Source organism: Myotis myotis, unplaced genomic scaffold (genome assembly GCF_014108235.1).
Source record: "Myotis myotis isolate mMyoMyo1 unplaced genomic scaffold, mMyoMyo1.p scaffold_m19_p_15, whole genome shotgun sequence".
Classification (NCBI taxonomy): domain Eukaryota; kingdom Metazoa; phylum Chordata; class Mammalia; order Chiroptera; family Vespertilionidae; genus Myotis; species Myotis myotis.
This window is the reverse complement of record NW_023416319.1, coordinates 5,550,046-5,622,134: the sequence shown is the minus strand read 5'-3', so window position 1 is coordinate 5,622,134 and position 72,089 is coordinate 5,550,046. Positions and strand designations below refer to the sequence as shown.

At 44.7% G+C, this 72,089-nt stretch overlaps 1 protein-coding gene across 6 annotated transcripts; it reads right to left on the bottom strand.

Moving 5' to 3' along the window:
• Positions 1-36,973: 36,973 nt before the first annotated feature.
• On the bottom strand, positions 36,974-59,376 carry FAM204A (family with sequence similarity 204 member A). Of its 6 annotated transcripts, none has more exons than XM_036335839.1 (8): positions 59,313-59,376; positions 53,872-54,113; positions 53,266-53,353; positions 53,104-53,134; positions 52,823-52,922; positions 48,890-48,979; positions 38,074-38,180; positions 36,974-37,778 (listed from the first exon to the last, which is right to left on the bottom strand). In XM_036335839.1, the coding sequence occupies exons 1-8, from the start codon at positions 59,371-59,373 to the stop codon at positions 37,727-37,729; spliced, it is 771 nt and encodes a 256-aa protein (XP_036191732.1). In that variant the 5' UTR covers positions 59,374-59,376; the 3' UTR covers positions 36,974-37,726. The 6 variants fall into 6 exon arrangements, with proteins under 6 accessions (XP_036191732.1, XP_036191730.1, XP_036191728.1 ...); XM_036335837.1 differs by lacking the exon at positions 59,313-59,376 and adding an exon at positions 59,068-59,092; XM_036335835.1 differs by lacking the exon at positions 59,313-59,376 and adding an exon at positions 58,807-59,019.
• Between the last annotated feature and the right edge of the window lie 12,713 nt (positions 59,377-72,089).

Sequence of the window (72,089 nt, the reverse complement as noted above, 5' to 3'; positions counted from 1 at the left end):
GTCACATAAAGGGAGTCACGGAATCCGGGGACTCTAGGCCAGGCACTCCGACTCCCTCACAAGACACAGGGGCCCGGCCAGGGTGGCTCAGTTGGTAGAGTCTTGTCCTGTGCACTGATCGATATTTCTCTCTCACATCAATGCTTCTCTCTCTCTCTCTCTCTCTCTCTCTCTCTCTCTCTCTCAGCATGCCCTCAGGTGGGGATAAAGAGAGAGAGAGAGAGAGAGAGAGAGAGAGAGAGAGAGAGAGAGAGAGAGGAGGAAATCGGCACCCAGAGAGAACCCAGAGAGCCAAGATGAAAACCCAGGGCTGGGCTCCTATCAGCCACTTAGGTTTCTCGCTAAGTTTTCATTTCCTTGCTGCAAATTCACATATTTAATGGTTTGGTCCAGCCCTCTGTTCTGCCTTACTTTCCCCCAAACAGCAGCTGTTATTATTGCCGGCATTTTTATTATCGTTATTATCATCACTATTATTAGTGCCTTTCTTTATTTCAATTTTATTCCATGTATGGGGGTGACAGTGGCAGAAGGTAAGTTGCAAGTGTACAGTTCTGCAATACATCGTCTGTATATCGCATTGTGGGGGTGAGGGTAAAGGGGGTCAAATATATGGTGGCAGAAGGAGACCTGTCCTTGGGTGGCCATCTGCCCTTCAACACATCTGCGGGCTTTGACCTGGTATTTACTGACCAAACGCCTTATCCCGTCTACTCTTGAAAGTGTGCTGCCGCCTCCCTATTGTTGTGACGCCTGATCAGCGTCACAAGGAGAGAACTTAGAGGCACACAGGCTGAGCCCCCGCCAGCCGTCAGCCAGGTGAGAATGTGGCCTTGCTTTCAGCAAACGCTCCCACCCCTTGGACACCCTGACAAGCCCACTGCCCGCCTGACCTCCCGGGACCTTGTGGAAGTTAAGGGCTCAGCTTGACAACGTTTACAGCCAGAGCCGCCTCGTTTTTCCCATCAGCCTTTCCACTCGTCCACTTTACTTTCACAGACGGAAGAGCTGCGACTCCACCGCGAAGCCCACTGTGAACTCCCCAGCCTGCTGCTCCCAGTCCTCTGCGCTGGCCTAGGATTGGAGAGCAGAACCGTGGGAGGGTCATTGGACAGAGTGACGTTCAGCCCACTGGGGTGAGAGAGAGGCAAGGGCCGGGTTTGTTGAAATTTGGAAATAAAAGAAGCCTTTGTGCCCTTTAAAAATATCAGCTTAAGGAAGGAAGCTCTTTATAATAAAACTAGTTTCACAAACTGTTTTTTTCTTATATTTATTATTGCTTTTTTGTGTTCATTATTTATTTTGTAGGCCTTTCAGACTGTCTTCTTGTTGTTCCTTTTAAACCAGGGTCTCCTCTCTCTCTCTCCCTGTCCCCGTCCCCCCCCTGCCCCCCATCCCCACTCCCATCCATCTTCCCTTCCCTCCTCTTTCCCCTCCTCCCTCCCTCCCTCCCTCCAGGAAGTACATATATTCCTTGAAGAATCCTGACTCTTACAAGGTATGTTTTCCTGTGACTTTCACACGATTTATTACTTTACCCTTAAGGATAATTTTTTAAAAAAACAAAAACTATGCTTTGACTTTAGTGCTCAAAGGAGTTTTCATGGAAATTCTTGCAAATCACCCACTTAAAATAACGAAAGCACAATCTAAGTGTTTATTCTCTGGGGCCACAACACTCCCTAGCTTGCTGGAAGGCCTGGGGCACCCAGGGTGCCGGGACCTGTCTGCTGGGATAGGAGGAGTTAATTAAATTACTTATATTTCGTGTTAATTTTGTCCTGGGCTTGTCAGATAATAGACCACAAGCCTGGGCTTGACTGGGAGCAGCAGCCCGGCGTGAGAGGCGTCTCCTGGGCTGTCCTATTGCCAGACTAATGGAGTTGCCATCTTGGTTGCGATCAGTTACCAACGTGGTTCCAATATCATTTCAACAGGTGTCCGCGGGGGCTGTGGTCAGAACCGCACATCCTGTCCGACGGAAGGGGCTCAGTGCGCCTCTCAGGAGCTGGGGAGGTTTCCGAAAAGCCATCACTTGGGAGAGAATTGAAGACTTAACTAGGGGAAGCTGACCGGCTGTCCACACTGCTGCCGGGCCTGGCTTGAAGCAGGGTTTATGGATGATATCAGGGCGTCCTGAGGACCCTTCCTGCTTTCGGAGTGAACCCTGCTGATGGCAGACTACAACTTGCCTCACTGGCCCAGCAGGTGTGGCTCAGTGGTTGAGTCTCAACCTATGAACCAGGCGGTCTCCCGGTTCGATTCCCGGTCCGGGCACATGCCCGGTTTTCAGGCTCAATCGCCAGTCGGGGCCGTACAGGAGGCAGCCGATCAATGATTCTCTCTCATCATTGATGTTTCTATCTCTCTCTCCCTCTCCCTGCCTCTCTGAAATCCATAAAAATATATTTAAAAACTCCCGAAGACTTTACTGATGCAAACCTGAACTCTTCGGGAAGTGAGCTGTGAGAAGTCCTAATAAGCATGAAATTCTATTTCCCCACAATGTATGGCCTGATGCCCATGGCCTATAGCAGAGTGATTTCCCAGGTGAGGGAAGTATTGGGATCACCCGGGCGGTTGCATGGATGTGGCCTCAAATGCCATTTCCCATATTTGGTCCCAAATCCTCAAAAGCACTTTCACTCAAATGAAAAAGACTTTGAATGGTTCCCTCCCCACCCCCCCTTTGGTTTAGAAAACTAAACACAAGGCACAGCCGCCTGTGGGCCTGGACCTCTGCCCACACGCCTCTGCCTGGGACAGGAGACCCCTGGCAATGGCAATGTGGCTGGCACGCCTCTCCGAGGGTCCCCCGCTCTGGGAGCATGTCTGCCACGCCATTGCTGAACCCAACGATGCCGTTTTCTCACTGTATGAGAAGGGAAAAGGCGGGCCTCTGCCCTTCAGAAATTTAACGTGAGCTTATATTCACACTAGAGGCCCAGTGTCCGGATTCATGCACTGGCGGGGTCCCTTGCACCAGTATACAATCGGGGCAGGGAGGGACCGCAGGAGGGCTCCAGGGCGTGTCCAGCCTGTCTTGCCCAGTCCCGATCAGCCAGACCCCAGCAGCAAGCTAACCTACCGGTCAGAGCGCCTGTCCCCTGGTGGTCAGTGCGCATCATAGCGACTGGTCGAATGAATGGTCGGACACTTAGCATATTAGGCTTTTATTATATAGGCTACTGTCTACTTAGTTAATCATCCATAAGTAACTTCCGGACAAAAATCCTTTTTCCTCCCAAGCGTTCAAAGCTGGAGTCAAGTCTCTGAGTGACTGCAAATCAAAGCCTAGGACCAAGATAACATCAAGTATGGTGAGGCTGTGTAACCCTTCCTGCCGCACAGACCAAGCAAGTCCATGATAGCAACAGGGCTGCCACCAGAGAGACAAATCTTCCAGCATCGACCAGAGGGCCAGGGCTGTAGACCTCAGGGCTGTGGTTGACGAATCTCAGAGTGAACCTGCACCCTCTGTCCAGCCTCAGAGGAGAAGCACCGAGCACCCAGCCAGCCTGCCAGCAGGGAAGACTCAGGGCTGGCATTTGGCTGGGCACCTAGCAAAGCCCCCAAAGCCCAGTTCACCCGACAGCAAGCCCCACAGAGTCCCCGCCAGCCCTGGTCTCTGCAGCAGGCGAGCAGCTGGTGCAGCCGCGGGAGCGAGGGGCCTGGGAGTGGCTGTGTGAGGAAATGGCCCACCCCCACGGTGTCTCGGCAGTCAAGTGTGCTGAGCAGCAGACAGTGATGGCGGAACACCTGGCTTCGCTATGGCCTCGCCTACCTGCCCCGGGCACTTTGGACACAGCCTCCCGTGTAGGGCAGAGGGTGGAGAACCAGCTGAAAGTGTATCTATTCATCATAGCAAGACAGGGGGAGTCAGACGGTGGTCCCTAACATTTGGAAGAGCTAAACCCCGGGCCGGGGTCTTCAGAAACAAAATGTCATTATATACGCAGACTGAAGGGGGACAGGTGGCCCGATGGGGAAAGAATTCGCAAAGCTGCCTCCCTGATACTTCCTTGGAGACGGAAGCATGGTCCCATTTATTCCATCAGCAAGAGTTGTCACCGGCTGGTCGTAAAGAAAGAATGAGTCTCCGCCCTTCGGAAATGCAACGTGAACTGATTTTCACATACTGTTTGGTATCGTTTCCACATGTTAATTGTCCGTAAGTAACTTCCCAAACAAAGATCCTTTTCCCTCCCAAGCCCCCAAAGCTGATGCCAGGCCTCTGAATAAGTACACATCAAAGCCTGTTGTCTGACAAGCCTAGGACAAAGTTACCATAAAATATAACGAGGTTGTTTAACCCTTCCTATCTCACAGCTCAGATAGAAATAAGATAATTGCAGAATGCCCTGGTAGAGGAAAATCTTGAAGTAATAATCTGTGTTTTCTGGCTAATGAATGCAGACTTTTGGCACTCACATCGTCTCCTATATAACATCTGTATGAACATTTATGCTCTGTAAATTATATATACTGTATACATCTATTATAAAATATAAGAATTATATTCTTAAATATCAGATTTTTATCATTAATTTTTTTTCTGACTTCTTATCACTTACGAAGTGTACTTGTTTGAGTGAGTTTAATTTCTGTCACGTAATAGTCCACGGTGCACCATGGGGTCCCTAGCCCCATTGGGAATTAACGAGAAGACACAGGAGCGAGTGAATGAATGAGTGAACGGACTCTGTGCTCCCCACTGCTGGTTTCTCTCTTGCTGGTGGACCATCTCAGTTTCGAGGATCCCCTCATAGACAACTGGGGTCCCATTCCACTTCCTTCCACCTCGACTTCCTCGGCTGATCTGTGGCCTTTTCCCGAGAGCATAGTGAGGCGTAGAGAGAGCACTCTCGGAAACGCATTGACTGGCCTTCCCTGACGTCACTCGGCCAAATATGACTGAATCTTCATGACACAGAGAGAAACGAAGTCATGGACTCCTTCGGCATTTATTCGTTTGGGAACGGGGACACAGCACCCAGCGCGCACGGAGGATGGATGTTTGCCCGCGGGCTCCTGCGGGACACGGGAAGAGCCGTGCGGGCCCCCAGCTCACGCCGACTCTGCGTAGCACGATTCCTTCCGTCTTAGGGCGCAATTCATCCTGATCATCGATGCTGGTTCAACACGGATCTTTAGTGATTTATGGGCGAGTTTTGGGCTGCAGTATCCTCACAGCCTGTGGACGGTCAGATACGAAGGGCCAGGAGGAGGACAGGATGGGAGCAGGAGGACCGGTGTGAGCTCTGTGCCTGGGCAGCTCAGCATGGCGACAGCCCACGCTAAGTGCGGGCTGCACCAGCTTCGCCTAAACCAGAGCTTCAGTCAGACCCTGGGCAGGCCCCGGACGGAGCTTCAGGCTGAGAGTGAGGCCAGGGAGCCTGGAACGGGCCTGGGGCTGTGAGAGCCTACAGTCACGTGGTTCTGTCTGCCCACGCCAAAGAGTGTCCATCTGTCTCAATCCCAGCCCCGCGGGCCACCATTCCACTGTTCCTTGGGTTTTGAATGCTTTAGGATTTTCCTTCTTAAAGGCAACCCCCCTGTGCTCGGCTGAGGCTTAAAGAGGGTGGGTGCTTGTCTGTCACATCCCGGGAAAGGGCGGTGCTGGCGTGCCCACCTGGCATTACCTGCAAGCACCCCGCATGCTTCTCCCAGAATGCCACGAGGATGCCCCGGATACACACCTTATGTTCCCACCTTGGATCTGGCCTGGGTCCCTCGCGGCCTCCCTCGGAGGGGCCAGGTCCGGTGGCGGGAAGGTTGTTGACAGGCTACAAGGAAGGTGCCGAGGTGGCCCCAAGGGAGGGGCTGGGGGGTTCCTTTGCTCCCCCAGGTCTCCATCCACCACTGCCAGGGCACAAGGCAGATAAACACAACCCCAGAGCCAGACCTCCAGGCACCTTCCAGACGGCCGACTCTGAGCTCCTCCCGTGCAGAGACTGTGGAGCCACCTTGGATTTACAAAATTACATGCTAAAGGCTCTGAGCCCGAATGCTCCCTGAGAGTTGGAACTGTGTCTGCTCAACTCTGCGCTGCAGCTGACGTGCCTAGGACCTGACCTGCAATGATGTCCCAGTGAATGCTGGGGAAGCGAATGAATGACGATGAATATGTACCTTCTTCTGCTTTGAAGGGAGAAAGCCTGAAACGGTGCAGGGGGGTGGGGGGAGGGGGGGTTCTTGGGGCTCTTCCCATCCCCAAGGAGAGAAATGTCCTTGCAGCTCTCTAATGGCTCCTGGAGCTTTCTGTGCCCACGTGAGGCAAACCCGTGACATTCTTAGGACACCAGGGAGCTGCCAGGGCACCAGGGAGCTGCCAAATTCAATGCTCTCCCCGCCAAAAAGGAGATAAGTACAGGCCCAAAGGTAGTTGATGTCGAATGTTCAGGGGGAAACGGAGCCGCTGTTTCTTGGGACACGTGGAGAGAGTTCCTCTCCCTTTCCCTCTCCCTCTCCCTTTCCAGAAAGGTCTGGCTAGAGAGGAACTCGGAGAAGCCCCAAGGCCTGAGACTGGAAAGGGGCGGCCCGTAACTTACCGCTTATCTGGCCAGGACAGGCTGAAACCATTAGCTGGGCAGGCCTGGGCGGGGGTCCCCCACGGTGCCTGGCACAGGCAGCCCCAAAGGGGCAAGCAGGGGCCTGGTCGGCTCCTAAATCTCTCAACTGAAATGACTGGGGCAGCCGACCTCCGCACACCCAGCCAGTCCTCCCCTCCCACCTCCTGAGCAACACGCGCTCTTTCGCAAAAAGGCACAGATACCGATCACATCCATTTGCCGCGTGTCTTTCCCATCGTCATAAAAAAAAAAAAAAAAGGCCTTGATCGTCCCCTGAATTCGATCTGTGATTTTTTTTTTTTGAATGACACGTATAATAATTAGACTGTGAAGATGTGCCGTTAATCCATTTAAAGGTGTACAGAAGTCCATTTAATGAACACGATAGTCACATTAGACTTGGAAGCACCCAACTCTTTTGTGGAATAAAAAGAAGTTCAATGAGATTAACTTCTCGGAGTTGGTTTGAAAGAATCCTCAACTATGCCTTCCTCTGACCGTACACGCCTTCTCGCCGGGCCGACACCGAGGCCTGCGGCCGGGCGGGCGAGCAGGAGGCTGCCGGACCTCACGCCACCGTTAAATAATGACAAGGTGAAGAGGGTCGCTCCTACTCTCCATCCCCACTCTGAAGCGATGAGGCCGAGCGCCTGGCACCGGTAATTAGGAAACAGCATGTTAATCTCCTGGTTTGGGGGTCTCTCCTGCTGCGGGGGACACGTTCTGACGTGATCCAGTTTACTGCCTGGCACACAGCTTTGTCTCCTGGGAGACCCCCTCGGTCCTATCAGATGCGGCCACAAATCAGGTAATGGGTTCTGTTTTCAAATCTCAGGACAAGGCTGCGGGCCGGAGCTGGTGCCCAGGCAGGCGCTCTCTGCGCCAAAGCAGACGGTCAGAATCCGATGTCCTCACCGACTCTGGGGTTATTTTCTTTTTCTTGAAATTGTATTGTATTTCACCCAAAGTTCCTCCATCTTCCGCTAGACCAAAAAGCTGGCTTTCTCTCGTTCTTGTTCAGAAAAGGAGCGGCTTTTCCACCACCTCCTCCCATGCGGAGGTTTCAGAAGCTCCCGCCTCATCTGTGCCTAAGATCACAGCGTTGTCTTCTCGTACAGGTAGGGCCCTGCCTTCTGGCTGTGAGCGGGAGAAGGGATCTTGATGCAGCCTGGCATCGATGCACGGCCTTGGCCCTCTACCTTTTACATCTGCATTTTTTTTCCTTGCCTCTCTCCCTCTCCATCCCTTTCTCGCTTTCTCTTTACATCTTTTTAAATTTTTCAAATATTGTTTACATCCAATATTATTTTGTATTAGGGTCAGGTGTACAACATACTGGTGAGATAGTCATATACTTTCCACAGTGCTCCCTCCCGGGGTTACTTAAAGAGCCAGGTTTTAAAGCGGAAATGGATGAGTTTGAAATAATTACAGATTTAATTTTTTTTAAAAAAAGGAGGCTAGACCGGCTGCATCCTGAGGATTTCCATTGTGGGCACAGAGTTTGCCCACCTTAAACCCAGACTCCATCTCCTACCTCGTCCTTCTCCCTCAGACACCTGAGTTGCTGCCTTCTTTTTAGCTCAGGGATGCATATTCTGCCTTAGACGTTGGCTCTCTCTCTGGTCCATAGTTGCTAAGAATTTGAAAACAGGCAAACAAACAGACCACTGAGGTGTGTGACACACACCCTATGGTGTCAGAAGGCCACAGATATAGCTACATGTTCACCAAAGAAAAGAAGGCGTCCGCCGTGAGGAAGGACGCGCCCAGCAGAGCTGGTTGGCACGGAGCTGGAGAGCGGGCTTGGGAAGAGCGTGTCCGCACAGCAGCCTGTCTCCTCGCTCGGTGCCTTGTGCCTCCCGCTCGCCGGCGACAGTGATGGATGACTGGGGAGATGGTCTCAGGCAAACTGCTAACCAGCCCTCTGTCAGGCCTTTTGTAGTTCAGGAAGTAAAGCTGATAAGATCAAGAGGCAACATAATCCTGGCTAATGCAGTGCCATCTGTCTTGTGCACCGTCATGGGCACTCTGCAGGCATCAGACCTTCCACCAGCCGTGAGGTGTGCAGGAGGGGAAGGGAAACCTCATTGCTTCTTAAAAGAAGTTGGGTATGGGGTGGCTGTGGTGGGGGTGTGGGGTGTGTTTGTTCGCTTTGTTTTGGATAATAACGTGATGGGCCTTGCAGAGACCCGGGCCATGTCTCCTCCTGATCGCTGAGACTAACTCAGGAATTCAGCCTGAGACCCAGCACCCCGTACAGCGTCACTTTTCCTGCTGGTTTGCTCTGGCTCGTTACAGTCCTCAGAGATGACCGTCCAGGAGAAGTGAGACAGGAGGACTCGTTCGGAAAGGTTAGGTCATTGCCTCACAGGACCGGGGGTCACGCCTTGGACCTTCACCGCCCTCCGAATGGAGGTGGGAGAACATTCTGTTTTGTTATTTGCCGGGAATCACTTTCCTTTTTCCTGCGGTTATTTTCATGATCCGTTTATTGCCCAGAAGGCCTGTACTAAGTAAGACGAAGGACAACATGTTCCGTCCACAAGTGAGCTCAGACAGCAGGCACAGAGGAGAACCTGGTGCACACAGTTCTAGAACGGACTGGCCGAGGGTAACACGCCGTGTCTTTGACGGTCTGGTTTTTTGTGTGTAGAAACAGACGTAGCGGTCGAGGTGGGCCTGGGAGCATTCGTCACGGGGAAAGGTTGCTAATGTCACCCAAGTTTGAAGCTATTCTGTAACTGCTTTCATCAGTCTGAAATTTAAAGTCACACTTCAGTGCAGAGCATCTACAACATGTTTTTGACAAAAGGCATCCAGGGTAGTATCTATTCATAGGCACAGGGAGTGTCAAATTGGTTTCATCTCAGATAGCAACATGTCCTTGTCCCCCTTCCCCTGAAAGGGTCATTTAAATGTGAATACATCTTTTTTTTCGGGTAGGTGGTTCGATTTTCTTCAGATTGCACATATAATTATAAAATACCTGGGTCAGACTGGGAACTAGATATGCTTCATGGGATGAAAAAAAAAAAAAAAGTCTTATGAAAATTTAACAAATGCAAAGGAAAGTAAAAATAGTCACGGTGCTGCCCCAAACTTGCCCGGAGATAATGATCATTGCTTATAAATACATGTGTGAGGTTTGCTTGAATACGTTTCTTATTTTTTTTAAAAAAGAGAAACGTTATTATCTTGAAAGGAACTAAGGAGCGCCTAGAAATCGCTATCATGGTCTGGAGCGAACTAATCACTTTATCCTCATCTCCCGGGGCATTTATCCACCTCCTAATTCTTCACCTAATTAGAGGGAAACGCAGAGCTGTCCTGGGCAGGGAGGTGGGGATTAGGGTTAAGAAACACTTGTATTGGGAACTCCCTGCCTCCCCTGGTCAGTGTGAAAGATTCTCAAAGAATCTCCCAGCCTCGCTAATCCCTGACCCTCAGCAGGGAGGAAGTGTTAACAATTTAGTTTAAAACTCACACTCTCAGACAAATGCATCAAAAACGGCTTTTCTCCTTTGATTTGTAGGTACTCGTTGTTTTTCAGGCCCCATTACGGCGTCCTCATCCTGCAGGCCAGGGGCATTCAGCCCAGCCAGTGAGGTTGTACCCAGCTCTGTGTTTTTCAAAGGCAATTTACACTAATTATCTGAGTCCACAGCGTTACCCACATTAGTGGAATGAACCATCCCAGCAGGTAAAAGTGCCTTTGAAATGTTAATTTATTACTAAGGTATAAAAACGTCCTCAAATTTAAAAAAAAACAACACAAAAAACATTAAGAAATGAATAGCCGTTTTAAGGGATGGGACTGAGACATGCTGTCCCCGTTTTATTTGCACCGACTCCCCCATAATCCCTCGTCCTTGAAGAAGCACAGGTTGTCAAGGCGCTTGGCAATGCATCCTCCGACACTGGGGTTGACACAAAGGTCTCGCCGGGTTTGAGTTCGGTGCCTTTCTCCACCCGGGGAAGCCAAATGCATCCCCGTCCGGCTGCAGTTCACAAGCAGCCGCGTGGCTTTACGCCTCACAAAATCTGCCCGTGCGCCGGGTTGTGCCATTTCTCAGTCCGTGACACGTTCGAAAGCCTCTTTTAGGTTCCACTGCTCCGTGCAGAACGGCTTCTCTGGTCTAGAAGCAGCAAGGCGGCATCGACAACCTCTCCAGCAGCATCTCCAAGTCCATCCAACAGGCAACTGACAGGAATTAACGGGCTCCCAGGCCAGGGGCTCCCAGCCTACATGTTTCAGGGTATTCCGGGCACCCGCAAACCTGGGTTATCACGTTAGAGGCTCTGGTTTGCCTTGTGGCTCGGTCTCTATCCCGTCCCCAAGTGAGTGGGTGAGAGAAGGGCTGGGGCAAGGAGGTAACTGAAAGTTGACTTGGCCATATTTGGAGGGAACCCAGTGCTCAGAGAAGATACCACCGCCAGGCTCTCCCCATTGCAGAAGTGCCAATAGCGACCCCTCCTGGTGACCTGAACAACTCACAGGGCCCCCACAGTGCAGCTGGTTGTCAAGGAAGACAACTTTTCGCTTTATTCTTTCATTCTGGACAGTCAGGCATCCATACACAAACGTGTAAGAAACAGTCCCTGCCCTCCAGCTGCTCAGGGGACAATACGGGAAATCAACCCGTGAGGCTGTAACAGAGATATGAGCAGGGGGTGGGCGGGCCCATAGAAAGACAGATCCTTGTATTGGGAACTCCCTGCCTCCCCTGGTCAGTGTGAAAGATTCTCAAAGAATCTGCACCCTCTCGCAATTTGTCCAACAAATACAGGAAACTGTTCACAAAAATAAAATAAAAGGTCACAAACAGCCCTGGCCAGCGTGGCTCAGCTGGTTGGACGTCATCACCTGCATCAAAAGGTTGTCCGTTTGATTCCCCGTCAGGGCCCATACCTGGTTTTCAGGCTTGATCCCTGAAAGGGTGTGTGCAGAAGTCAGCCAATTGATCAATATTGTGTTCTCACATGGATGTTTCCCTCTCTCTCTCTCTCTCTTTCCCTCCCTTTCTCTCTAAAAAATTAAAAAATAAAGGATTCACGAAGCAGAGAAAAAGACAGTCTGAGGTTGAAAAAGTAGCATGCCAAGTGCCCTCAGGGACACAACAGCTTAGCATACTCAGAGGCCGGAAGTTGGGTGGGACCTCCTGACTGTCCAGAGCTACAGGAAAATGAATGGGAAGGAGTGGGAGACAAAACTGGAGAGGAGGGGAAGGGTCCCACTCAGCTGTCCTGGAAAATGTGGTACCTCTTCCCATAGACTTGAGGTCTCCAAACCTTTTTGTTCATGTACCCCCATCCCTGAAAAAGGATTTGATCCTCCCCAGTATATGTATAACTGTGATTAAATTATGTCCATGTACTGATGCCAATCTATTATAATAAGTACTAGTAATGCTTATTTTATGTCTAATCTTTTTTTTATGAAAGCATATTAACAGATGTTCTAGTTTTTCTTTCCTCTGCCCAATGGATTGTTATTATCAAACTAGAGGCCCAATGCACAAAATTGTGCATGGAGGGCGGGGGTCCCTCAACCCAGCCTGCACCCTCTCACAATCTGGGACCCCTGCAGGATCGGGCCTAAACCGGCAGTCGGACATCCCTCTCCCAATCTGGGACCGCTGGCTACTAACTGCTCGCCTGCCTGCATGCCTGATCACCCCTAACCACTCTGCCTGCCTGCCTAATCGCCCCTAACCGCCTCTGCCTCAGCCCTCGCCGCAGCGGCTTCATCCAGAAGATCATCTGGAATGACATCTGAAAGGTCATTTGGCTGTCCGGTCTTATTAGCATATTATGCTTTTATTATTATAGATGCTCCTAAGTTGATGGGCCCCTGGAAACCCAGATGCTACCTGACCATCGTCGTAAGGCATGCATGCTTCCACTTCCTATTCAACCTGAAGCTGGATCACTTGCTAAGAGTTCTGACCTAGTTAGGTCAGAAACAGGTGAAGTGCAAGTACAGCAGGAGCCAAAGGAGTCCCCACCAATGGATCAGCAGGTGCACCCTTAACATCCCACAAGGGAAACCTGGTCCTGCACCTCCTAACTTCTTGTCCCTCCTGTCTTGGAGTACATCAGCAACCCCAAGAGCATGTACTATAAATTCCAGAGTATAGAATGCAGCCAAAAATGTAATAAGAGCACCCACAGGTCAAGTCTAATAAAAAATATGTGAATAGTTGTAGCATAAATAAAAGAATATGTAGGTCACTTTGGAGCTGAAGGCTAACTAATACTTTCCAATTGTCTTGTACGTGCAGTTTTCTATAGATTCCTTATGAATTCCCCCAACACACACACACACACACACACACGAACATATCTCAATTATTGCTCAACCAATTCTAGAGTGCTTGGGACCTATATTAGATGCCTGCAAGATAAGAGCGGCTAATACTAGAAGCCATGAACTATAGTGACACTTTCCTCTGCAAAACTTTGCTCTGGGACTAGAATTTTTACTTAGGTCACTAAAAATAGTGTGCTCCTTAAGAGTCTAGAAGTGACTAACAGAGTCAGGGTGTCTCATGCTGTCACCATCCATCCATCCATCTCTCTACCCACCTATCCATCCATCTATCCATCCTACAAATATTTATTGTTATTGAATATCTACAGTGTGTCATGCATTCACACAGAGTATTTATAGTCATGATTGGAAGGCATAGATTTTTACCTGGTATTTAAATGTTACTTGCCAGACAACAGAGGAGATAGGGCATCTAAAATGATTGCACAGGACGACTGTACGTTAGATATAAACCTAATTCCTGATCAGTGCTCTTTTCATGCCAGGTGTTCAAAATGTCTTTTTAAATCAAATTGTCCCATTATGTCCATGTCTACTTGGAGAATATGGCAAAAATCTTATTTATTTGGAAAAGATAACAACCCAGATTCTCTCTGAACTAGCTCTCCCTTCTCTTTCCTCTTAAGAAATGCTTTTTAGTTTATAAATAGTGTAAATGAATGGCATCTAAATAAGGAGATAGAGTAGAAAGAGAATGTTGAAAATGCTTAGAGAACAAATTGCTTCCAATGGTTTCACAATGTACCTTCATCTGCAGATAATGAATATGAAATCACGGATCCGTTTATTTAATCATGTATCCAAAAGACCTTTAGGGCCACAGCCCAGCTTTAATCACAGAACGTCCATGGAAATAAGAATAGTAGATTCCCATAAAAATTTCTATGGTTCAAAGTATTCACTAGTTAATCTGGCTGCCCCTTCACCACCACCATTTAGTTTGAATTAATGAGGATGGATTCCCTAATGAAAGCCAAGAATGTTCTTCATTCTGACGAGACAATGCAGTCATGGGAAGTAGCTCTATGAAATCATTTCCATGGCACATGCTGGGAAGTGAGGAGGATGAGGGTGATGGTGCCTGGCTCAGGGCTGATGATCAGAAGGGGGTGAACATTAGAATGAAGAGGTGTTTTGGTTTTTTTCACTTTAAAAAGCATAAAGACGCAGCACTTTTTTTTCACATTGGAAGACTTTCAAGTATGGAGAACTGTACTGTGGAATTAAAGTTCTGAAAATATTTAAGGGATCTTTCATTGTCTTTGGATCAACACAAAAATAGAAGCTTCGGATGTGCAAGAATCAAAACATGCACCTACACATGCTTGTCAATAAGGATGCATGCATTTTATATACATACTAGAGGCCCAGCGCGCGAAATCGCACGAGACCCCAGGCTCACCGTCCCGAGAGACCCATCAAGGCACCTCCTGGTGACCGGTTGTTTGGTCTTTACAGCATTATGATCACTGGCGTTTTATAATATAGAAGGTATATGTGTATACTTTTTAAATGGCCTCAGTGGGTAACCACATAGAATTTCTAGGAAACTGGGTAAAACGGGTTTACTGACTGTTGTGTCTTAAAACTTTACTTATGTAGAAGAGCAGCACAATTTGGTTGAAAAAGCATGAGGCTTGGCAGCCAATCTCAGATCCCCCCCGCCCCCCCCGCTCCCCCCCCCCCCCACCACCCCTCCAGATCCAGCTCCACAACCATCCGTTAAGGTGAGTGCAGGCATCTCTTTGCCTGGCTAGAAAAATAAAGTTCAATTGGCTCGGCCTCCGAGGGCTCTGTCATTGCTAAAATTGTCAAACTCCTTGTAGGAAACATTTGATAAAGCCTCAGAGAGGAGAGCTGTGTGTGTGGAAGCAAGTGTTTCCAAAAATAGACATACAAAGGGTGTTTCTTTCATTTGGATTAAAGAGGGGGAAGCATAGTTTTGTTTCAAGCACACACACACACACACACACACACACACACACACACAGGCCTATATGGTGTGCATTCTGTAACACCCAGCAGTGTGTTCCCCCGTTGAATAAACTGTGGCTTTGCAGGCATTCGGACCACATTGCATTTGTGCACGCAGCACAATGTTGGCTCTCGACAGCCCTTAATTCTAATTAATACAAGTCCAGCGGAATCCGTAGGTGGAGGAAGAAAGACTAGAAATGAAGAAATGCCTATCACATTGTTAATATCGCTTCATCTGCATAATAGTAATGATACCAAATATGCAAACAGATGTTTCTCTCATTAAATCGTATATGCAAATGCTACTACTGGTAGGGAGTGCTAACGTCTCCGGGTTAAGAGTTCACTGGGGGTAATTAAAGGTTAATCCAGTCTTCAGTTCAGAGAGTACATGACAAGAGTGGTTGTGAGGGAAAATTGTCACTTAACCTCCAATTCATTACCAAAGGCACATGGATTTCCTACGTAAATAACGTAAACATAGATGCGCTCATCACCACTGCCCCCGCCACCACCTCTGCCGTGGCGGATCACTAACAATCATTGGCAAAGCCTGTGAGCTGCGCTGAGTTGTGCGTTTCTGTGCGGAGCATTAAGAAGAAAATATTCTATTTCCTCAAAAAGTGTTTAGAATCCATCTAGAGTCATAATCTCTAAGTTTTAATAGAAAAATCTGAAATACTTACAGCATTCGTCCTTGGATATAACTAAAAGCATCGTTTTAAGATACTGAATGTGACATTAGAGACTGCAGTGACCTGACCAAGATTGCAATTCATCTGTGTTTTTCTTACTGGGTGGCTTTTTTTTTTTTTTTTACAGATAAGCTTAATTCGCTAGCTGGGGTATTTTCACTTCCTGTCTTTAGGGTTGGGGGAGAACATTTCAGCAATTAAGGTCAGAAAAGTTCCAACTTGGCAGGTCTGGGAGAAGAGATGCCAGGTCAGGATAGACTATGTACTGGCAGGAAGAGTTGAAGAAAAGGAGAGAGAGAAGAGGTTTCCTGCGTCTGTGGAATAATAAAGAGGATTCGTTTCCTGGCCAATAGTTACAAAGAGCTGACCTCTGGTTTAGTGGAACTCAGGGCTCTGAAAGCGTGATCTCTTCAGGCCCCTTCCCTTCATTCGCCCTCGACTCCACAAGAAGCGCACGGCTATTCCGTCGGTGTAAAGGCCCTCGCCAAGCCGGCAAGCAGAGTGCCTGCAGTCTTCAGAGTCCTGTAATGAGAAGTGTGCCTTCTACTCTGGGGTTTCAGAGATGCCAATCAAAAGGAAATCAAAAGTTTCACAGGAGGGCTGATCCCTAACACGTAGTCCTCACTCTGCGTGGAGGATGTTTAGCTACGCCACCAGAAAAAGCAAAGCTCTTTTCAAAGTTGTGATCCTACATTCAATCTAAATCAGCTCTTGGGTATAAGACGAAAAGTCTTTTTTTCTCCTACTTTCTCATGGGAAACAGGGCTTGTTTAAGATGCTAAAAATCACCTGGGGAAAGAGTGTATTTCTCAAGAAAATGGGCCATGTTTAACTCACATCTTTTTCATAGGATATTAGTAATACTTGCTAATTGGCAAACCCAAAACAGAAGGTAGCCGCCATATTTCCAATGGAAAGACGGAGATGTCTTATAATCCAGTGTTGTTTGTTTGTGTTTTATTTTTTTTTTAATATATTTTCAATTCATTGATTTCAGAGAGGAAGGGAGAGGGAGAGAGAATAGAAACATCACGCCCCCTACTGGGGACCAAGTCTGCAACCCTGACATGTGCCCTGACCCGGGAGTGGAACCGTGACCTACTGGTTCATAGGTTATGTTCAAGCACTGAGCCACGCTGGCCAGGCCAGTTTTTTGTTTATCTGCAAATACCTAACAATATAACCTTCCCCCAGCCCCGCCCCACTACTTCATTTATTGATTTTTTTTTCCTTCTCAATTTTTTTCATTTTTGCCAAACTGATACTTGGTCTCTAACCAAGAGGTGGATAGGTTTGAGAGCAAGGCGGCCAGCCCATCTGCCACCAGAGCTAATAACAAAAGAGGCCTGATTCATTCTCTTCCTAGTTGCCTAGTTCTCTCTCGGCAAGGAAAGCAGCAGCAGGGCGGCCCCAGGTGTGAGCGAGAAGGGGATGGCCAGGAAGGACTGGTGCTGGTGCTGCCGAACACGTGCCATTTCCCCTGGGGACGCATTTAAAGATCCGCTCGCCTGCCCTCTCCCAGCGGATGCTGGGTCACACGCGGAGAGCTCCAGCCCCGCTCTCAGGAGGCTCTTTGGAAAGAGCAGGGCCCTGTGCTGCTCCATTTGTGAGGTGATGAGAGGTAACGGTGATTATGGCATGTGAGGAAGCAGCCAAACTCCCCCAGCACCAAGCAGCCACCATCAGCGGTGCCCGGCTCGGAATCGCATCGAGGTGACGCTCAGCTTAAACCTGGGAACCAGACTTCAGTGAGAAGACGGCAGGCGGGGCCAGATGATGTCTTCTGCTAAATGCCACAGACACACGTCTCCTGAAGGTGGAGGCCCTGGAGTTTGGAATGGTTCCTGGCCCAGCTTCCCCGGTTCCCTAAAATGCAAGGGCTGCCTGTGGCTGGCGTGGGCCATGCCAGGGACCTGACACTTCTTCTGACTCGTGCTCACTGACCCACTCTGGCCCTGGCTTGACAGGGTGTGAGGAGTCGGGAACATCTGGAGCTCAACTGGGCAGAACCATGAGGACCGGCCAGGACGACAGAGCCACCGAATCAAGGAGACCAACTGGGCCATCGCACACCCGAATGCTCCTTCCTAGCGCCGCACCGGCTCACTCACTCCTCTCGTCCTCGGTGTCCCCACCGGCAATGAGGCAGTTTTATTCCCGTGGCCAAGGATCGGCCAGGGATGGAATGACAGTGCAGAGGGACCACCGCATCGAGTGTCCATTAGCATCAGAGAGGGAGGGGCTGGTGGCGTTCGGGCCACAGTCCCATCCTGGTGTCCCGCCCTGTGATTGGACCACTGTGCCCACATCACACCCCTGTCCTTAATCCTAACGGTGTGTTCATTTAACTCAGTGGTTCTCATCCTTGGCTGCACATTAGGATCACCTGGGACTCTTTTTAAAATCCTGATTTCTGGGCCTCATCCTCCGGAAATTCTGTTTCTTTGTTACTAATGATGAGGCCCAGAAATCAGGATTTTAAGCAAATTCCCAGGTGATTCTATTGTGCAGCCAAGGTTGAGAACCACCGATTTAACTCATTAGGGCAGTGATGGCGAACCTATGACATGCGTGTCAGAGGTGACAGGCGAACCCTTTTTTTTTTGGTTGATTTTTCTTTGTTAAATGGCCTTTAAGTATATAAAATAAATGTCAAAAATATAAGTCTTTGTTTTACCATGGTTGCAAAGATCAAAAAATTTCTATCTGTGACACGGCACCAGAGTTAAGTTAGGGTTTTTCAAAATGCTGACACGCCGAGCTCAAAAGGTTCGCCATCACTGCATTAGGGGCTCTTACCTCTTGAAAGGGTATTTAAAAACACAAACCAACAATTAGTCTTTGGGGACCAACGCATACATGCAAGCATAATGTGTCTCTTTTCCTGGCTCTAAGAACATCACGTTGATGTGCTAATGACCCCTAGTGAAGGCAGTAATTTTCAGTTAATGCCAGCAAGCCGCCAGCCCAAGTGCAAACTGTCCACCAAGACTCAACCTGCCCTTGCTTCCCTGTGAGTCGGCCAGGAAGGAATACCAACCCAATGTCATTTAGGAAGGAATGACGTAACAGTAAAGCAACGTGTGCACTATAAAATGTACTGTCAGGAAATGTGTGTAATGGAAACACGGAAAAGGTTAAAAACCGCTGAGCCAGGAGAAAAAGATTTGAATCCAACCTCTGACACCCAGTAGCTTCGTGAAATCAGGAAATAACAGCAACACCGTGAAGCAGCAAATGTGACAGCCACAGCCCGTCCAGCCTTCACTGATCCTCGTTTCTCATCTGTAACATGGGGCAATGTTCCCTGCTGCCTGCCTCCCGGATGGGGAGGCGTGCGGTTTAATAGGAGTAAATTAGAACGCACTCTTTAACATGTGAAGGCTTTTGCTTTTGGTAAGTTCATGTTGAGGGTGGCTGCAGAGTCTGATCCTGCCTCTATGACTGTCCAGGTCAATATGCGACCCAGGGGAGAAGAGAGAACTGGGTGAAGAAAGGTGTGAAGATCTGCTCTACGCTATTTTTTTTTTTAAATTGCAGCAAAATACACATCACATAAAGGTTACCTTTTTAACCATTTTAAAGTACACAATTGAATGCATTTAGTACATTCTCAGTGTCGTGCAACGACCACCACTGCCTAGTTCTAGAATATTTTCATCGCCCCAAAAAGAAACCCTGTACCCATTAAGCAGTCGCCCCCCAGACACCTCTCCCCACTGGTCCCTGGAAACTTTCATCTATTTTCTGCCTCAATGGATTTGCCTACTCTGAACATTTCATAGTAAAAAAAAAAAAAAAAAAATTATATAATATGTGGCCTTTTGTGTGTGGCTTCTCTCACTCAGCATGATGTTTTCAGGGTTTACCCGTGTTCTAGTATGTGTCTTTACACTCTTTTAAGCCTAGTATTGTTTAAGATGTATATTCAAAATACACTGCTAATAAAAGTGGTAATCTACCGTTTACTAAGCACTTCCTATGTGCCAGGCACTGAGTACTTTGTGTACATGATCTCCCATAATCCTCATCGGATAAGCAGTATTATCATCTCCATTTTACAGATGACAAAGCTAAGATTCAGGAAGGTTAAGTACCTTGGCCAACGTCACACAGCAATTCCATGGTTGGGAATCAATCTCTAGTCAGTCAGACTCCAGAGCTCCTGCTTTGAATCATCACATGTGGTCTTTACTTGCACAGCCCAGGAGGATCAGCCCCAGGGAGCTGGGGTATGGCGAGGCAGCCAATCATGGGGACCCCAGTGAGCCTTGGGAAGGCTCGCAAAGGGTGGCATCAAACAGAGACGTGGATCACCTGACAGTCCTTCAAGCTCCCTGGCACCAACAGCCCGCTGAGCGCCCAACTGTGGCCCCAATGCCCCCAGGCAGGGTCCCTGGTGAGCCAGATCCTTGCCCATATCCCCGCACTTGACTGTCCGCTCTTTGAATTAAGCAGCCACCGGACAATCTAAATGCTCCCAGGGGCCCCTGGGGCCCAGAATTGGCTGAACTTATCTTAGTCCTGGAAAAGGGTTCCGTCCCCGGCTAAATATTCTGTTAGCTTCCTCTTTGGAGCTGCCCAACCACAAACATGAAAAACCTGAAGTCTAGGGAATTAGGCCCAATTATGTGACTTAAATACATGAAGTCCCAACAGTGGTGGGGATCTGAGGGGCTGCAGCTGGGTGGGGCTGAGGTCCCTGTTCACCAGGACTCTTGGGGAGAGAAGAACTGGAGCCTGACCCGTCCGGGGTTAACACGAAGTGTTTAGCACGAGCTGTTCTGCAAACATCGTCCCTTTCCTTGGCTGGTACTGGATTCAGAGGAAAGACGACCCTCGTCTCCAGCCGTCATCTGCTTTAACTGGCCCAATACCATTTACTTAACTTACAGAACTAAGGTGCTAAGTGAAAAGAAATGTGGTGTTGCCTGTAAAGAATTAGGAATAAAAGGATTCGGATATAAAGCCAGGCCCCACCGCTAAGTCAATGAAGCAAGTCCTTGGATAAACTATTTACCTTCGGGCAGATGTCCGACCTGCACCGCGAGCCTGAGGAGGAGGAGGGGCAGGACTCACACAGTGGGATCTCCCGGGATGGTCACTGCCAGGACGTTCTTTGGCCCCAGCGCCTCATTTGCGAGTTTCTTGATTTGCTCTCAGGGAAGCCGGGAGGGCGCAGCAGCCCGCTACTCACTGGCTGGGGACATTCGCATCTCAACTTCCTGGAGACCCAACGTGTGCACCCAGGAAACGGAAATCACGTGTGCATCCAGGAAACGGAAATCACGTGTGCATCCAGGAAACGGAAATCACGTGTGCATCCAGGAAACGGAAATCACGTGTGCATCCAGGAAACGGAAATCACGATGCCTCCCCGCACCCCAGCGAGGCCTGGAAGACCCAGTGCTGCTGGGAAGACCCAGCGCCAGAACCCAGCAGGCAGTGCAGTGCGGTGCGTGGCAGGAGTCCACTACCTGTCCGTTCCCCTCCTTCCCCCTGAGGTGCAAAAGGAAAGGTGCGTGTTGGTGCTACGTTATGCAGTCTGGCCAAATGATTTAAACAACTGACCCCAAAAATAAGCAACCGAAAAGCAAATGAAGTGCCAGTGGCTCCAACTAGCCACGGAGGGCGGGGGCCTTGGGACCAAGTGTAGTGGGAAGGAAGGGAGGGTTCCATCCACATGTCAATGTCGCCGTCCTGACACGGGAAAGGACCTCAGCGGCTGGCATGGTAGCCTGTCTGATTGCAGCTCGTTTCCAGCCTCTGTTTGTGTCTCAGGGCGTAACTGATGGGCGGGCTTTGATATATGAGAGACTGGTGTCCGGATTCTGTGGGCACTAAGCAAGCACTAAACATTAACTTGAAATCTTACCTGTAATGACCTTTCCGTCCGTAGATCTATCTTTAACTTGCAAAAGAGAAACAGACTTGATCTCACTGGGTTACCATTGGGCTTGGAGTTCCATGACACGTCCAACTTCCATTTTCATTCCCATGAAATCTGCAGGAAGTCGGGAGGACCTGGAGGACAGGTTACGATCTGGAGTAAAACCAGCTGGGTTTGAATCTTGGCTCCAAAACGGACTCTCTGTGTGACCCGAGTAGATCACGTGACTGCCCCAAGCCTCAGTTTCTTTATCTGTAAAATGGGGCAACAATAGTGACTTGCAGGGTTATCTTAGGGCTGAAATGCGGGAGGAGCTGCTGAGCCCACCCCCGACTTTGGAGGCCAGGGCACTCTCTCAGATGCCCCTGAGGGCGAGGGGCCTCGTATAGGAGAGGGTGGCAAAAAGCAGAACTTGACACAGGAGTTTTTTAATTGTCCAAAATTATATCCTCTTCAGAATCACTGCCTGGAAATTATGTGTGTACTAGTTCACTGTGTGTGTGTGTGTGTGTGTGTGTGTGTGTGTTCTGAAGTGGATGAAATTTATCCAAAAAAAAAAAATCTTTACTAAAAATGGAACTTTTGCACATCTAATTGCAGATTTTTTGCAAAACAAAACAAAAGCTATCTTGCCCGCCTCCAGGCATATCCCAGGGGATTAATTTGTCACTCTTCAAAAACACCACCGTGGAGGGATAGATACCCTCTTTGATTCTCTGTTCTCACATTAATTAGTAGTAGCAGGAACACAGCACACAATTGGTATCGGAGAAATTAGGAGACAGAAACCTGCCGCCCCTCTCAGGAGGGAGGAGTCGGAGGGGAGCATGGAGACCAGGGCGCACTGCATAGCCAACCCCAGGGAAGCTCAGTGCAGGCCTGGCGTTCCCAGCCTCCCCCCACCCTGCGCGGGCAACCAGACACCTGCCTTCCTGTCACAGAGAAGCTCTGAATGCTGTTTAATGGAGCTCTTTCCGTTCAGCCTGAACCCAGCGAGGAGTGCCCTTGAGAGGAAAACAGAGACTTCATTGCCTTGTTTTCGGTTTTATTGTGTTTTGTTTACTGACCATGGGGAAAAAAAGGTTGACTACATTGGAGCCAGGACCCAAGCCAGATATTTGAGATTATTGTGCAGGTCAAGCAGCGAACACGACGTGTACTTTTGATAATTGCCTGATGGATTCGTCCCGGATCAAGATCTGTATCTGAAGGCCACTTTGGTTCAGATCCATGTCAAACGCTGCAATGGAGAGTTTTTGAGTCAAGTTTAGGTTTGTTGCCTGTCCCTTTGTGTTGCTCAAATCCATCTGATTTTCCTTTAAGACACTTAAATATGTTCATCGAGTTTCATCTTTCAAAAGATCAAAGAACTACCCAATTAGCAGCATGCGTTTCACCACCTGCAGGGAGCATCTGCCTGTGAGTGGGGTGCAGGCCGCCTCTGCAGGGGGGGGACAGGTGCCTCCTTTAGTGCCCCCCGGGAGCAGATACCTGGAAGGCCGGGTGCAGACGGGAGGGGACATCCCGGTGTCCCCCACTTTTCCCGGGGCCAGGAGCTCCAGAAGCAGTCTCCCTGCCCGCTTCCTAAGGTGATTTCAACATGGGTTTCGTCCCCGTGGCTCTGCTGAGGCAGAACATACTTCACCCTTTACTCACAAAAACCTGGAACACAAACACCATTTTCTCTCTGCATTCAAAGACCCGGCCCGGGGTGAGTCCGTGAATAATAACCCGAAGTTGGCAACCACGCTAATAAGTACGGGGTTGCTGGGAGAGAGGTCTTTCATGGGCCCCAGCCGAGGGGGTGCCGGGCCTTTGTCCCCTTGTTGGTAAATAACAGCTCTGTATTTACATACAGTCGTTTGGGTTTCAAAAGACATTCAAAGCCCGGGTAGTTCCTGCAGTTGCTTTCCATGGAAAGGGACATACATTCGAATTTTTAAAGAGATTTCACCCTAATTAAATCCATGCTGCCCAGAGAGAGTTGTAGGTTTCGAGGGGGGGGGGGGGGGGGAAGGAGGCATGCGATTAGCAGGCAGGCCCTGGCTGTAACTGGGGACTGGCTTTCTGAAATCTGAATGACCTCGGTGACTATGCATTCGCAGCCCAGAGCTCGGAGAATTCCCAGGGCCAGAAGCCTTTTGGTTTAAGGAGAGAACTTTGAACTCTCCATTTCAAAAAACAGACTTTCTCCTCCTCATGGTGAGAAAACACCTGTGATGTTCAGCACCTCCATTCAAACTCCTCCGGCTTTCAGCATCTTCCTTCGCGAGCTGTAGCCATGAAAACGTCTGGCAGCAAGCCCCCTGCCCCCTGACAGAAGTCCTGCCTCCCTGGTGAGACCGTTTACAACTCCAAGAGGGAGAAACCCAGGGGAAGGTTCTGGACAGAAGGCATGGAGTGCTATCACTGAAATCTTTATTTATGGGAAGACAAGGCGCTCCAACATTACCTCAGCGCGCAGATTACATCAGTGGGAGAGAAAGTAAATGAGTTCTGGTGGTGAAACATCAGAAACCCATAATCCTTTCTCAAAGCCCTTTTGTTATTTTAATGTCCGACAAATTATACTTTTTTTTTTTTAAGAAGAAAAACACTTAGATTTGAGAGGATTCTTTTGCTTCAGGAAAAGTAATTTCACTGGTTAAAAACGTTTTAATTTTCTGTTACAGTCTTTACCGTGCTGGCCGAGCACTTGCTTAAGGCTAAGGTCACTTTTCGCTTCCATAGAACTGGGCACTGTGACCACCACGAGCGACACGTCCAGTTGCTATAGCAACGGTGAGCCCACAAGGCACCTAAGAGAAGCAGGACATTTTTGGTTACTAATTTGAAAATTTGCCTTAAGTTTTGGGGTTGTGTTTTTGGTTTTTGGGGTGTGTGTGTGTGTGTGTGTGTGTGTGTGTGTGTGTGTGTGTGTTTTAAGTGTATGAGCTTGGATGAGTAAATTTGCAAGACTTAACTGTATTTTATTTTCTCTCTATGTCTGTCTTATCCTAGGGATCCTGATGACTTCTAAATAACGTTTCAAAGAATGGCAGGCAAAACAGAAATTGTGAAGAAAATTGGGCAAATGGCAACAAATAAATAAAATAAACCTATTTCTCGGTAGAAGTTCTCTTCTGGAAAGCTCTCGTGGGAAGTCCATGGGAGGGGCCGGGCCGGGGAAGGGCTGTGGTTCTACATGCGGACCCTGGATGGATGCCGGACGCAAAGACGGGAGCGAGCGTGTCCACTGTCCCGGATGGAAGTGATGTGCACATTGACACGCTATCAGGTGGCAGACAGTGAGTGTGAAAGCACCTATCAAGGCTGTTTTCAAAATATACTCACTACAGTTTGACCCTTTCTGAATGGCTTGGAGTTGGAGGTCAACCAACAAGGATTTATTGACTGCCTACTGCATCCTCAGGCCACTGGCTTTATCAAGGGGAAAACCTACACTTGTACTCACGAGACTTATGTTCCAGAAATGAGAGTCAGGCAAAAGCCATAATAAATCATAGGTAGATAGTTGATAGATGAATGACTAGATAGATAGAGATATAGAGATAGATAGATAGATAGATAGATAGATAGATAGATAGATAGATAGATAACAAATAGTATGTCCAAAGGCGATAAGTACTGTAGACAAAAAAAGAGGAAAAGTGTCAAGAGCCAAGGTGGGATGTAATTGACAATAGTACACCCACCCCAGCCTCCTGTCTGAGGTTGGGAACATTTGAGTAGAGACCAGAAGCAGGTGAGGAGTTAGTCCAGCAGAGGTCTGGGGAGGAGCATTCCAGGCAGAGGGAGTGGAATGCAAACCTGATTCAAGAGGCCATCATGAATACTTGTTCTTCATTGCTGTGTCCTGCAATCTGCAAGCCTGGGGTCTATGCAGTTTGGAGGTTTTGTGCTCCGCCACCAAGGGACCTCCAACTTCAGTGCCCACATCCCCAACTCCTTGTTTTCTTATCTCTTTCCTCCAAGTCAGCCCCTCTTTTTTGTTGAGTCCATTCTGCCTGGCCCCAGACACAGCCCCTGCCTCCTTCTCATCTATTAGTTCTGAAATCTCTCGAGTCAGGACAGTGGATGACCAACCCTGTTAGACGTGGGTCTGAAGAAGACTGAGGACACCCTGGGTGATGGTGTAGAATGAAGAACACCCCTCACCGCCCCTCCCCCCCCCCCCCCCCGCCTTTAATGCACTGTGTGTTTATCTGTCTTTGACACTGTGGGTCTCTTCAGGTCGGGGACCCCATGCTCTCCTCTCTGTATCCTTCAGTCCCGAGCCAGCACCGGCACATTGTGCGGCAGGGTAAGTAGATGTCCCACACCTGCATGAGTCAGCTTTGAGGTCTCTGTTCTGTCTATTCCAATGCCTGTTCCCTTCCCCCGTGGTTCTCACCATGTGTGGATGCCAGAGAAGTGAGTGCACGCCGAGAACAGCATTTTTCCCCAGAGCACGTTCAAGTCCATTACCTCAGTCGGACTCTAATCCCAACCCTCTGAAGCACATGGAGAAAGTGCGATGAGCCTCCCCTCAGAGGCAGGTGGCAGCTGGAAAGAAGTGACAGGCAGACCCTGAGGTCCAGGGGTTTTCACTCCAAGTTCACATGTGTCCAGATGGGCAGTGACAGCTGGAACAGCAGAGGTTTGGAATTATTCTAAAAACATGGGACCTGAAGGACAAGTTTCGGTGGCAGAGCCACCATCAAATGTAAATGGTAAGGATTAACTGAGAAAGTAACCTAATGGCTGCGGCACATGGGAAAATGTGTCTAAAAATGGGGGTGGAGGGTCCCAGGAGTCGGAGGCCTGAGTGCTGGGCTGGCTTGGCTCTTGGACACAGCATGTCCCTCTCTGAGCCTCAGTCGCCTCGGTGGGGAGAAGAGAGGACTGTCCTAAATCCTCTCACAGGGTGTGTGTGTGGGGGGGCGGGGAATGGGGGCCAGCAAGATGATTTCAGGGTCCCTGCCAGAACACGACAGACACTCCATGGAGCCAGGTCCTGTGGGGGTGGCTCCCTCTTCTCACTTCTCCGCTCAGGCTCCCAGACTTGGGTGGGCAGCAGGACTAGCTAAAATCTATTCACATTGTTTTCGCTGATTTTTTTTTTTTTTTTTTTACGTTTCCTTCTATTTATGGCAAATGATGCTGATTTTTTTTACCTTTAGTAGGAATATTAAGATTCCTCTTAAAATAAGTCTACGGCCATACCACCCTGAACGCGCCCGATCTCGTCTGATCTCGGAAGATTCCTCTTAAAATAAATGTGTTTAATTAAACATAATGAATTAAGAGAAAAATAGAGGGGTCAATGGAGCAAAAAAAGGGGGAACATATGTAATACTTTCAACACTAAAGATAAAAAAAGAGAGAGCGAAAGATGTTAAGTAAATAACATTAGAGGTGATACACAGGTGTTAGAGAGATCGTGGAGGTGGTTTAGGAGTGAGTGAGTGAGTTTGGAAAAACTGGGGCACACGGCCTCAAGGATCCCCCTGCTCTGAGAAGCAATAGAAAATGGTGGTTCCAACATGGGTCTGCAGTCCTGGCTCTGCCAATTACACTCGGATACACTTGGGCAGGTTCCTTAATCTCTCTGTGCCTCACCTTCCTTATCTGTATAATGGGAAGAATAGTGCACCTACCCCAAACGATTGCTACATATTGCACTTAGAAGAGTGCTTGGCCGATGTAAATGCTATGTGAGTGTTTCCTGTCACTATGACCTTCAAGGAGCCCTTGATGGACCATGAGCCAAGGTGTGATCCTATAACCATGCCCATTCTCAATGGCTAACCAGAGTCCAGTTGCTCATATATAGTTTCCTGTCCCTGACCACATAATCCCAGTCTGTCTGTCTCTCTCCCTTCCTCCCTCCCTCCCTCCTTTCCCCCCTCCCTTTCTGTTAGAAAGCAAGTGAAGACTTCCATAAATAAAGTGGGGGAGGAGAGAGTCCACCTGGCCCCATCCTCTTTCCACACAGAATGGTGTGAAGGTGGCCAGGTGTTCTGTCTTCCCATCATTTACTGAAATCCTTCAGGAGTCAGCTGTGAGCCACATGCTAAATCATCTTCTGAGCCAAAAAGAGAGAAAGAAAAGGAGGACCATGAAGTAAAAACAGCAGGAGTGGGCGCGCCCACTCAGTCCGCTCCGGGCTGTCCCCTCCATGCCCAGCACTCTGCTCCAAGTCACACTTGATATTTCTTTGTGATGGACCTTGTTGGTTTTCCCTCAAGGTTGGCCATGCAGCATCCTCTGAGGCCCTAAAACATGACTGGGGCCCCCGGAGGCAGTGGCCTGACTGTGCAGGTGGCTTCATGCAGAACCTCAGCTGTGTCTCTATCTTCAACTGGTCTACCCCAGCCCAGTTCCATTTGGGGCCCACAGAGGCAGCCAGGGGTTATTGCTGGGAAACCGTTGCTTTCCTCTGGTGTAAGTCCACATTCTCCTGAGGTCAAACGTATAGGCAGGGCTATTCTGAGCAGGTTTGATTTTCATTTATAATTTACTGCCCAACACTCTTCAAATAGAGACGCACCACGTGCCCGCACTCCCTGGTGGCAGAGAGCAGATAACTGCATAGACTGGCCGGGAAAGTGGACTTAAAGGGCAAGGTTAATTGTATTCTTTCGCAGGGAGGTATGAAAATGCTTCAGTGGCGTGGTTGTAGCATGGACACACCGTCAGAAGGCGCCGTGAGGATGTCCCTGTGCAGTGAGGGGAACAGGGAGCCAGCGGTCATGGGCGCGATATGCAGAGGTCGCTCTATAGATATTGAGTTGCTGTTCTTAGCACAGTAGCAAAGGAGCCGCCCCCACCTCCCTGGCTCCTCCTACCCTTGATATTTCCTTTCCTGTTTCCACAAAGATAAACAGAAGATCTCTTGCCTTGGAGTCTGCCTTTAAGGACTTAAGAAAAAAAGACTAAGAAGGAATGATCTGAGAGGAAGGCTGTCAAGGAGAAAAGGTCCAAGACCTGAGTGAGTCAGCCCAGCCTAACTTCACGCATCTCTCTACTTGCTCAAGGCTCCGTGCAGTCCTCCCAGAAACTGCTCACGTCTGCTATTGTCAGGCCCTCTCCCGGGGCCAGCCCAGTTCCAAGCTACCGATCTTCACTTTCTCCTGGAGAAACCATGCAGGGCTGAAGATTTCCCAGCTGGTCCAGCCACACCGGTGAGACCCCTTAGTCTGCTCGTGGGTCAACTCTTACACAACCGAGTGCCTTTGTCAGCTGTGACTTCCTAGCAACATCATTTTAATCGCAAGTGCCTGCTCACCAACGTGCACACGAACAGCCCCCTAACGGGCTTCATTATGGCAAGGAGCAGAACTTGTGTACAGCCTGGAAACAGTTTCCCCCAAAGACAGTTTCCCCAGCCTACGTTCTGTATTCCAAGACTTGGCTGGTCTCCACTTGCCGATTGTCCCAGAGAATGGCACTCAATGTCTGTTTGAGATGCACAAACTTTCGCTGAGTTCTTAAAACTACATTTACTGCAGGTTGTGTGTTCTACCTGCTCAGGAACTCACGGAGGTCCTACGATAGAAGGAAAATTAGGGGTTATCCCCCAAATGTCTGTAAAGGGCCAGGCAGGTTGCCTTTTAGGCTTTGTGGACCATACTCTCTCTCTTGCAACTGCTCAATTCTGCTGTTATAGCAGGAAAACATCGACACTATGTCAACAAATGAGTGTTGTAAAAGTCATAAATGGATCTCTAATACTTGAATGCAAATGGGTTTCTGAACAAAGATTCATATTTCCTCCTTCCAGGTACTTTTTATGCCCCAGAAGGTGTTCCTTACACACACTGGTGTTATTTCCACACGCCAATGCCCAGGTACTGCGAACAATATGCTCTCAGCTATCTACCAAGCTGAGCACAGCCAGACTCCATTTTGCAACCTCTGACAACCATACTTTGCTGATAGAGAACCCTGCTTTAGGGCAAGGCCTGGCTGGGGTAGGTCAGAGCAGAGCATGAGAAAATGTTTTACACTGGATCCATGTGACAATCTGGCCTTACGTTTCACCATGTTCAGAGGTTATCACTGTGTCTCCGGGCCATTATTTTGGGCATCAGGAAACACGGGGTCAAGTGATGACATACTTCAGGGAAGAGGTTTCAGTCACCTGTCACTCTCCTTAACATCCCACCTGAGAGTCATCCCACCTTTGCAAAAGCCTTCACCTCAACTGCATTTTCATGGTTAGGTCGCACTGATAATTCTTTGTTGTATTACCTTTCCTGTTTTTAAAAAATAAATTAGAACAATCTAAGAAGGCAGATAATGTTTAATGGAAAAGGGCAGCGATGGGCTATGGTTGCTTAGCAACCACTAGACATTGTTTTGCTGCTTCACTCTAGAGAAGCCAACATGGCGGCTCTAATCCTCCCATAGCCCCCTGGACAGTGCATGTGTGAGTGACAGCTCCCCCTGGGCCCACATCATTTTCTTCTTTGTCTTGGGCAGCAGATCATTCTTTTTTAAGCTTCCAAATGGGGAAGACTCAGTGCCTAATTCTTGAATACGCTAATGCCTATCCTTTCATCTTCTCAGAAAATCTATAGCTGAACTTCCCAGGTTCTTCCTTTGGGCAGTCCTATGAAGTGTTTTCATGCATCCCCTGTTTCCTCCTTTGAGGTCCCCTGTCAATCAATTACCATCCCTGGCTAAGTATTTTTTGAGGTCAAGCAAAGCACTTGACATGATTTAGAAAGTCTCTCGTCTTATCCTCCTTTCTCCTTCCAGAAGGGTCTTGACATGACTGTTCCGTTCCCTGAGGCCCAGGAAAACTCAGTAACACTTCAACCACTGGGTTTCCTCACTAGTGGATGGAGGGGGAGGAGAAATATGCGTATCAAGAGTGTTAAGTGTTGTCAAGATTATAAACAGGTGAGATGGAACCTATTTTTACAAATAGTATTTCCATTAGCTTATCTCAGAAACTGCAAGTCTATAGCAAGAAACGCAAAAAAGCCTAAACTGCTTTAACCTTTGCCATCCCTAAATCGCAGGTAGCCTGGGAATAGTTAGGTGTGGCCTTGACCAGCGGGATGAAATGGCCACTGTATTGTAGATTGTCCGCGATAGCTTCCTAACTTGGGACAGAGATGGGGTGGGGTTTCCGGGCCTTCCCACCGTAGTGGGCTGGGTACCGTAGAATGGGAGTGTTTTAGCAGGTCCTCTAGATGGGGAGGGGTTAGGAGGCCCATGAACCCCCAGAATCATGTCAAAACAGTGTGTACGTTCACATGTGTATCATTTCAGAGAGGGGGGTCTGTCCATAGCTTTCAGAAGGTTAAAAGCCAGTGGCAGAGAGGAAGGTAAAGAAATAACTTTATCAAAAATCTTTTGGTTTCAGAAAAATATACTGAGGATACATTAGAACAGAAATGTCTCCAAAGATGAAGAATTATGTATTATACATTTTATGTGCTAAGGAGCTTTATGCATGTTAATGACAACTCCACAACCAACCATATGAACTTCAAGTCATTATACTCCCTCTCATGAGTGGTGGCACCTCAAGCAGGTTCCTTCATCTCTCTGCATCTTGGTTCTCCTGAAAAATGGAGATGCCAATAGTACCTACCTGATGGGGCTGTGAGGGTTTGTTTTGTTCAGTGCTGCATCCTCAGTGCTTACAATACAAGTCTTCAAGACATACTTATTGCAAAAATGGAGAAACAGAATGGGGGAAACCCATCGGTCCCAGATTCTGTTACCTGCCCTTAACTTTGGAGAAGGCTCTAGCACCAACCTCGAGCTGTCCTGCAGGTAAGAGACCCGGGACACCGAGTCCCGAAGGCCGCTTGCTCCTGATGAAGCTGGGCTCTTTACAAAGCTTCTGTGGAGCTGGGGCCACTTCTGATAGTGTATTATTTCATAAACATGCCTCCCAAGGTGCAGAGAAACTTCTGAGGACTTCAATGAAGCCCTCTGCCAAGGGGAATGCAACTGTTACGCACATGGACTGGATTTTCTGTTCCTTTTATTTTTGAGCACGGCTGGCAAGGAAGCAAGTACAAGCCGGGGTTCCAAATGGAGTGCTTTGACATGGAAACTCTCTTCTCTTTGTTTTTGAAAATGAAAGTGGTTGACTGGGTACAGCCAGTCTGTTCGGGGATATGAGCATTTCTATTAATGTATTAGACTCAGCATTTATACTACATGATGTAACATGCACGTTCCCTTGGATTATTTCTCTCTCCCATTCCAGCATCCCATGTAGGAAGGAGATGCTATTCCAAGACAATGGTTCTTTAACATTAGTTGCATTAAGCAAAGCTTATTAAACTGCAGAATCCCTGGCCCTGCCCAGAGGGAGCCTGGAATTTTCATTTTTAATAAGTGATTCTTCTGCCTGCAGGAAGCGTATGGATCACACTTGGCGAGCCCCAGGAACAGGGAGAAAGAGCAAAGGCCTGGCCTGCGTTCCAATCCTGGCCCTTTTACGCCAGAGGTATAGCTTTAGGGGTCTCTCTTAAACCTCCCAACACCTGCTTCCTCACCGACAACACAAGTGAAATGCATACTGCCTTCCTGGGAAGGATGCTTCCGAGAGCACTGGATGGGAAGTGTGAGAACAGTTTAGCTCTCCAACCGGTGGCCTTTTCTGTGATGTGAATAGAATTGAGGTGTCTCTTTAGGGCAGGTCACGTGTGATTGAGGCAATGCGGCAGACACTGCCAGCTGGTTACTGACATTTACTTCCTGTTCCAGGGGAACAGCCCATCTAGTTTGCAGCCTCCGTGCAGATGGGTGTGATGAAGCCACCAAGTTCTAGCCAGAGCAAAGGGAGCAGGACCGTCCCAGTCCCAGGCCAGGCCCACGACTGCCCAGGGTGCTCTTCCATGCTCTTCTCCCTCCAGGTGACTGAGCTGGTGACACCCAGGGTTATGGGGAAGAAGGTGGGAGAGTTGCTGTCCGCCTGGGTCTCGGGGTGACTGCGTGGAGCACAGTCCCGTTGACAGGAACTGGGTCAGGATGGGGGGTGGGGGGTATGACCTGCAGTTCACACCACCTGGGCACTGCAGGCACTGACACCGCCATTCTAACAAAAGCCTGACACTTAGAATGACCGAGTACTGCCGTGGCCAGTGGCTGTTAGCTGGAGCGTCATCCGTACACCAAATAAGGTTGTGGCTCCAATCCCGGGTCGGGCACATATGGGAAGCAATGGATCAATGTTTCCCTCTCACATCGATGTTTCTCTCTCTCTTGACCTTCCTCTCTCTAAAAGAATCAATACATTACAAAGAAATAAGAAAATAATCAAGTATTGTGCAAAACCAGTTGCACTCATTCCTCTGTGACCCTCATCGCTGAGCCTAAAAAAGAGGTGCCAACCCTCGCTGTAAGGGGAGCACATGCGACCGGTCGCTAAGCTGGTGAGTGACTGCAGCTGGCCGCCCAGCGAGGAATCTGCATCCGGGACAGACCGTACACGTGTGACCAAACATCTCCGTCACTTAGTTACATGCTGATTTCCTACAAGCCCACCTAAAAAAGTCAAGTTGTCCTAACACAGTTTACATTCATTTCCCAGCAGTCTGTGCTTAGTCATCCCGGCCCCTGCAGGAGTGTGCTTGGTGTCTGACACACAGTAAGTGCTTAGCACACGCTTCTCAGGTATCGCGTAGATAGGAACAAAACAAAGGGAGGCTCCACTGTTTCAGTCTTCCTGTGACATTTATGACGACTTCTGGCATCACCCACGTGACACACGAGAACAGTTTTTATTCTGGGCAATCATACTTGTATGCCATCCCATCAAATAAAACATCATGAGTCGAGGCACATTCAGCCCGAAGATGAAGTGATACATTAGCTTCTTGATCGGGTGCCAGGGCTCAGAGAGGAATATGAAACAGACATCGATAATTACAGCTTGCACTGGAGCTGCTGGTGTCTAACCCTCTAAGTTCGATGAACAAGTAATAACTGGACAGACACACCCTTCAGAAATTAGAGGTGGGAAAAGATTACCTCATTCCATACCTGTCACCGACCGGGCCCCTGCAGCAAGTCAGCCAGAGGCAGCCAGCCATGGCGCAGGAGGGGTGGACCGGGCTTCCAGGATGATCCAGGAGGGTCCGGGGGCGGGGGGCGGGGGCCGAGGCTCCTCTCGGGTCCGACCCTCCCTTCCCTTCATTCCTTCGGTTCTGTGCCGCCTTAAGAAACCCCGTCTAGGCACAAAGGCACATACCTAATGTAAAAATGGATTGCTTCCCTTATTTAAATCTAAAAAGCGGTTGCTAATACTATCAGACAATCAGATGTCATTTTACAAGCACATCTGAACACCGCATGCGCCATGGCCTTTAATGGGCGTTCCCCTCCAAAGCCTGCGGTTACGTCCAGGGTCAAGGTCGCAAAAGCCGTGCGGAGGAAGCTCCTGACGGAGCCGGGGTACTTGAAGGAATTCTAGCAAAATGAACACATACCGCCAGAATTCTCACCAGGAACAGGAAATACATTTGTTGGAGGCGCCAAATGTTCCTTAACACGAGAGCACAATGGTTTGGCTCGTTTCTAAGGTTCTTCCTGGCAAACTTGATCTATTTGCTGGCTGCCACGTGCTCGCCGGGAGTCAAGAATCCCGTCCCCAGAAGCCTCTGTGCGGATGGCAGCTGCAACACTGCCAACGTGTGGGACCTGTTTTCCTTTGAAGGTGAGGAGTGTGGAGGTTGGATAAAATAGTAAAGACTGGAGAATGCAGCTCTGCTCATTTTACCAAAATCTAGAGCATCCCAGCCTCAGCCATGGAAAATGGGTCATGTCTTATGTCTCAGTGAACTACAGAGGTCAGTAATAGATATACATTCGCAAGATAATCTTCTCATAGTTCACTGACATTTACTCTAACATAGATTTGCTTTCTAGCAGAAAATTTCTCACTCATTTAAATCTGAAAACCTGGACAGATGTTCTGACTACTTCATAATAAAGATTAGTTCAGTGGTTCTCAACCTTGGCTGCACATTAGAATCACCTGGGAATCTTTTTAAAATCCTGATTTCTGGGCCTCATCCTCCGGAAATTCTGTTTCTTTGTTATTAATGTTGTGGCCCCACCCCATAACAAAGAAACAGAATTCCCGGAGGATGAGGCCCAGAAATCAGGATTTTAAAAAGATTCCCAGGTGATTCTAATGTGCAGCCACGGCTGAGAATCACTGGACTAGTTCCTTGAAATGCAGGGCCCCGGTTTTTGAATGCCTCAGGCTTTTCGAAGTACTTAAGATCCATTACCTCGTTAGAAGGCACCAATGCCACACCCAGCAATCTACATGGGGTTTTGGAAAAAGCTTTTCATGTACATATTTTGTCCAAATATTACTATTTGCCTCAGGAAAGTCAGAGCGAAGACTTTAGCAGAGTGTAAATTTTAAGCCAATGAATAAACAGTTGGCTTGAAAAACTATTAAACGGCCATGAAAAGCATTTACTGCTCTGCCAGATACTAAAAATAAAGGCGGCTTCGGCAGACACGGGAGAGCTGGACTGTTTCAGTTGGTTCTGGGCTGGACCACTAGGCTTCACGCAGTTATTTTTCCAAAATGGAGTCCAACAAACATCACGTGGTTTCCCTAAACTTACTTCTCAAAAAAAGACAACACAATTGGAATCTTATTTCAATATCAACCTCAGTTATTGAAATATTTGAAAGATAACATTCTAGACAAAAGGTATCAGAGAAATCAGTAAGATCTGAAATGGGAGGTTCCAGGCTGTGGCTCCAAGTTCTGATAACATTTTATTCCTGTCCTTGGCCTGCCCCTCCCTGAGCTCATAAAAAAAAAAAAAGTGTTTAAAATATGGAGTCTGCGATTTATGATCAGTTGCAGAAACCTGTTTAACTGCTGATTTATAGTCCTGGCCACGGCATTTAGCTCTGTCATCAGAACTAATTATAGCAAACCTGAGATTACACATTCAGCTCTCCTGCCGGTGAAAGAAGGGACTGTTCTGCTGAACATCCCGAGGGCTCCCACACAGGAACGCGCTCCCAACTACACCCTCAGAACCAGCGCTGCAAAGCTCAAAATTACTGCTCTTCAGCGAGTTGTTTTAGCCCGAAGTACTTAATAAATCAGCTACGTTACTGCTGTCCTGGCGGCCTGAAGCGTACTCATCTCCGTTAACGACTGACAGTTACGTTGCTAACCTGACTCCGGCGTTCCAGGGGTAGTAACGGCACATGTCCGAGCCCAGGAACTGATGTCACTGATCCAGAAAGAGCCCTTGTTTTGCTGTGACCAGATGAAGAGGACAAATGACCCCACGTTTTAGGCAACATGGGTTCTCGAAGAACAATGTTCCCATTTCATCGCTTCAGTGAGTAAAATGTCTAATTCAAACTAAGGTGATAAAGTAAATCGGGATCCAAATGACGTGCCAGCAGGGCGAACCCAAGACAACAGTCCCTTCCTTTCCCTTAAGCCCTTCCCTGCCACCCCACCGCTTCAGCTGTACCATGATTGGAGCTTTTCAAGACCCAGGCCCCCAGAGTGGGCCTTTCTGAACCGCAGCGCCCTCAGTTCACGCCTCCATCGCTGTGTCTGATGTTGCCATAAGGCCTCCAATCCAAATCCAGTTCAGATGCCCCACCCAGGTTAGACAGTGGGGCGGAGTGGCAGCACTGGCAGTGGGACCGGCTGAGGACAGGCTCCCAATCAGAAGACCCCGAGGCGGCCACCTGGCAAGGCCTCCACAGGGAGCAGACGGGTGAGACTCCTGCAGGAAGCGGGTGCGGGAAGAGAACAATGCCGTCTGGGAGTCCTGGGTGTGAGAAGTCTGTACCAGCCCTGCTCAAGCGCACTTTCAATGTTTCAGGCAAAACCACTGGATTGTGCGGTCGATATTTTTTTTTAAAGGCAAGGTTCCTATGCTATAAGCTTATATTCACCTATTAGGATTTTAAAATGAGATGTTATAGGTAAGCAGTATATGACTATCTACAAAGTGCAATAGGTGATATTAAATCACAAAATACAAGAGTTTCCAATATTTGGTCTTGGACAACCTTTCATGATCAATTCTATAAATGAACAATCTCCTAAAATCCTGCTTTCTTAATACAGGCTTTTCTCACCTAAGTGGAAGCAAGATATGATTTTGTCCTCTTAAATTGCAACTTACTTACTCCAGAATATAGGTAAAACATTGAATATGACAACAATAAATTAGTGAAATTTTGTTACTACTGTAAATCTAAAAATAACAATAATAGAATTATGTTCCTAAATGTATACCATCAAACCAGAGGAAGTGTGCAGCTCTGTATCCCTACCGAGCCCCGAGGAGGGAGGCACCACAATACCAGAGGCCTGCCAGGCTCCAAACCTCCAGCTGTGGTCGTGTCAACAGCTGGCCCTGCTAGGGAGGACTCTGACACACACACAATGAAGTCTACTTCCCATGCACCAATCCTCTTTCAGCTCATTAATGCACCCACCTTTTAAGGAAAACTGGGGGAGAGGAGTAAGAACAATCCAACCACGTTCTTAGAAGGTTCCAAGTTATATTGTCTTGAGTTATAACATTCTAATGTAATTATACCATTTTCGCTTCTAGGAATCATCTCATAATGTAAGGAATGACATGGCTGGGCTGAGATATTTAGGAAGACATTTCCAGCAAGAGCTGAATTTCAATCGTCCTCCAAACACTACATGCTGTCTTTGTTTTATTGAGATATTTTATCTGAAGGCACTAAAACCAACCAATTGCTTCTATTATGTTACTGTCAAGTATCAACTCCACTGCACCCAATAAAGAACCAATCATTACTCTTAAAACAGTAAGATGAAGTCATTTGTAGAGACTATCAGTGGAGACTTTCTTACACTTATGACAAATCCATTATACACAAAAATGCCAATCTTGAAAACACAATTCCAGAATGAGTCCAGTTCCACTGAGGGCAGATGACAAAGTACAAGGAGCTTAACGGCTATGCTATACCAAACGGATGAAAAGTGCAGTCGATTACACTGCAGGTCTCTGTAAGTAAGTAGATAAAGCCGATCCTTCCCTGTGCGAGCACTCAGACTCCTGCACCAACAGAGCCCTCCGTCCCATTCACCTCAATGGGCTGAACGCCTTAGAAAAGGACTGATGGTCACCCTCCAAGTGTTATGCTTATTTTTTCCTTCTTCTATCCGTTTCCTGACATCTTTAACATAAGCAGGGATGTCTTCAGTCTTTTGAGCAACTGAAGACTTAGGAACAGACACACTGTCTTGAACTCTGGCAAGTTACATGTAGCCCATGTTGCTTTTGGTTTCCCATCGCTTCTTTGCTTCAAATCTAAAAGGAAGAACATAAACATCTCCATTTATTTCTAAAATATGTCACTAAAGTAACATGTTCACTACGTGCCAAAGTAAACTAAGCTTAAACGTTCACATACTCCGCTGATTACAAAACACTCATCACACAGGATGAAGAAACGCCTCCTCATTTACAATCTGACACACATCAGCACGCGTCCGAAGAAGACAACGAGTAGCAATTACACACACACCGGACCCCGAAAGCGTGTCACAGGATGTGTCCATTTCTAGGAAGCCGGTGGCGTCACCACCAAAAGCCGTACACTTACCCCCACGCAAGTTTCTTCTTTTTTCGAGCAGCCTGTGAATTTTCAGCTTCCTTTTTGGCTTTTACAAATTTATGGCAGGCAATCGCTTTGGCAATTTTTACACCAAGCTAAGAATTAGAAAGAAGAAAAAGAAAATGAAGAGTGAAAATAAAATATTCCAGCTAATATGAGACTGCAAACACTTGAGAACTTGAGGGTAAGAAAGCTGTGCCCAGAAATGAGAAACCCTTATGCTCCGGACGCCTTGAGCAACCAACTTAGGGCTGCACTGAGGTGGCCCACTGCCTCCCAGAGAACCCGCACTGGCCCGTCTCCTGGGGGGAAATGCTTCCCAAACTGAGGCCCCTCGAGGGCCCACAAAGGTTGTGGTGAAGATCCGCAGCGATCTCAGCAAACAGGAGGCCAAACAGTTTACCCGATGAGACTGCACAGACTGACAGACACCGCGTGTCTTCGCTATGGGCCAGAATGACAGCCACTCGGCATGGCCACACCAGCTACCTCACGCTGACCAGAAGCTCTGACTGGCAGTCAGAGATGTCATTAATAAAACCTGAGAAAGCGAATGACCCACTTGTATGAGGGGCAACAGCTTTTAATGCACTGACAGGTGCAAAGGCTGAGCACCAGGACCACAGGACCGAAGTCTTCCCTCCGCTGGTCCCTCAGTGCACAGTCCTCCGCACACCCATCTGCCAGGCCTATAAGGTCCAATCAAAATGAAACCTCCTGCATGGCTGGCATGGCTGTTGTTGAGCCTCGACCTATGAACCAGGAGGTTACTGTTCGATTCCTGGTCAGGGCTCATGCCTAGGTTGTGGGCTCAATTCCCAGTAGGGGCCTGTAGGAGGCAGTCGATCAACAATTCTCTCTCACTGTTGAAGTTTCTTTCTCTCTCTCTCTCTCTCTCTCTCTCTCTCTCTCTCTCTCTCTCTCTCTCTCTCTCTCTTCCCCTCTCCCTTCCTCTTTGAAATCAATTAAAAAATACATATATTTTAAGAAAATGAAACCTCCTCCTCTCCCACGCTGTCTTCTCTAACTCAGCCACCAGGCTTTGCTGCTGCCGCTCCAGCTCTTAGCGACTACAGCCACCACACTGCTTTCCCAGCTCTGCTGCAGGGCCGCCTCCGGGGGTGTCTCCAGGACAAGCGGGATCCAGTCCGAGCTAACAGGGCCTGTCTATGTGGGCGGCTCCAGGACAAGCGGGATCCAGTCCGAGCTAACAGGGCCTGTCTATGTGGGCGGCTCCAGGACAAGCGGGATCCAGTCCGAGCTAACAGGGCCTGTCTATGTGGGCGGCTCCAGGACAAGCGGGATCCAGTCCGAGCTAACAGGGCCTGTCTATGTGGGCGGCTCCAACGCGTCTGTAAGAGCCCAGGCTAAACCACCAAGGCGCAAACTCTGGTGTTTCTTACCTTTCCTATCCCTGGACTCAACGACCTATGCCTACGAGTGGACAGCAGACTTAACATGTTAAGCCCCCAAGTCCGTCACTGGTGACCGACACTATACGTTCCGTCCAGAAGACAGAACAGGCTGGGCGCTTAACGTGCTAAGCAAGAGCAGAAAGGACTGGCCGCCACTTAAAGTCAACTACAGAAGCCCAAGCGTTAGGGATCTGTTTGCCAATGAGACGCAGTGGGTGGCTCAGAGCACATGTGTAAGCAGAGAGGCCGGTTCAGCACTGAGGTCTGGCAAGCCTGACATTTATTTCTTCCAGTTGATCCTGGAGAAGTTCCTTTGGGTGAAATGAAGGAGTAGGAATCAAGCCTGCCTGGGGTTTCTAAATCAGAGCAAAACTAGATCTGATTTTTCAGTCGAGGAAAGTCTATAGGAAGAATGAAAACAACAGAAGCAACCTGACAGGTGCGGAAGTGGTCACACCAACAGGAAGGTCAAGGAAGAAAAGATCCAGTGTGACTTGAGAGCCCGCGGGTGAAGGCAGACCAGTTTCTTCTCAAAATTCAAACGAGCATTAGCGGCGCCAAGACTGCCGCCATCCCCTTCCCACGAGGATGACATGCTTTTGACAATTATAAGGGCACAGATGCATCATTCTGCCAGGCACTGCTCTCGGCACAGGAGCTACAGCCCTGGACAAAAGGATTCATTTTCACATTGTGGGCCTGGGAGAGGGGTTGCCAGGAACACTGCTTCAAGACTGGGCCTGTTCTCGATTCTCTCTTCACTTCCAGTTCTTTATCGCAGAAAAGTTCATCTAAGTCAACTAAAGAAGGCTAGGAATCGAAGGGCTGTCGCACATCCCCAAAGAGGAAATGGAGCTCTGAGGGATGCTGTGGGATGATCTATCAGGATTTCCTATCCATGAAAAACTACCCGTTTACCATAGTGAAAAAGCAGGCTAGCACCTGTCAGGTTAGGCTAGCCAATGCTGCAGTATCAAACGAATCCCCATCCCACTGGCTGAACTTTTCTTTCTCATTTCACTTAAAAGTCAGCAGACGGGCAGGGCTCTCCTCCATCTTGTGGTGCCAGCGTCTCAGCATGTGGCTTCCGAGCCGAGTTCACTGTGGCAGAGAAGAGCCGGCCAGAGGGTCTCACCCTGGCTCCCAAAAGCTTAAGTCCTCCAGAAGTGACACACGCCATTTCTGCGCCCAGTCCTCTGGTCAGAGCTGCTCGTACGGCTGGGAGTGCAGGAGAGCAGTAAGTGCACTTAGTAACAGCCTGCCGTCATAAACGCAGCTCGCTCCCTATGACTGAGATGTACTCTGGGCTCTCTACATTCACCAAAGGCTAAAACACAGAACTCCGTATTTTTCTACTTAACTATATTCCTATGCATTATCTATCAAATGTAAATTTTGCCAAGTAAACTCCCCAACAAAAGTGCCACTCAGCTAGTTTACCTTGTATTTAAATTGAGATTGTACGTTTTGAGAATGAAAAAAAAATGACCCAAAACATATTTGCATGTACCATTAACCATGTGACCAAGTTATTTTCTAAAACTGTTATATCAATGTTGTGTACCTTCATGTGCTTAAAATAAATGCTTCCCTTATTCTTGCAGAGACTATGAAGAGTGGGAATATGTGGACGGGAGGAAGAATAACAAGATCTTCTGGGGAAGAGAGTTGAAAGGAAGCTCATTTCCCAGGCAGGTTGACTAACCCGAGTTCCAGAAGATAAAGGAATATCATGCTATGTTTCAGTATTACAAACAAATAATACAGGCCAACAGGAATCCCCCTTCCCGTCTGTAAAAAGGAAAATGCATCTTCATACCCAAGTAAACATCACAAAAGCTTGGTCAATAGTTTTTATATTAAAAAACGGTTTCGGGTCATCAGATAACCATAGCAACACAGTGTGGGAAGAAAAAAATTTCTAATGAATAAAAATCCATACAGAATTTCTTGTATGTGTAGCCAAAGTATCAGCATTTTCCATATAGAACATCCAATATTTTGCTGCATTTTAATTAAGGTGTCTAAACATTATCACAAAGAACTGCAAATTGGTCAGAGCAAGCGGTAAGGAAAATTAAGCTCTAAAGGCTTTTTATCACCATATTTCAGGAACCAAGGGTGTAAAATGTTCTAATTTGGGATATATTAAAAGCCATAAAAGGTCTTTCAAAAAGATTAATGGTACTTTGCTTGGATTTAAGATAAGGGCTTTAGCTGGTTGGAAAAGCAGGGCCCTGGCTGGACCCTTGAGGCATTCATCTTTACAGCCACTTGGAAGATTTGTAAAAGCGTCTGCATAACCTCAAGCAAATGCTCCGCGACATTTTTTTAATTCCTTTCAATTTTACAGGTTTAGCATGTGTAAATCATACTGGGTTGTAAAATAGATATAATGGCACATCTTGTAACATAGTCGAGATTTTTAAAAGACAAACTTTCACCATCAAGTTAAGTTTTTCTTGCTAAACCTTGCCATTCTAGAGTTTGCTGATAATCATTTGAAGCATCTGATTCAAACAGCTTAATCTAACCCAACTGTAAAAACTTCTTATCCATTCCATAAAGTATTTTACTCATCTCAAAATTACCAGCCTGTAACAGATTTATAAAGTTTTCCTCCCTTTTGGATACTTTCAAGGCACTTATTTAAAAATACCAATTATCATACTTTACCTTTTTATGAAATAATAGGTCTCTATGAAAAATATTTATGCCATTCTCTTTTGTTCTTTAATTAAATGAAAACAGATGTTTTCTGAAGTAAAGCGGAACCATTACTGGAGTACTTAAAGTGTCAAGGTCTTTAATTTTTATATCAGTTTGGTCGACAATTCCTGATTGTCTTTACTCAAGCTCAACATTAATGTCAAGCAAGTTACCTAGGAGACGAAAGAGATCAAAGAGACAAAAACCCCTCCAATGTCTGATTAATCAAGTCTGCAAACAGCTTATTTCTTTTAGCCTGCATGCAAGTATGAAAATGAGATTCTGGGAGCCGAACACTGTGCAGATTTGTTCATTCTTATCAGAACAAAGCCAGCGGCAGCTTATTTCATGGATCATTGGCACTGTCATCAGCGCTACACAGAACGGGTGACAGCTCCTCATTTTGAGGCTTGAACAAAATTAGCAAAAAGTCGGCACAAATTAGCCTCTCATCTTTTTGGTAATATGACATTATTCATTTACTTTTTATCCAATTTTTAATTTTTTCCTTGTCAGCTATCCCTTTCTAGTCTCTTCCATGGCATCCTAAAATGCCGCCTTCTAAACAAGCAGAGAAACAGCCAAAGTTGAAATAACATGCAAAGTTCAAAAAGCAAGTAAGGGGGGAAAAGCACTTCCAATGATTTATAACGCTTTGTTTTTTATATAGCTTTCAAAACTTTGCACTAATATTGATAAACAGCTCAGAACGCCATGCAGTTGAAGAGTTTTAGAAAACTGGTAGTTCATTTCAATAAAGATGATGACGTGCTAATTAAATACGGTGTGTGCGTCGGTAAATTCTGGATGTCTGCATCGGGATTGGTACTGCCCTCTCCAGGGTCATACCTGGGATGCTGGGGCTCTGGTAACAGCACACAGGCTACACCATAGCTAGTCATTTAAACTCAGACTTTAAATCAAATCATTTCCTCTCTATTCAGAAAATAGCCTCATTTCATTGTCATCTAAAAATGTGCACGCACAGCTTTGCAAGTTTGCGTACCACATCTATCTATGTGCATGTACAATTGCAAACACCTATTATTTAATACCTACACCTTCCTATCAACTAACCCAAATAGTTTTTATTTCTAAGTATAACCCAACAAATCCTGTTTTTAAAACATATCATAAAGATCTATTATACACAAATATCATATATATTGTGTGTATGTCTGTGTGTCTATGATTCACCTTGCAATAGTTAAAAAATGTATTTGGCCCGTGATATGTGAGAAGATATACTTTGATTCATATAATCAACTTCGATTTCATAGTGCAATAGCTTATATAACACCTGTTTTAATGATGACTATTAAGGCTTCGAATTATAAGAAGATTACAGTACTCCAAAGAAGGGAGAAAAGATGTTATACTATTGAAATTACTTCTGGAAATAGACATTTATATTCAAACAACTTATCCATTCATAAGGGGGAAAAAAGCATTAAAAAATTAAGCATAAGCTGTTAGATGCTTTACACATTCCCCATAAGAAAGACAGTTTTTTTAAAAGAACTGTAGTGCTGTTTTCAGCAATTTCTTTATCTCTGTTCTTCTAAGTAAGAAAGCTTATTAACAAGCTTTGAACTTAAAATCACATTTACAATAATGTGCCATCAACAGTTTTATAAGCTAATTAGAAAAAGATTAATTAATGACTGGCTGCTAATAAAATGGCAATCATGAAGAAAGAAACCGAGGGTGCTAAGCTTCAACTACCACCAATTAAGAGCTAATTACAAACAAATTATATATGTGTTTTGCTGTGGGCTTTAATTTACTAAAATGGTTTTAATTAAAAGAGAAAACATGCTGATTAATTGAACTGCAGAAAAAATCTACAGTATAAACTGTGCTTTGTCTGTCTCTTTAATTAGACTTGTAACATCTGAAATCTTTTTTTAAGGTTTTTAAAAGCACATATAAACATAATGAAAGGGAGCATAAGGAACACCATTCTAGGTGATCATCCATCATACCTCAAAGGTTAAGACATTCTCAATGCGATGAATCTAAGCACGCGAGGAGAACCACACTCAGTACCATTTTTGCTTTTCCCATGTTAAAATGCTCCAACTTCAAGGCTGCACACAATGTTTTAGTGAGAATGAACATATGTTGAACCTCAATGTAAAGGAACTCAATGAAGTCTTTCCTTACCTGCATAGGAATAGTTTATTTTTCATACCTTGTGCTAATTATTCATCTATGTGAGATAACTGAATGACTTCTAAAAACTAAGGAGAAGAAGGCTTCAAAAGTATTAAAATCACCATTTAAAAGCCTCCCATTCTATGCGCAGACTACAAAACGATACACAGACGAACATTTAAATTAAAAAGCCACTAAGACAACCAAAGTTAATGAAAGTGAGTCAGTTCTAGATGATCCTTGACAGGCACAGACCCGCAGGGGGCTGAGAGCGAACTTGCCCAGGAAGCTGATCACGCTGCTGACCAGCTGACAGAAGCCTACGGACCGAGGGGGAGCTCTCCTCTCCCCGGAGCCCTGTGCCCTTTCCCACTGCTACTCGGGGAAATGTACACACAGAAAACGGCCCTAAGCTCTACTGTCTAACTGCAAAGAGAAAAAAAAAAGACAGAAGGCAGAGTAGTACAATTTCAAAGAAGGCCATAAAATATATTTAGCAGGCATTAATGACTTTATAATGAAATAATGTATTCTTCATATAAACCGCTGGTACTAGATTAACAGAGTAATGTCATTTCTACAAAAATAAAATAATGAAATGGAGATATTTAATTTTAAATTCTTAATATATACAAATGAGTAATATTTAATGCGCTTTTACTTTGGTTACACAATCTTCAGTGGCTAGAAATCACAATAATTAAGAAAATGGGAAGTACCTGCCATTCTTCATAAGGTCACAGGTTCTTAACAGTAGCTCACTGGAATATATGTTCAGCTTCATATCGAATTATTTTACTTTGGAAACATGGTTAAGATATTTCTACCCATTCACAAAAATAGGAAGAAACTAATTCTGCTCTCTGGATTATAGAATTAAAGGTTAGAACCACAACATTTCCTTCATTGTAGTACGTCTTTCAGGTCAGGTTCTTTCACGTGATGTGAACACCTTCCCTAAAATGTTAGAGCTCTGAAAATAGCACCGATGGGAAGTGACTTTCAACTCACCAAGTTTGGCAGCATTTCTATTCCAAAAATGTAAACAAATGTTTCCATTCTGAACTCTAGATATGATAATGCTTATGTGCCTTGATAGCTAAACCTATCAAAATTATTTGGGAAGAGGTGGGGTTTTTTTTGGGGGGGGGGGTGGGTGGGTAGGGGAGTCCCAAAGAAGGGGCAGTAATTCAAGCTCTTATTCCATCAAGACAACATGGCACGTACATCACCACAAAACTAAACCAGAATGAAAAGGGTGAACTGTAGCCAGAATCCTCACAGTGAAACTGAGCCTAACAGTGAGCTGTCCTGGGAAAACTCTGGAAGCTGGAACAAGCCCTCTGGCATCCGAAGCATTTCTGATGAAGGACCACTTCTTAGATGTTCATACAAAATGCAAAAACTATCCTTCAATGTATATATGCCCCTCTTCAATGAGAATGCCTTCAGATTTTCTAGGAAACTGCTCTAAAAACAGAGTTTTATGCTCCAAATTAATAACCTGCCTAAATTTAAGACAGCACTTAATGTGTTTAGCTAGGAAAAAATATAACTCAATCAATTCAAACTTTTTTTTTAAAGGCCATTCCTACCTTTGTTATTTTAAATATTAACAAACTATTATTATTTCAACATTAACTTTACCTATGTTTTAGAATCCAAACATTTAAGTAGTCTATTTTAAAAACTAGTAATATAGTATTTTTGTCTATTAAAAAGTAGTATTAAAATGGGATATTTTTATCATTTATACTGTGAGACCTTGATTAGGTTCTAAAAAAATACTATATCTAACAGCACTAATGGTGGAAGTCATTGCCTTTGTCCTGCATTCATAAACTCGAGCAAAAAGCTTTAAAATATAAACAGTTTATATCATTACTCCAAATGAAGATTTTAGGCCTTAGCAAAGATGTGAATATCAATACCTTGCAAATTAGTACAAATACGTGCGTGTGTGTATAAATAATATTTTAAAAAAACAACTTCTTAAACAGTTTCATCAGTATGACACAAACCCAAGTGTATTTTTCACTTCATCTCTCCTCCAAAATTGTAGGGAGCCCAAAGCAACATCACCACATGGCAAAATCAGAGGCAGCAGCACAATCTAGGCTCTAAACACTGAACCTGTTTCTATACAAATTCAGATCACAGACATCCTACGGTCACCACTAACCTAAGGCAGTGATGGCGAACCTATGACACGTGTGTCAGAGGTGACACGCGAACTCATTTTTTTGGTTGATTTTTCTTTGTTAAATGGCATTTAAATATATAAAATAAATATCAAAAATATAAATCTTTGTTTTACTATGGTTGCAAATATCAAAAAATTTCTATATGTGACACGGCACCAGAGTTAAGTTAGCGTTTTTCAAAATGCTTCCCTTAGGTACTAAGGGAAGGTGATTCTGGAGAAAAAGTGCTTGCTGTGTCACAACCACAGGGTACCGACAGCCTTATTTTGGCATATTTTTGAGGAACTGTATTCAAGGCCCATCCCCAAACATTGTTCTACTTTTGGCTTCATTTTTCTCAGTACTGGTCCTACCCTATTGGTTTCACAGGCTTATAAATGTTAAACATCAAAAATTAGTTTCACTTATTATGGTTAGAAAAGGCTTACAGAACTCTGGGATCTGTGCCTCTGAGCAAAGGCTTTATCAGCTGGCCCCAGTCACTGCTTCTTGAAAAAAGAAAATGCTCCTGATTAAAAACCAACATACCTGATTTCCAAAAGGGTACTCACCACGCATGTATACATTTAATTACAAAGGGTTTCTGTCCCAACTCACAATTACCTCCTTCTCAAAATCCCATCTCATCTCCATGGTGTTTGAGAGCAAAGGGATAAATATAAAAAATTAAATCTCAAACTATTTATTAAGAAATTCCATCTTGATTACTTTATTCTTCATGGGCACTTAATTAACATAGCATCAGTATCTTTCCAATGTCTGTGTCTGAACAGCAAACACCTTCCAGATGTTTTCCCACTCAGGCAAAGACAAGAATAGGACTCAAATTATTGTCTTCTTTTCATGAGAATCCTCAACCCACACTAAATAAATTTATTGTAGTAGAACAAAGCATCATATCTGTATGACTGTAAAAAGGGCACTTGAGAAAAATGTTTACTATCCTTACAAATGCTGAAAATACCATGTATTCCTATAGCAATCGCATTTGTCGTAAGTGTGACAGAAAATAGCCCTTAAAATGGAAAACGCCTAATCTGTACGATACAATTCCCACTTCTGAAACAGCAGTATGACAAAGCAAAACGCAGAACTAGAAACCGAATACCCTCCAAGGAAACACATTTATTTCTGAAGCCTCCAAGGCACACGTCTGTGCAGCCTCACGGGCAGCTTCGCAGCAGAGAAAGGACAGCTCACGAGGAGCACGGGCGAGGCAGACAAGGTGGAGTGAACAAGCAGCGCTGCCTGCCACAAGCCACAGGTGACCGTCTCCTCCCAGGGCATCATTTAAGCTTCAGGAAAGAAAGATAACTTCTAAATCCCTAAGCCTCACTACTGGACATAAAAATACAAACCTCACTAAATACTTACAGCTGGCAGCCAAAAATAGAGAACAAACAAACGGCCATCGATAGATTTTTGACATCTAATGATGTAAGAGTGAAATAGTATTTCCATAGAAAACTTTATTAAAATAGTAATTTCATCACTCGTCTCAGTTAGAAAATGCTCACCTGTAGGTGAGTAAGAAAGAACAGTATACGCGGCCAACAGTTTACACAGATGCCTGATGATGCTGTCCACATACTCAAACCCCATGGAGCAGTTACAGCTTAAGAATAAAATGAAGAAAGGGGAGAGATGCTAAAAGTGAAAGCTATAGTAGCGAGGACAAAAAATTTTTACAAAACAATAGCAACAACAACACATATGCCAACATGAGCCCTTTACTCTACGTGTGCCCTTGCCTAGCAACACCTAGCAGTGATTCCCCCCAGAAGGTGCAAGTCAGAATCTTCCAGAAGCCTGGTACTTGGAAAAAGAATATTCAATATATCTATTAGTTTTATACTATAAACTATACCTTTTTTTTTTTTTTAAAGACTGAAAATTCTTTAGGGCTGAGGGAAATGTGCAGTATATGAAATAAGAATGCATTCTGGGGAGCAAGTGTTAGAAAAACATTGAGATGTGGCATTACCACACAGAGAGCGTTATATAAGCTCTCCTCCGGGAGAGTTAAACTGAGGTAATGATGCAAACAGGAGAAGAAAGCTAGCAGCTAGCCTTTTCATCATAAGGGGCAAAAAGGTCTCTGAACTAGGTAAAGTCATGCAGTATTTCCACCGTAAGTTTTAGACTTAATTTAAAAACATTAGAAACAAAGATATTTGTAAATAAATGGCAGAACAAGAGGGAAGAAAATGGACTGGAAGGAAAATCATAGGTCAAAAATCTGAATACTGAACTTACTTATGATCATAAAAAATGTACATTCATTTTAGAAAATTTGGAGATAAGAAAGGTTTGACTTACCTCTCGGGTAGCTAGCTGGTTGCTGAGCTCCTCGGCCTTCTCAATATTCCACTCTTCCACAGCCTGGTCTATGCTCTTTTCAAGGCCCGACTAGAAAGAAACAAAACCTGAAACTTAAAGGCAGGAAAGAAAGGCAAACAAACATTCGCTAGCAAAGACTATGTAGCAGGCTACAGTTGGAGAACCACTGACCTCAGCGACGCCTTCCGTTCCCTCCAACATCTTACCTTGTTTAGGCTTTCCCAACCATTTCTCTCAACTACTTTCACATCCAGGTGCTTCAGCAATGTCAGAGAAAGTCAAATAACTCAATCCACTGGCTTCGCTAAAAGCCATTTATCCAATTCAATTCTGCCCTTGACAGGCTCCACAGTCCTCTGACACTGTTACATGTCTTTCCCATGACTCCAAAGACCCTCAACCCCACCTCCTTCCTTTCCAGACTGTAACTCTACCCCCACTTTACGGGAGCGGGAGAAGGGAGGGAAAAGAAGAACCAAGGATATGTATGTCCTTTCTACAATCTTCCTCTCCTCCACCTCAAAAACGTTATCTTCAGGTATCCTGTTCTTCATTCCTTACTGCACCCAGGAAAGAATCATCTCCCTTGCAAGACAAACCCCACTTCCTGTGCTCACCACAATCCCATCTGCTTTCATGCTATCCAGAACCTTGCTCTTTAAATTTTCTGCCCCCATCTTTCTTTCATCCTACAAACAAGCTTGTTCTCCCCATTCTGGACCAGGGACTGGATGGGATGACTCAGCCTCTTTCCTCAAACTGATTTCTTATGTTAATACTACTTCTCTCTCTTCTAAAACACTCTCATCAGTTGCCCTGATGTCATCTCATTCCTTAACCGTCTAAGCCACAGAGTCTATGGTCACAGGAGACACCAACTGTTGTCCTTTCACCTGCGCATCTTTTATGTTAACCACATCCACGTTCTATCGCCCCCAAATATCTATCTTCAATCTCCTTTGAAGTCCCTTATCTCTTGTTGCCCCTTAGTGACAGTACTCCTGCGATTTGTGATTGACCCCTTCTTCTTACTCTTATTTCACACCGTAATTCAATCCTAGGCCTTCAATTAATTCTTATAAGCTGCTTTGGATCTCTATATAATTTAAAGCATCTGACCTTTCACCTTATCAAGATCTACAGCTCCAGCTACTTCCTAGTTATCTTCATATTGAAGGTAGCGTCCTCCCTTTTTTAATTATGTCTAAAAACAAGTTCCTCACTCCCGCCGGCTTCTCCTTTAGAGCTAACTACCCTATCAGTCACCCCTGATAAAATCCGCAGTCAGCTTCAATGCCTCCAATTCTGTGCTCTTAATTTAACTGTTTTGTAGTGTCTCTCATTTCTCCTTTCTGTGCTTCTTCAGGGTGTCATAATCTCGTTTGAAAGATTATAACCACCTCCAAATTGGTCTTCTATCTTTCTTAAGCGGATACCATGTCATTATCTAGCTTAAAACAACACCACTTTCTTACTCCTTTTGAATAGCACCCAATTCCCTTCATAATAGAATCTCAGTACCTGTACCTGGAATATTTTAATTAATATTTCTTTTTATAGTCAAAATAAACTATTTTCATTTAAGAAATACTAAAACAATGGCCTCTCCTTCCTACATAGAACATTAGGTATCTCCTCAAATGCCACGGAGATATGTGGAAACAAAACATTAATATCAAACTTTAATTTTCCCTGCACCACAAATTCTGGGGTAGCCTGACACCTCACCCCAGACCTGCTCTCCAGTCTTTCACCTCAGCAACCTGGTCTAACAGCAGCCATTCTTGAGCCTGTCCTGCGTATTCCACATGGCAGCTCTGCTGTGTCCGTCCAATTAGGTAGGCTTCCTGAGATACGGATCATCTGGGTGCCACATTCCCTTACTCCAGACGTAGAATAACACAGGTCAGCGAGCAGAGAGGAATCCAACCTATTTTCCCACCAATGCCCAAGAATAAACCAGTGGTCTGTTTATTCAGCCAACGTGCTACTTCCCTTTGGCTACCATGGATGGGCCACAGCTTACAAGTTAATGTCACAAAGGGGGAAACAGGAACATTCCCCTCTGCTAGAAACTTGTATGAACTGCTGAGCTTAAAAATATACTTTTCACTTAAAAATAAATCATCTAAAATTATAAATGTATCTCTTCACCATCAATCAACCTCCATTATCCAGCCATCTGGAGCAGTGTCTACGGGAGATGGCACAATATAGTAGAAAAAACAATGGATTAGGAGTCAGGATTAGGAGTGGTCACAGCTCTGGATAAATGAGGTACTTAATTCTTAAGTGGCTGTTTCATTAAAGAAAACCAGTTATTGGCTTGGATGACCAAAACCCTCTCCTAGAAATAAAATCCTAGAATTCCACTTACATGTTCAACTTTTTATTTGCACTTTTAGAAGATATTAACATTCCAAATGCTTACATTAGTACAAAATCATCCTTAGGTAAACACTTCCATCACCTAGCACCATAAGCTAACAGCACTTGACAAAGAGCATGGCTGGTGAGGTCACAGTCCAGCTCCTCTACTTGACAAAGCTGGAATCACAAGTTCACACGTAAAATTCTGTTGTGTGAGTTCCTAATGCACATGCCCTCAATGATGCAACACCACCCAATGGGTGAATATCAGGTTTTTCATGAGAAATACTGATTAATCAGAAAATGGTAATGATCTCTACGCACACAGTCATCTATGGCAATGACCCACGACGGAGGCACACACAGGTACAGCAGACCTGGGCCTCACCAGGCAGGACCCTGTGCTCTGGCCCTACCACTCAGTGGTCTGTTTTCATGCTGCTGCAATCTGTCCATCATTCCTGCATGTGAATATGTACGTTCCTCATGCATTCAAACCTCTACTCAGTATTAGTCATCTATACAAAGACCGACAACTCCCGAATGTGTTTCTAAAGCTGGCTCTCCTCCAAGCTCCTGCCTCATCTTACAACAGTCTATTCGCTTCCTGCTGGCTGAGATCACCCACGCCCCACGCTGAACTCTGGAGGCCCCACTCTAAATCTTCTCCCCTCCCAAGCTTTCCCATCTTCATAGCTATTACCTTTCTGCTTAAGGTAAAACCGTGAATGGCTTTCCCTCCTCATTCTCCAAATCCTCCCCACTACCTCGCCAACAATCCAGAGGCAAATCCTGTCAATTCTACTTCTGCCGTATACCTCAAATCCTTCCACTGTTCTCCTTATTCAGCAGTAGCATTCTTGTTCAAGATGGGTCTTGTTCTAGAAGGGTCTCTTAACTGCTCTCTTCTCACCTACTTTTGCTGCCCCGCAGTCCATTCTCCACATAATAGCAATCTTTTTAAACACAATTTAGATCATGTAACTCCTTTTAACTGAAAATCCCTGAATGACTCTCAACTGCACTGTCACTAAAACCCAACTCCTTTCTCTGCCCCTGAAGGTCCTAGAGTTGGCTCCCTACTTGCCGGCCTCTCCAATCTCATCTTGGGCCCCCTCCTCCTCACTAACTGCACGCCAGCCAGGCTGACCTTAGTGACTCCAATGTCCGATGATGAACGACTCTTTCCTCCCTAGGATCTCTAGCCAGGCTCTCACTCTGCACTAGCATTCCTTATTTAGATGGTTCCTTCCCTCCTTCAGGTCTCAGTGAAATGGCATCTTCTGAGAAAGGTCTTCCCTGACCACAACAAGCTAAAGTTGGGGCCTCCATTTGAATTTCTTCACAATACCCCATTCATTTCCTTAACAGTTTTTGTTAATGATTTGTAACTATATATTTAGTTCTTTATCTAGCACCTTGTTTGGCACAGAGAAGGCATTTTAATAGTCACTTAATGAGAACTACCTTTGGCAAGGTTAATTACAAACATTTTCTACTGAGTAATATAAGATGCAATAAAAAAAATCAACAACACTTTACCTTCTCAATTTTTTTCTTTTTAACAGGGGGTTCAAATCTGTCATTGACTCCAAAATACTGAGTAAGTTCCTTCAACCGGGTTTCACTTGAGGACTGTTCACTATAAAAACATAAACAATACGTTTTGCACTAAATGTACTCATTTTTATTTTTACTGTTTTTAATTGGTTACTACAATTATATTACAACAACTAGTTCTTATGTTTCAGAGGTAATTAATTTATTTGTACAAATTCTACAAATACTAACTAGAATAGACAAATATTTTCAACTCCACCTACCTATGAGATTCTTCTTCATTCTTCAATTTACCTGAAAAGAATTCACAGTGTTAATAGCTAAGTATTTAGTTATTTCAAAATTACATTTATTAAAAATTAATGGGCTCAGTCGCAGTTTAACATTAGCACTATTGACAATTAATCTGAATTAAAGCAAAATACCTTTTCTGGAGCGTTTTCTTTTTTTCCTTCTAAATCTTGAAGATGAGATTTTCTGTTCAGAATGTTTTTTATGCAATTCTTGAAATTTCTACATAAAAGTAAAAAAAAAGCAAATATATTTTGAAGCAACACATACATCAAAAACTAACAAGTAATAAAACTATTCTATTCCAGCATTTATAAACACATATTTAAGTTCTTCTTGAGATACTATATTCTCCAAGGCTCTTTCACAACCTGAGTTTTCATCTTACTTTATTTCTAAATATTTCTAGATAAGTCAAACTGATAATCTGAGAGTAAAATTCAATGACTCATAGATAACAAAAAGATAAATTAAGATAGAAATTCCTCCTGTATCATGTTAGGCAAAGTAGCTAATCTTACTAAATGTTTTCTTCCCCTATTTATGAAAAACAAAACAAAAATGAAAGCAAATATCTGAATGGCCAATGGAATGACTACAGACCCACCTGGTAATAAAAAAATTCTGGGTGAATTTTCCTACCTATTACCTCCCAAGAACATGTACACTCTGACCATGGCAGAGACACACAGGCATGTACAAACACAGGCCATACTAGGAACACATCAGAGAAAACCTACGTTCCATATATGTAAGGGAACTCCAGAAGGACACTCTTCATATGCATTTACATTCGCCTCTGCTTCAGTGTTTGGTCCATCTGCAGGGAAATCCGTGATCTCTGTTTCTGTAATGGTCCCAGCTTCTTCATCTTCCTGTAAGTTAGGTCCAGAGTTCTCTATTGTGTCTTCATCTTCAGAATTCAACTCAACATCACTTTCATTTAGGCCAGGAGGTAGCAGCCCACTCCACATCTTTTCTTCTAAAGGGAAAAGGGTGAATTTAGACCAATTTAAAGTAGGCATGCAAAGAATTTTAAAACCAGTAAATGACATCCCAGAGTCTAATAAATATACCTATAGTTTGGGAACAGTCCAGCTAAACTTTTTAAAAATCTATAATAGGATATGCCCCCCATATTAAAATTAAACTTTGTATAAAAAAAAAGTGTAAAGCAGTTTAGCAAGTTGTTACAAAATACATCTATAGGTGAATGACCTAAGAATATAGGACCTTGATTCTCTATTATATGCATAATTTTGCCTTAAAAAAAGGAAATCCAGTAAAAGCATCCATTGCTCGAGAATGGTAAGAACCTAACAATATGCCCTGCAGGCCATGTAAGAGCTATATTACTATAGTTCAAGCTATACCAACTAGAGAAGAAAACAAAATTGAATGTTTCGCCTGTATTGGGATATATAAAACATTCAGGGGACTTACTAAGGAGCAGGAAAACAATTATTCAAAAAGAAATTTTCTAAGCTGTACAAGTAGTTTGAGGAAAGTGTGATGGTGAAAAGGATATCCTAGATTAAAATTTTATACTATTTGCTAAACTAATATTAAATGGAATATAGTCCTAACATTTTAACAAAAACATACTATATTTGGTAAACTAATATTAAAGTCCAAAATAATATTTAGCATTAGTTATACTGTCCATTTGTAGAACCATTAGCTAGTGTTTAATAAAAATAATGTTTAAAAATTGGAGTTGTAGTCAATTTGTTCCAATTAAGATAACTGAGTACATTTTCACTATAAATGGCATAGTCTATTTTAGAATATATATTGAGCCAAATCCATTTTGTTTAAAAGTTGCCTGAAACAGAGAAGTTGGTTGTAGTGCTCATGATTACTATCAACCTGAAGGAATAAAATGAATAGAAATCTTTCCTGCTAAGTTTTCTACCCCGTATTGTGATTAATTAACCTAGTAACAAAGCCACCACCATTCATCTCTGAGACAAAGACATCATTATTCAGAGCTTTTCCATAACTGTGAATGGACCTCCTCCCACACCCAAAGAATCAGATCTTACTTTCTGCCACTTTGGTCCAGACTCATCAGCTGTTAGCTCTCAGAAACATCCTCACCAAAATAATCTCTTGACTTTTTAAGAGGAAGGGTCTGACATATAACTGCTCCCATTGTAATCCTGTGTCTACCATATACTAGTAGTATATGGAAATCATTTTTAATACCTCCGTTTTTTCATCTGTAATAATAAGGCATACAGGCTTATTCTGAGGATTAAATGAGATAAAACCATGAAAACATTCAACAGTATTTAGGAGGTTCTAGGGGCTCAATCAGTGCTAAGTTCTTTTCTGCTATTATTCCTGTGGCTATGTACATTTTGATCATTTCTATCACGGATGGCAGCATTCATTCATAAGGTCGTTTTGAAGTTTCTCATGTTTGAAGTGTATTCGCTTAACAATTGATGCAAATCATTGACTTCCCTGATTTCCACAGGCTGACATGAAGTTTCTATAAAAAATGTAGGTGTCTGGTTTTCTGAATAGAGCAACAGACCCAGAAACAAATCAGCATGAAGATAATGGGGCTTAAGCTTCAAGGCTTATTTGCACAAGACACTATACCTAATTTTATATTTAGAATATGTATTCCAAAATTACATAGGCTCCCAACCCCAGGAAACCTGGATGCACCCCTACACCAGCCTGAGGACTTGAAAAGCTGGAATGGAGGTCATCTTGAGACACTCTATTAGCACCAAGGACATCATATAAAATACACCAATATTAAAAAACTGATGTGATGTTATTAGTAAAAATATTTCTACTCTTCTGAAAAGCAGGGCGAGGGGAGCAATAATAAGTTCCATCATCACTGTGATACTGGCACAGAACATACCTTATGCTCACTTTCCATTTCAGGATTTAAGTGTAGTAACAAATTTCAAATATTGCTTTAGCATAACTGGGGTTCTTCTATGCTTGAAACCACCGTTTCTTTTCCCTATCCACAGTATCTTTTGCATGCCCTCTGTGTGCAGGCACTCAGGACATGGGACAGCATGTACAAAAGGCAAAAACGCCTAACTTCATGGAGCCGACATTCTCCACAGATAACTCACCGAGGAGCCTGCAAGCGGCGCAGCCCCACGGCCAGAAGCTCGACTGTAAATCAGCCAATACGGAATGGCAGCCTGTGACATGCTTTGGGCTCATGTTCGAAAACACTGTTTTCTATTCATAGCATAGACATGTCTTTCATCCATTTCCAATGTACTACGTTAGGCCTCATGCTATTTCTGTTTTGGCTATTCTGATTCTCTCGTTCTTTGGATCGTCTCTCCCGCCACATCTATCAGTGTATATTCCTTTATTTTAAAGCAGATCACTCCAAATTACCTTTTCAATGTGAAAATTACTCAGCCTTTCCCAGGAGACGTGGCATACCAGGAAACTGGAAACTTAAGTTTTTTTAGTGCACATTCTAGCCAGATCTATACAACAGTCCCTGAATTAATACAAAACCTATCAGTTTTAAGTCTGTAATTAAAACAATTTTTAATTTAATCATTTTGCCCCCCCCCCAAAAAAGATGCAAATGATTCAGAAGCCATTTTTACTCTATGGTTTTAAATATCACCTTCTTCATCTCATACACTCTCTACTTCTGAAGTTAAGATTATTTTCCTTTCCACAATTATTCTTTTAAAAAATTCTGTGTATACTACACAGAACACAGCTTTAGTCCTGGGCTGATACAACTTACTATGAACTGAAAATATTTACGTATCATTCTAGTCTGAATGATCGGGTTTTCTTTTGCCCTTGAAAACCACCATAGTCACTATTTATTTAGCACACTTGGCAGATCACAATGCATCAAGAACATGACATAGTTCAGCAATTCCTAATCTAAGGTTTTTATAAAGTTTTATGAAGATAGTAATGGAGGTCTCTAAGCTAATTTCAATATTCAAAGCCCAATATTTTTCCCCCCTCAAACAATATCAGCCACATCTACATGAGGAGACTTAAAATCAATGAAGCATTATTCACCACATATTCGTTGATCAGAAGGTCTGATTGGTAGCTACAGACCTGATTTTTATTTAAAAAAAAACAAAACACACCACTAATGAATATACGTTAATAGACACAATCTTTCAAAACATGGCACCCAGGGAGATATCAAATTATAATAAAAGGCATTTGGGGTTGTGAAAGGATGGGGAACAGCTGGTACAGGGGAAAAGACTTGGTTTTGAATGTCAAAGACGGGTTCCTGTTCTGAACAACATAACTGTGGGCAAGACAATGCATTTTGCCTGGTCTCCATTTTTAAGCTATAAAATGAAAGTCTGATCAGATGATCTCTGAGATGTCCTGCAGCTTTCAAATGTTTCCTTATGGATCTTAATATTATATGTGCCCAAATACTCAGTCACCTCACTCTTTGCTGCAATACTCCATTCTCTTCCAGTGAGATGCAATAGTGATTGGACCCCTCCACCCCAGGAGATACGGCCCTCTCAACAACCTAGCTGTCACAGCCAAAATTGATAGTTTTCAGTTAGTGGCACTTCACACAGGACATCCTAAAGACAAGAAAACGCATTATGACAGAAGAAACAGAACTGGGAAAAGGAAACAAAGCAGGTCATTGCTATTCATAATATACAAACGATGTGACAAGTACTGACTTACCACTAATCTCACAACCGCACTTCCACTAGGAATTACTACGTCTTACAAATAAGGTGGCTGACTTGCGTAATGCAGTGATCCACTTACTTTACAAAAATGGAACTCATGACTTCAAATTATAAACTTTTAGAGGACAGAGACAAAGATTTGGAAGTGTCTCAAGAATGACTCTAGCGGTCTACCCTATAATCCTAGACTTGCTAAAATTTGATTAAGAAATTTTTCCCCCCACTGTTTAAGTACAGAAAACCATGTAAGATGCTACACTAAACTACATGTATCAAAGTCACATTCTGGCAATACTGTCACATTTGTGGCCCACCAGGCGGCTGCTTATAATCAAAACCCAAAAGATATAATCCAAGCAGTTTAATGAGTAAATGTCTCATATCTCCTGTGTCTGGTATTCCAGAATTTCAATGCCATTTTCACCAAATGATAACGTTTTATTTACATTTTGTACTCAATTAGAAATAATCACAGGAATCTGAACCTTGTCTGATATGAATTTAACCTTGTATAACAATCATAAGCCACCACCCACCCACCAATCTGAAGAGGGTGTTAAATAATTTACATGATAATCAGTTTCTATGGCTTGGAATAAGTTACTTAACTAAAACACTTTTAAACATGTATCATCAATACCATCAACAATCAAGAATTTTTTTTAAAAATGTACCATCAACATTAACGTAAACATCATGTTTACTTTCATAAAATAAACGTGTGTTCCCTCGTCTCAAAAAGGTAGGAAGTACAAGCGAATCACGGGCCTGCCTTCGGATTTGTTACCAATCCGATCACCCAGATAAACTATGGATGCATGTAGCAGGACTCTGCACGCACACACGTTTTCATTAAAGAGGGTGCCTGTCTAGGTCAGCGGAGGACAACACACTTCCTTAGGCCCAAGAACGACGTGCAGTTAGCCAGCAGCACAGCGAGGCTCATTTTAAGCCGGACGCTGCTGGGGAAACACTTACGTTCCTGACGGCAAGAGGGTGGCTCCAGCGAGGGTACCTCTTCCTGCCGGGCCGCCCCGCCCGGAACTCGGCGGGCCCCTAGGGGCAGCGTCACTCCGGTCCCCACACGGGACCCCCGCCCCGGCCCCGCACTAGGTGCCGAAGGTTCCGGGACGGGAGGTCCAGCCGGCGGACACTTCCATGAACTGCAGCTCTTTCCCGGGACACAGCCATGGTAAACGGAAGCTGTTTCCCTAACTGAAAGCCCTCTCCCCCTCTCACCTGGGCCGGGCCAGGCGGGGACGGAGAACCCTCTCCAACCCACCGGCTGGGGAAGGCGCTGCGACGCCCCTTCCGGCACTTCGGAGGCCAGGCCGGCCGACGCTCCCGCGGGCCCAGGGCGGCTCGGGAGAAAGGCTGTGAGGCTCCTCCACTGGCCCCCTCACTCCCCGAAGCGGGGGCTCCTCCACCCCTCACGCCGGAGCCCGAGCAGCCCGGGAGTCAGCCCCACAAACAGCTCTACTCACCCGTCCGGAGCCAGCCGCCCGGCAGCCATCTTAAGACCCCGTCAACATCGCGCCTTCTCATTGGCTCTGACCTCTCAGCCAATGGGCTGCGGCCGTTCTGGCCTGGCGGTCGCCGTGGCAACCGGCCGCGCTCAGCTCCAAGGTGAAGTTCACTGAATGGAGCGGTGGGTTTCTTTCCACTTTTCTCTCGCCGTAGTCCCTCTTGTTTTTCGTCGTTCTCCAGGCTTTGTCGGTTCGCCATCCCCTGCCGCACGCCGGTGCTGGCTTAGACTTTGACCTGAGTCCATGCCCAAGGGGAGAGAATCGCTGCAGGCGCTCTCTAGGCCCTTCTGGGAACGTTGCTGTTAGTTCTCCGTTTTCCTCCCTCTCTTCCTTTTTCCTTCTCTGCACGTGCTTGTTGAGCAGCCTTCCTTCCAGCCTCTGTGTCGGAGAAAGCGGTCCGCCTCCTGCTCCCGTGGAGCTTACCATCTGGTTATGCCCAGGCTGCTCCCCCAGCAGACTCCGTGGTCTTGGCCCAAAGCTTAGGGGACTTTTCCGAGGCAGCCACTGTCGTAGGCCCCGAGGAGGGGCGTGGGGAGCGTAGAAAATAAGCAAGGAAAACCACCAAGAAAAAGGCGCTACGAAGAAAACAGTAATGCGGTCGTGATGGGAGTGGGGCTATTTTAGAAGGGCTGCCGTTTTCTGAAACTGTTCAGTAACAGTAATAAGAAGACGAAGAATAGTCCCTATTTTCTAGTGTTGTAACGTTCATGTAAGAAAATACACATAAAGACCTTAACCTAGTACCTGGCCCACAGTAATTCCGTCTTAGCTATTTGTTACCAATAATGCCCTTCTTTGAAACATTGTAAAAATGTATAAAAATGTTGCTTGGCACTCAGTAATATATCACGATTTAGTATAAACAGATCGTTCAAGTTATTACCTAACTATCCAGTGCCTCACCCCCAGTGTCTCCCAGAAGATGTGCCAGGTTTGTGGAGTCACTTTCTATAAGCCCAGAATCGGTGAGCCCTGGATTGACAAGCTTGGGCGGCTAAGGTCCGTTTACCGTGCTCACAGCCTCTGATTCCAGAATAGAAGCAGAGCTGAGCCATTTGCAGATCTGTATGCAGCTGTCCTGGCTAGTGGTGCCTGGCTTCTCAGTGGGGTTTTCCCCGAATCCAGAACCTTCCAGAGTGAAGCAGCTAAAGAAAGGCCGTGTGTGAAAGCTCTGATGGAGCTCTGGCCTCCGGCCCCTTGATTGCTGTATTCGTCAGCGGGCCGCAGACTGGGCGGCTTAGCAGCAGCATTTACTTCTCTCAGTTCTGACGGTTGGGAAGTCCAAGATCAAGATGCCTGCAAAGTGGGTTCCCTTGTGAGTCCTGTCTCCTGGCTTGTGGGGCAGCAGCCATCTTGCTGTGTGCTCACATGATCTCTTCTTTATACATGTTTGGAAAGAGAGAGAGAAAGGGGGGAGGTAGGAAGAGAGGGAGAGACAAGGGAAGGGAAGGGGAGGGGAGGGAAGGAGAGAGGGGAGGGAGAGGAGAGGAGCTCCAGGGCTATCTGCTATCTCCTGTCTCTCCTATCTCCTGACTCTTCTGATGAGGAGACTAATCCTTTCAGGGCCCCGCTCTCATGGCCTTACATAACCTTAATTCCTTCGAGTCCCCAACCCCAAATACAGCCACACTGGGGGGTTAGGGTTTCAACGTATGAATTATATCCTTACACAAACATTCAGTCCATAAAATTGCCAATGGTGGAAGAGTGGCCAGAATGGGGAAAGAGCACAGAGGGGAGAAGACATGGAATAGGAAAAAAGTGACGTTGGCCTGTGTAAGAACCATCTAGAATGTTTCCACATAAATTCCATCAAAGTATAATAGTTTTTTTAGTACATATAAATGTGCAAAATAGAGGGGGAATAGAAGCACTCCAAAACCCTACAAACACCGGATTTCACACCAAAGTCCCAGTCCTACTCCAAAATAGGTGTTTTAAATTTTTCTCTATTAATTTGAGAATTCTCAAACGTCTGATTGTTTACCTGCGACATTATTGGATTCCTGTAATAAATGTAAATAGCTCAGACTTTTCTTCTGGCTCAGAACATTATCGTTTTGCCAGTTTTCTGGGGGAACTGTCAGTCATTTGATTTATTTTAATCAATAAATTTACCTTCCCTCCAGCAAATTCCTGCCCTGGAAATCTGCCAAGCCATGCATTTTGTGAATGAAATACTTGTATTTGGTGAGATTTCCATGAAACATAGAATTATTGAATACCTTTTACTAAATCATACTGAATGCGACGCGGCTAGTGAATTTGAACTTGAATTGTGTTGCATCTGGCACTGATTTCAAACATGTAAGTTTCACCTAAATTATCAAACGTATCTTAAAAATCATAAAGCAGTTTTTCTTTGCCAAGAAATATTACAGTTTCTGAATAGTTTGTCCTTATATTTCGTCATTTTTTTCTTAGTGTAGAGATTACAAGTCACACTCATGTTATAAAAGATTAATTGTGGAGGTCTTTTCTGGTGGCTGCTAAATCTCTGATTGATGAAAATTTTCCCAAATATAATGAAATCCCTTAACTATTCCTCAGCTGGAAAAAGTGAATACGACCTTGTTGAATATATAATAAATGTGTTTCTTGCTGAAACTGAGAAAGAGAATAAATGAATTTCCGTCTGTACCAAATGCCTTATTTTCTGCATTGAAGAAAACGTGGTGTAGTGACTTACACAAAAGAACAGAAACAAGGGAGTTCTGAATTTTAGGAATGGTGTGACAACGTCTCTTCTGGATCTGTTTTTTAAATTTGCAAACCGTAGCATCTATAAACAATGTTAGCCTTAGAGGAATATGTTAAACAACTAGCACTGACATCAAAAAGAGTTAACATTCAAGGAAACGACATTCCTATAATATTGATGTTGCCAAAGAAAAGCATTTTTTTAATTGGTTATGTCCAGTGCTAATATCATAAAATCTTATGAAGTAATTACTGCTGTATCCATTTTACATATAAGGAAATTAAGGCTTCTAGAGTTCAAGGGGGAAACTTGCGTAAGGTCACAAGCAGAACCGGACTGTCAACCTCATGCTCCTTCCACTGTCACCCACTGCCCTACTTTTAAGATAAAGTTCCCAGCACAGTACGGTCAATAATGTATGGACGTCAAGACTACCCTGGGATGTATACCCAGTGGGAACTCAGGAAAAGAGCGGCCTGGGGAGCAAAGTGTGCCTTCCCCCTCCAACCCCTCAGTACCTGGCGATGAGCAAATCCTATCAGAGGAACCTCTTCAGTCAGGCCCGCTCTGATACATTGAAATCTACGTTGGTCTCCCTTTTCCTGGTCTTCCACCACAGCCCAGGGCCTGATTCATTTCTCTAAATAAAGGAAGACATGGAAAGCTTTTAACATAGAGCCTGGCACTTACCGACTAATGGTCAATAAATATTAGTTTCCTTATACATAAAAACTAAGGAGTGTGTGTGTGTGTGTGTGTGTGTGTGTGTGTGTGTGTGTGTGTATGTGTTGGGGAAAAGAAATTGAACACGCAGAGCACAGAGGATTTTTGGGGCAGGGAAAATACTCTGCATAGTAACCGTAATGATAGATTCACATCAACATACGTTTTTTCCAACCTCAAAGAGTATACAACACCAAGCAAGAGTGAACCCTAAGGTAAACAATGGACTTCGGGTGATTATGATTGTCAGTGTGGGTGTATAAATTATAACAAATGTACCACTCTGATGAGAGAGAGCCATAATATGTGGAGATAGTAAATGCATGGAAAATCTCTACCATCTCAATTTTGCTGTGAACCTAAAACTGCTCTAAAAGTCTCTTTAAAAATCATAAAAGCAATAATTCATTACATGTGAAAATTATGTGAAACCCAAAATGTAGTATCCATAAATAAAGTTCTATTGGAGCTTACAGAAAAAAACAACTGAGGAGTACATAAATGTTGATAGGTTATCAGATTAATATGTCAATAACGTTGTGGTCCTTAACATTTTACACCGTAAGTACTAAAATTGTGAGGACCATGATGTAAGTACAACTATAGATTGTAAGAATGGAAAAGGAAGCTAGATGGAATTTAGCACAAGCTATTTCCTTTGCCTGGAATAACTTTCTTTTTTATACCTTTGAACTTCGTTTCATCCTTCAAAACCTAGATCAAATCTTACCTCCTGAGTTAAACCTTTTCTGATTCATAAAATTCTTCTCTATGCCTTCATGACAGTTGATGCCGGACCACGGGGCTCTGTTCATTGATTACAAGTTCTTTCTCTGTTCTTCAGATGATGTCATCTTCAAGTTCTCTGACTCTCTTTTTTGCCATATCCACGCTATTGTTGAGGCATGCAGCAAATTTTTTATTTTATGCCATTTTGTTTTTTCAGTTCTATAATTTCTATTGAGTTCTATTTTATAGTTTATGTCTCTTGCCTGAAGTTTCCCATGTTTTCATTATATTTTCCTTTTAATCCTTAAGCATAACTATTTTTAAATCCTTATCTTTGATTCCAACATTGGGGTAATCTCAGGTTTAGTGTCCATTGATTTTTTTTTTCTCTTGAAAAGATTCATGTTTTCCTGTTTCTTTATATGACAAGAAATTTTGGATTTCATCCTGGAAATTGTGAATAATATGTTATAGAAATTCAAGATTCTATTATATTTCTCCAAAGAACATTCACTCCATTTTACAGCAGGCAGTTCATTGGCTGAGCCCAAAGTATCAGCTCTGTCTCCCTGTGGTAGGGAGCAGCTCAAATCTTAAAGTTTAGTTATTTTAGCATTAGCTGGGCTGCTTGGCGTCTATTCTTCACTGTTCACGGGTCATCCAGACATTAGGGCATAGTTTATATGTAGGAGTTTTTTACCCTCATTTTGTATATGAGTAAGAGAGAGAGAGAGAGAGAGAGAGAGAGAGAGAGAGAGAGAGAGAGAGAATATAAGGACAAGGAAAGGAACCAGATCTTCCATATGGCATTCAATAATTCTACAACTAAAATATTCCTAACCACCAAACACTTGGATCTAAGTCGCAGCATTTTATGGTCTCTGGGAACGTTTTTGCCAGAATTTGTCAAAATGAAGATAACCCTGGAGTGAAAGCACAGGAAGCTGTTAGCCAGCTACACTGCTTTGTGACTAAATGACGGGCAGAGATTGCCAGGCAGAGAGCTTTAACGGGGAAGGACGAGGAGGAAGCCACAGGGCATCCAGGAGGAAGGGGCGGGGCCAGGCTGGGAGGAGGGGAGGAGACTCTCTTGAGGGTAGTTGAGGCACAGAAAACCAGCTTCACGGTTTTGTGGTCTTGGTCTTGCTAGAACCAAACCTGCATTTGAAAATCATAAGGTAGATGAGACAATTAGGTGAACACACTGTGTGGCCAGAGTAGATGCTGACATTAAAGTATATTTGGTTTTAATTCACTAAAGGACACATGGTACTTTATGTGAGATTAGATGTTAAGAGCTGTACATCGGGCTCTGCCAAATATTAACTCAGGTTACGTGCAGGTGATAGTTTCAGATTTTAAAGTGATGTATTAAATTGTTCTCTGGGTTGCTGTTCCTCCAATACTATATGACATCCTAACTGCCTGAGTGTGTAATGCCGCGAGTTCCCTGTGGCTAAGAGAGAAGCACAGAGTGGGAAAGGTCTCAGGTTGGGTCTTAGGCATGCCATGTCCACATGGAATACTGAATTAAGTTAATATGTGGGGCCCTAGCTGGTTTGGCTCAGTGGACAGAGTATCAGCCTGTGGACTAAAGGGTCCCGGGTTCAATTCCAGTCAGGGCACATGCCCTGGTTTCAGGCTCGATCCCTACTGGGGGGCCTGCAGGAGGCAGCCAATCAATGATTCTCTCTCATCACTGATGTTTGTATCTCTCCCTTCCTCTCTGAAATCAATAAAAATTAAAAATTTTAAGTTAATATGTGGGTACTTTCTTACTGATAAACTGAAAAACCTCATTGCCAAGAAATTGTTGTGACTTTTATTCAGAGGATGCTATAGTTAAGATGTGTTTTCTCTGAGAATTGAAACTTATTTTTACTTATTCTGTGATACTACAGAAAAAACTGAAATATATACACTGCATTTTTTTTAAAAAGTAGACTATTATAAACTCTCCTGAAGCAAAATATTTGCTTTATGTAAACAGCCTTCTCAAGTAATAAATAATTAAGGGACCTCAAAATAAAATAATGTATGAAGCTCTGAATTTCTACCCAAAAAGGTTTCCAAAGATTTACCTTTGGAAATTATCTGTCTTTAAGGGGAAACACTGAAAACACAACAAAGTCCTAAGTGAGGACTAAAGGGCAAGAATTGAAGAGCTCTTGGTTCCAGGCGTCAGGAAGACTAGGTGCTAATTTTCCCCTCCCAGACCTTTGCTGTTCTCCTCTGTGAAACAGGAATAAGACCTCCTGCTCTGCCTGCTTTCACGGTGACTGTGAAGACCAAGTGCAGAGGCAGCAATGGATGGAAGTGAAGCAGCACCGTGTCAATAGGACACCCGCGCAGAGAAGGGACGGTGGAGTCTGGCACAAGGACCCAGCCTTCAGACTGCGCCTGACACCCTTGCACCTCGCTGTGCTGTTTAACAAAAGGTTTTTTGGAAGGTGGTAGGTCCAGAGAGTCCACGAGAGCTAAAGCTGGATGAGAACTTGCTCGAATGTTCTCTTGAGGGAAGCGGGGTGGAAGGAGCAAAGGGCTCAGCGCCTGAAACTCTAGGTGTCATCCACTCTAGAGGAAGACAGCAAATAACATTCTTAAAACAGGTGAAGTTGGTGACTCGGGCAATCGGGGCAGGCCCCCTGTCCTACAACCCCTGGTGGGAATGGGTTAAAGAGGGCATGTAAACAGAAAACTAGTTTATAAAAATAGGTACTAGACACTAGCAAAGGCTATGACTGGGTGGTAGGACGGTTGGTGAGAATATGTGTGATTTTTCTTCTTTTTGTTTATCTATACTTTCTGATTCTTCCATAACGAGAATGTATTATTTTCACAATAAAAATGTCTTCTGTAGACAGTAAATATAGATTTTAAATTTTGCATTATATGTAGAAAAGAGAACCTAATTTTTTTCCCAGTTGCTAGGCATATTGTTTTACAGGTAACCTCTTTAGGATGGAAAATGTGCTTCTTGATCATCAAGGACCGTTCATGGTAACCAGTCCTTCGACTCGCACTTGGTCGATGCACTGGCCTGTTCTGCTGAGAAGGGATTGGTTGTGTGAAGGGGTGTGGCACAAGTGACCCTTGGGAATACAGGCCACAGAGCTAACCAAGGGCCCCAGGAAAGCAAGTCTTACCTATCCGCTAGGAATCCTCTCCCCCCATGCCACAGACCTGAGGGCACGTGACCTAGGAATGTGCATCCCAAGATAATACTACTTTCAGAGAACTCTACTTAGAGGTAAGTAACTCTCCTTTGTAGAAGGTATCTTTGTGTGGCAGACTGTTTATGGGAGCAATTTGAATTGAACTTTAAATGAAAAAGGCATATCTCTGTAAGTGGTAATAATTTTAGTCATCTCGCTGTGGCTAGGGGTTGTGGAATTCATTAGCACAGATTAACATATAAAGTGGGTGAGATATCTAATAGCAAACGGAGAGGTTTAGGGGCCTTAATTCATCACTGAATGAACAGCGTGTACAGTATTAGGGACTATGAAATTTTTAATTTACACAAAGTGTCCAAGAATATAGGGAATAAATTTAAACCCAAAACAGATAATGGAGCTATGCCCTGCCTGGCTGGCAAGTTGAATTGTTTTTACACTGAGTGAAGAAAGCTAATTATCCCAAGCACAAGGAGACTGCTAAAAATAATAAGATTATAAGGAATAATTTGCTGATATAATTACAACAAAATTGGGTACACACAATCGTCAGATACATGTATTGCTTGACCTGGGTGAGAAAGTGAAATAAATCCTTCTTCTATAGCCTTCGTAAATTTGTTTTTATCATCTCCAAGTGGTGTTTGCACAGGCAGCACAATTTGCATGTGTAATGTGGCTGTACAAATTGACAACAAGTAAATTATTCAAGGAAATAGGCTGGTCGCGGGTCTGAACTATCTCGTGAAGCCTATTCATTTTGAAGAATCACTGAGACGTGAAGCTCATACATCAACCGTTTTCTGACAATCCTCAGACTTATTGTCTCCTAAAATGTCATTATGGCTATTATTTATGAAGCTAATTCATTTATTAATATATATTTAACTCTGACTTGTCATGCACCTCAGCAGACATTCTGCGCACTGCATATTTTTGAATAGATGAAAGACTTTTGCATGCTTTCATGATTACTGTAAGCTGCTATAGATTTATAGAATGCAGCTTTATTATCTCCTTGCATTAATACCTTTTTGTAAGTTTTTTTTTTTGCTTAAGGCCATCAAATATAAATGGCAAATGACATATTCAAAAGATTGTATGGAATAAGATTTTCCAAGAGTTTGTTGAATTTTAGAACAAAATGGCTTATCTGTCAGTGAAGGCCTAATTCACCTAAAAAGATGGGTATATGCCAATTATGCTGAATTTCCTGCAAAATACAGGCTGCAGTTTTTCAAGAAAAAGGAAAAGGTGCATGATTCATTGAGCTCTTTCTCCCTGAGAAGACAGCCCACCTTTTATGTGCTGTTTGGACAACAATTCCCAAGGAAGCTGCATTTTAGGTGTTCGTCATTGCTTGGGCCCTCGCACTGTGCTGCTTACATCGTCTTTCCTCAATAAATAGCTGTTGCATGAATGAGTGAAAAGATGAATGACCTCCAGGTTTTCTGATAATCCATGAACAAAATCAGGAGAAGTAGCACTGACCAAGAGTACTACTTCATACATTTCTGCTTTAGCACTCACTTCCAATCTCTAGAGAAGGTTCTGTGACTCCCACTATGACTTAGAATAAACTATATGTCTATAGTAATAAAAGTGTAATATGCTAATTAGACCAGATGGCTGAACAGTGGAACGACTATCCAGATGAAGCCGGGGCTGTGAGGGCCGAGCCTTGCACAAATTTCGTGCATCGGGCCTCTAGTTGTGTGTGTGTGTGTGTGTGTGTGTGTGTGTGTGCAATCAAAATACACAACATGTCATTTTTATTGTGTGCATAAGAGTATATCAATACTGAATATGAACTGCTACTTCTGATTGTCACTGCCTAATGTCTGCTCTCTGGCATCTTCCACCGATATGACTATAGCTCCTGAGTGAGTGTGTGTGTGTGTGTGTGTGTGTGTGCAATCAAAATACACAACATGTCATTTTTATTGTGTGCATAAGAGTATATCAATACTGAATATGAACTGCTACTTCTGATTGTCACTGCCTAATGTCTGCTCTCTGGCATCTTCCACCAATATGACTATAGCTCCTGAGTGAGTGAGTGTGTGTGTGTGTGTGTGTGTGTGTGATAGAAGTAACTGGAGACTGAAAAGGAGAAACAATATACTTGCTTAAGATATTCTGCTCTGAGAGTGCTTCATACTAATAATTTAAGCCATCACCATTTTCCTAAGTTAATGTTTCTGCATCTGTGTTGGTGTAGATACAGAACCCTTACAGTACCAACCAAATAGCAGGGCAGCACAGGTGAAGTAATACCACTGTAATCTACCAATGGATTTGAAATTATTGCAAAGCAAATGCTTTGTTTTTAAAGATAAAAATAATAAATAAAAATGCCATTACCTGAGTATTGTATTGAATGTATTAGCTTTCATAATGTCATAAATCACCAACATTTTAAGATAACTAAAATTAGCTTTAAAAAATACCACATAATCTATGGAGATAAAAAGTAGATTGATGGTTGCCTAGGGCTGAGATGAGGTGGAAAAAATGGGGGGGGGGGAGGGTGACTGCTAATGGGCATGGGGTTTCTTTTGGGGGTGACAAAAATGTTTTAAAACTAGATTGTGGTGATGGTTATACAATTCTCTGAACAGACTAAAAACCATTGAATTGCGCCCTTCACATGGGTGACCCGTATGGTATGTGAATTATATCTCAATGCAGCTGTTTAAAAAGCACTGCTTGATCTATGCCAGAATTAAATATTTTACTATATAGAACCAACATCGTGAGCTACGAATAGCACCAAAAGGAAATAACTACTCAGGAAACTAGCTTATGAAGGAAACGAAATTGAAATACAAAATAAGTAATCTCTCCACAAAAGTACGGGAAGGAGACCTGCCTTTAGGAAATTCAGCCTCAACAAGAGTGGTATTTGTGTCACGTGATCTGACAAGAGGAAAAAAAAGATCCCTGCATCTCAAACACTGATACAAGCCACCAAATGTGGTTGAGAAAAATCTTTAGTAAATGCACAGGAAGATACAGTTTTTCATTTAGAATGATTGTGTAAAACTAGTAAAGCATCAAAAATCTATTTAAAGAAAACAATTTTCTCATATTAAGCATTCTCTCAAATGTCCTATTAGATATGGAAAGCAAACCACACACACACACACATACCAAATGTCTTTCTAACTGCAGACCCCTAGCAGGGACGGCTGATGACATTTTTATTAGTAATATTAATCACATGCTTAAAGGGAAAAATGTCTCACTTTTCCAGGAACCATAATATTTACCTATTTACACCTTTTAAAATTTCAATAACTCCAACTTGGAACCCTTAACCCTCATAACCTTCAAAAAAGAAGTAAAATGAAAATTAATAAATGTTCCCTAGTGTGCTATGAACCATTAATTGTACAGCTTGAAAAGCTTTAGCGTAATAAGAAACATGCCTCCAGCAGAAATGTGAAAGTCATCTGTGATGCTCATGATTTAATGATAAAAATGTGCAGTCAATTTTCAATGAAATGAAGACCTATAACCCAGGAATATTTTAACTCACAAATTCTTGCAGATACCTGAGGAACTGAAAGGTGAACAACTTGGGGCACTGAAATGTTCTCCGCACGAATTAAATAATTCATCTCGAAAGTGGGCTGGAGATAGAAGCTACGGGATTTCTAGCTAGAACAGCTGATCAGAGATTGCTTTGGCCCACAGGCCAAGAATGCACAGCATTCATTAGTCTACAGTGTTCGGCAAACTGCAGCTCGGCAAACCGCGGCTCGCGAGCCACATGAGGCTCTTTGGCCCCTTCAGTGTGGCTCTTCCACAAAATACCGGCTCTTGCACAAAATACCGACTTCTGCGCATGGACCACGAAGTTTCAATCGCACTGTACGTGCGCGCCCGCACGTGGTATTTTGTGGAAGAGCCACACTGAAGGGGCCAAAGAGCCGCAGGTGGCTCGCAAGCCTAGGTTTGCCAACCACGGGTCTAGCACAAAACCATTTTATTAGTAAACTTTTAAAGAAGTGTTATCATATTGGGAATAAAGACATGTTAATAACATCACTGACCATAAATCTCACCTAAGTTTTGAAAATCAGCTGTATGTGGAGCTATGAAAGTCTTAAGCATAATGCATTCAAATAAATACTTAGTTCTCTCTATGAACCAAGCCTGGGATAGATATTCTGGAACTAGAGTGGGCAGATTCCAGTGGGGGAGGAGGGGGTATAAAAATGAATAAAACACAGTCCCTGTCCCTAGGGAACTTATAATCATGAGAGGAGTGTGCTGTGCTTGCAAACATCTTCCCATTATTGTTTGAGTTATTTACAATGAGCAATGTTTTATTTTTGTAATCAGAACTGAGAGCATTAAGACGGATGCTTTTTGAAAGCACTTATGTGCTATTGAATGAGGTGCAAAGTTTTATGGGCGTCCATGAGAGAGATCTTCGCCAAGAAAAGTTTTCAAGGAAGGATTAGCATATGAGTGGGGCCTGGAACCATGGCCAGCATTATGATCGATTGAGTTGGAGAAGGCATTCCAGGTGGAAGAGATTGTGTAAGCTGAAGCTGGAAGATGAAGTCGTGTAATATGTGATGTTCTATGCAACACGGCTGCAGATTAGAGTGTACATAGAAGAGAAAGAACTAGAATCTTACGTTGAGGCTGAATCACTAGAGGCCTCGACTGTCACACTCAGGAATTCAGATTCGGTCTGTGAGGTCATATGTGCAGCACACGGTACCAAGTACGCTGTAAGTGTTCTGCAGATAGGAGCCATTATTATTATCCGAGTGCTCAGAAGGAGCTGGGGCAGAGCAAGGCTAATGGTCTTGAATTTAGTGTCCTTTCTATCCCAGAGGTAGACTTTAGGTGAGCGCCTTCCAATAGGTAGGTCTGTATCGGGGTGCAACCCAATTTGAATGGCCCTGATCCATTTCCACGCAGCACTCCTCAGACCCCTCAGAGGAATGCAGTGGCCAGTCTCAAAGTTTCTTCATTCAGAGGCCATTTCCTCTTCCTTATCTTTGTTCCCAAGGTTTGAGCACATGTTGGGTGACCAAGAAATGCTTGCTGAACCAACTTCCCTCCCCCGCGAGGTGAGAATGCTCCCAAATAAGTGAGTAAGTTGATACGCGGCTCTGCATCAGAGCAGTCACTGAGCAGTTGAATTTGTCAGCACTGGACATGCTAATGATATCTCCTTTCTGGACCTGCCAGGCTCCCAAACAGGGTATTGTCCTGAGAGGCCCTGCAACCCACCCTGGGCATTGAACCGTATCTGCTCTTCCCCTTCTCCCTCAAATACCACGGCTACCCACATAGGGGTGCTGTGAGTGGAAGAGCTTGGCAGGTGCCTAGCGTCGCCCCGGCACACACTGACGTTCAGTAAGCACGCTCTTCCCCTAAACA

Excerpts from the sequence above, each read along its gene's own strand:
- FAM204A (XM_036335839.1), bottom strand. The coding sequence starts at position 59,373 with ATGAGAAGGCGCGATGTTGACGGGGTCTTAAGATGGCTGCCGGGCGGC. Across the intron at positions 54,114-59,312 it reads GGGCGGCTGGCTCCGGACGG|AAGAAAAGATGTGGAGTGGG; the intron begins GTGAGTAGAGCT and ends TTTTCCCTTTAG. Across the intron at positions 38,181-48,889 it reads ACCAGCTAGCTACCCGAGAG|CTTGGTGTAAAAATTGCCAA; the intron begins GTAAGTCAAACC and ends TCTAATTCTTAG.